Source organism: Hyperoodon ampullatus (genome assembly GCF_949752795.1).
Source record: "Hyperoodon ampullatus genome assembly, chromosome: 6".
Classification (NCBI taxonomy): Eukaryota; Metazoa; Chordata; class Mammalia; order Artiodactyla; family Ziphiidae; genus Hyperoodon; species Hyperoodon ampullatus.
The window spans coordinates 7992440-8047645 of NC_136919.1; the positions used below are offsets into that span (position 1 = coordinate 7992440).

The following is a 55206-nucleotide window of genomic DNA, read 5'->3' on the forward strand; positions in this document are numbered from 1 at the left end:
AGGAGCAGAAGGGCTCCTGAGCCCCAGCATGATGCTTACCCCGTGGAAGGATTAGCGTCAGTAGTGTTCTGTGTTCATTTGTTCCTTCCTTCTTTCTTCCACTCACTCACCGGCCCCCTGTTATGTGCTTGGCCTGGGAGGGGGAATGGACATGAACTCTTCTGTGAAATGGGGATAACGATTGTCTTAGTCTGTTCTGGCTGCTATAACAAAAACACCACAGACTGGGTGGTTTACAAACAACAGAAATTTATTTCTCACAGTTCTGAAGTCAGGGAAGTTCAGGATCAAGGTACTGGCAGATTCGGTGACTGGTGAGAGCCTGTCTTCTTGCTGTGTCCTCACATAGCAGGAGGGGCAGGGCAGTTCTCTGGGATCTCTTTTATAAGGGCACTAATCCTATTCATGGAGACTCCACCTCATGACCCAAGCACCTCCAAAAGGCCCCACTGTCAAATACAATCACGCTGGGGGTTAGAGTTTCAACATATGACTTTGGGGGGGGGGGTGGGAAAAAACATTTGGTCTATAGCAGTGATGGAACCCCCTGCAGGCTGTTGGCTTTTGAGGAGAACTTAGGAGCACAGGGCTTAGCCTGGGGCATGGGCCCCCAGGGCGAGGTCAATACACAGAAGCTGTTGCTTAGACAAAGAGAAGTGACAGCATCAGAGCATCAGGGCCTCCTTGAAAGCCAACCCCCTTGCAGGAGAATGGTCAACACTGCCCTGCCTTGGGGCCGCATCACTGTATCGCTGTGCTGATTTCAACCCTCCCCGCCAACAAAACCTCACTGAGATCACCACTCTTACCCAATTGTTCACACTTGTACCCCCAGTGCTTACATCAGTGCGTGGCACAGAATGGGCACTCAGTTTTTGATCTAGTCGAACAGGCATTATTCTAAGCACTTCACAAAAATCATTACTCGTAACATCCCTGGGAAATAGGTACTATATTTCCATTTTAGAGATCAGGAAACAGAGGCATAAAGAGGTTACTTAACTTGTCCAAGGTTACACAGCCAAGTAGTGGGAGTTGGAATTTGAACCCTGGGAGGTATTTGTTGAAGGAAGGAAGGAAGGAAAGGGTGAGGGGCAGGGTCTGGGGTCTGTAGCTCTGAAATGCAGAATCAGAGAACAGGGCCCTTAGCAAGCATCAATCTCCACCCCACTCCCCTGCTGTTCTACAAGTGGGCAGTGGGGACTAAGGTCTGGGAGGGTGGGGCCCTAAAGCCAAGCAGGAGAGTAAAATTCAGGATTCCCAGTTCCCAGTCAGCAGTTTGGGATGCGTTAGAAAATCCCAAGTGTTGAATTCCTCACTGTCACTGGAAAGAGTTTCATAGTGAGTGGAGGGGACAGGTTACAAAACACGGTGTGATGTTAATAGCTAACATTTGACGAGTGCTTCCCCTGTGCCGGGTAATTTACAACGCCCTTTATGTACATTACTACCTTGTAGAATCCTCAAAAGGATTTCATGAGGTAAGTATGGTCACTAAACCCATTTTACAGCTGTGAAAATTGAGGCTCAGTGTCTCCAAGCGACTGGCTCCAGGTCATGGAGCTAATGAGTGAAGGAGTCTGGGACTCATACCCTGGTCCCTGCTGCAGCCCCTGTCCCCCACTGATCCCCCAGTGCCTCACCACTAAATGGCACCACTGATGATTTTCACATTTAAAAATAATAGCTGTTATTATATATAGAATGGATAAACAACAAGGTCCCACTGTATAGCACAGGGAACTATATTCAATATCCTATGAGAAACCACAATGGAAAAGAATATATGAAAAAAGAATGTGTGTGTATATATATATATATATATATATATATATATATATATGAATGACTGAATCCCTTTGCTGTACAACAGAAATTAACACAACATTGTAAATCAACTATACTTCAATTTAAAAAAAATAGCTGTTGCTGACAGTAACACCAGGCACTGTGACTAAGAAATCATAAAATAAGCAGAGCTCAGCAAGGGCTAAAGGGCTGTGTGTATGCCTAAGAGGTAGGGAGTTACCTAAGAGGACAGGGAGGTGACCTGGGAACACCTCTTCTCAGTAAACACAGCCCTGATCACTGGGTGAAAGGTGTCGGACTCCTGACCAGTTACGTAAGTTCAGGGTCCACCTGCCAACTCCTGGTCTGCTGGGTGGGGGTCTGAAAAGGTTCAGAAGACCAAGTCTAGCTCTGGAGGTCCCCTTTGAGGTCGCCTAGCACACGGTCAGTCTGCCTGAGAAAGGCCTCAGCCAAATCCCTCCCTCTACCCTGTTCGAGGCCAACAGGGCCACAGTGACACTTCCCAGAAATGGGACTTCTGCCTGCCCTTTCAGGAAACCCTCAGAGCCCCCCTCCATGGCTTTCATTTGACTTTGCACAGAAGGAATTCAACTGGACTCTATTTCCAGAGTGGCTCTGTGCCATACACTTTCCCCTCATAACTTGTATAACTGTGCAAAGGTGTCATTATCTCCATTTTATGGGTGAGGACACTGAAAGAGGTTAATAACTTGCTTGAAGTGATAGGTTTGGGATTTTTCTTTTTTTCTTTTTGGTTTTTTAGGGCTGGGATTTGAACCCAGGTTGCTTTAAACAAAAGGAAGGCCCCGGGAACTGTGTGTTCATGATGTATCTTGAGATACAGGTGGCAGGCAGAGAAGGGAAAGTTAAAGAGGCTAAATTCCCTTTTTTTTTTTTGGCCACGCTGCTTGTGGGATCTTAATTCCCCGACCAGGGATTGAACCCGGGCCCCTGGCAGTGAGAGCACCAAGTCCTAACCACTAGGCTGCCAGGGGATCCCCAAAATTCCTGAATCTTACAGGCCATGTAGGGAGCTGGCCTGGAATAATTACATCATCCTCTCTCTAAAACCTACCATGGCTCCCCTTTACCTTTAGCATAAAGCACAACCTCATTAACATGGCCTGCAAGGCCCTCCTGTAGGATGGGGCCTGCCTACTTTTCTAGGCCTGCCCTCGTCTCTCACAGATCCTGGGCTCCTACATTCTCTCAGCTTAGTCTTTCCTCTCCACCAACTACCCTCTCTCCTGGCTGACTTCTACCCTTTGCTCAGGCTCAGGCTTACATGCTACTTCCTCAGAAAATTCTGCCCTGACCACACACCCTACCAGGCCTCTTCTGTGTTCTCACTTCCCCCTGAGCTCCTCCAGACCTCCAGGTGTATCACAGCTCTCATCACTTGGGCCACATCTACATGCCTGCCACTACAGCCCCAGTCCCAGAGCAGATGGCGTGATAAACATCTATGAATGAAAAATGATGAATGAAGTGCTTGGCAGACCTTGGAAGGCTGGGATAGGCAAGAGACAGAGGGGGAAGGTGGTGAGGTGGCTGGGCTGACCTGCAGGTTGTATTAATGACAATACTGCAAGAGTAGGGCCAGCCTCAGAGGTGGGAACACAGGCTGAAGTTTGGACTTTGTCCCATCAGCGATCTGGAATCCTGGGCTGAAGGCATGCTGGAGCCGAAGAAGCCCTGCTTTAAGAAAATAAGTCTGGCTTTGAAGCTGTAGGGGAAGACGGGCAGCTCTGGGGAAAGCCACCCATGGGTCTCTGGACACGATGAAAATGGTGTAAACACACTCTCATGTTTCAACCTGGGAATCTGGCCTGATTTTACAGTGTCAGGTCAGGCATTGGGCCTTGGCCTTCACATACTCACTAATCAAATCTGGCCAACAACCCCAGGAGATAGGGACTGCTCAGGCCCCACTGGACAGATGGGAAAACTGAGGCTCAGAGAGGTTGAATGACCTTCCCCAAGTCACACAGGGACTCTCCATTGCTGCCTTAATTAAACTGTATTACAGCATACTCAGAGATGGGGGATCTAGACCATCCGGACTTGCACTGTGTAATACGGTAGTCATTAGCCACCTGTGGCTATCTAAGTTTTTAATTTAAATTCAATGGAGTTTAAAATTCAGTTTCTCAGTCACACTAGTCACATTTTTAAGTGCTCAATAGTCACATGTGGCTAGTGGTTACCATATTGAACAGTGCAGAGATGGAACATTTCCATCATTGCAGAAAGTTCTATTAATAGTGCTTGTCTAGACCATGGAGGTGGACAGGTCTACAGAGACCACTCAATTCAATGCTCTTATTTAGCAGATAGTGAAAGAGAGGTCAGGGACTGGTTCAAAGTCACACAGTGAATCAATGACAGAGGTAGAACTCAAAACCCGGGTTCCTGACTCCCAATCCAGTGCTCTCTCCACTGAAGTAGGTGGATTCCTATCTCTTAGCTGGGGTTTGGTAAGAGCTGCTGTGAGGCAAATAGACACCATAAACAAAGCCCAGTGACCACTGATTAAGTGGAAGTAATACTTTAACATTTATAACAGAGGTTGATATCCAAATATGTAATAAGCTACTACAAATAAATAACAAAAAGATGACAACTCAAATTTTTAAAAATGGACAAAGGATATGGCCAGGCAATTTACAGAAATTCAAATTGCCAAAACAAGATGAAAAGATGCTAGTGCAAGAAATGCAAGCATGGTAGTAGAGAGTGTTTTGTTCTGTTTTGTTTTGAAACAGATTGGTAAAGATGGAGAAAGTATGGGAACGGGCACTGTCTTATACTGCTGGGGGGAGTATAAATGGGTCCAACTTTTTGGAAGGCAGTTTGGCAGCATCTCTCAGCAGTAAATATGTAAATACCCTTTGACTCAGTAATCCTTGGGCTGGAACCCAGGCTGCCTGACTCCAGATCCTGTGTTCTGAACCATGACTACTCTCCGCAAGTGACGGTCAGGCTTGGGTTGGAAAGGGCAGAGTTGGCTGATTAATGGGGAGACTTGTGGACTTGGCCGTGGGAGGTTTAAGCAGGACAGATCACCGTGGTGGGTGAGTTCTTTGGAGCCTTTATCTTCATGTGTGACTGGCTCAGATATTTGCAAGAAGCCTAGCACAAATCGATACACCCTTGGTCAGCTGCTGGGGTGGCTCAGCTGCTATTCCAGTTCTGCAAATAACTGGAGCCGAGTCACCACTGAATCAGCACTGACCGCCTGTGGCAAGCAGCGCTGGGAAAACGGCTTGGCGTGGCACTCTGTGCTGGCTGTCAGGTGACTGAGAGAGCAGGCCAGCGGGGTAGCTGCCTGCCCTCAGGGTGATTTGGGCAAGTGGCATTTTCCATCCCAACCTCGATTTCCCCTTTTTTTCTTCCTTTCATTTTCTCTTCCTTTCTTCCCTTTTTTCCTCCCGCCCTCCCACCTCCCTTCCAATGAATGCCAAGTACACACCAGTTATTGTGACAGAAAGAAAGAAGGCCGAGCCCTCATTTCTCCGCACACAGATGGTTGGTAAATTGGGGGCACAGAGCAGGGAGTGAGCATTGTGCCTGATGTGGGGGAATGGGGTGGGAGAGGATGCTTGAGCTGAAGCCTGACACTGAGTAGGTGTCACCAGGTGGGCAAGAGGACAAGGCCAGGGCCTTTGAGCAGGGCTGAAGGGGTCCGAGCAGGGCAGGCTGAGCAGTTGATTTCAGAGGGGACTGAATGCCTGGCTAAGAACCCTTTTTTTTTTTCTCTAAGAACCTTTGACTCGCTCTTGCCTTCTGAGATGGCCCACACTCTGTCTGTGAAGTGTGTTTCTCCCAAGGCCGTTCTCACCTTTTGAGATGGACCACATTCTGTCTATGGAATGTGTACCTCCCTAAAGAAATCCACTTCTTACCTAAAAAAAAAAAAAAAAAAAAAAAAAAAGAAAGAAAAAAGAAAAGAAACTTGTACTTTATCCAGAGGGTGTTGGCCAAGCATGGAAGGCCTTTTGTTAATAATATCCTTATAATTATATATTATTAAATTATAAAATAAATCTATCATATTACAAAAACCAAACAATATCCCAGAATATTCATTAAAATAATAAACATTTCCCCCCAAACCCTCTCCTTAGTTGAAAGCCTCTGGTAACAATTTAGTGTATCCTTCAAGATTCTTTTCTATGGGCTTCCCTGGTGGCGCAGTGGTTGAGAGTCCGCCTGCCGATGCAGGGGACACAGGTTTGTGCCCTGAAAAGATTCTCTTCTATGCACACATAGATCTATTTTTCTTGACAAAAATGAGTACTGTCTGTGCTTGCTTTGCCACTATAGGGTGGACATCTCCCACCTCGGCACACACACCTCCAGCATCCTTCTCAACAGCTGGACAGCATCTCACTGATGATGTTTCCCTTCCTTCCACAAATATGTATTTATTTAACCCTATTGGGTACTGGCTATTATCCCAGGTGCTGAGGATGGAGCAAGGCACAGAACACAGTCCTTCCCCTCAAAGACCCCCTCTTCCTACTGTCAGACATCAGGCTGCTGCCAATATTTTCATATAATATATAATGGTGCAGGGCCATCTTGCACATGTAACTTTGTACACATGTGTGAGTATTGCTATTGTGTAACTTATTTATTTATTTATTTATTTATTTTTGCGGTACGCGGGCCTCTCACTGCTGTGGCCTTTCCCGTTGCGGAGCACAGGCTCCGGACATGCAGGCTCAGCAACCATGGCTCATGGGCCCAGCCGCTCCGCGGCACGTGGGATCTTACTGGACTGGGGCACGAACCCGCATCTCCTGCATCGGCAGGCAGACTCTCAACCACTATGCCACCAGGGAATCCCTGGGTAACTTACTTTAAATGGACTTGTGCGTATTGAATTTTGATAGTTATTGGCAACACCAAGGAGTTTTAAAATAGGAGGTGACAAGGTTAAATCTACAGTCATCCATCCACCCACCCATCCGTCCACCCACACATCTATCCCTTCATATATGCATCTATACATATGTATGGATATATGCATATGCATGATATATATGCATCCATCTATGCATCCATCCCTTGGACAACCATTTATTGACTGTCTATCATGTGACAGGCCATGAACTGGATGTGGGGACACCATGGGTGAGGTGTCTGATCCCGTGAAGCTCATGCTGTAATGAGAGAGAAGAAGACAGCATCACAAGAGTTTGTCTAGGGCCAGATAAAGGTAAGGATTCTCTAAGGGTACCCCCACTTTCTCCCGCTGTGATTCTGTTCTACAGGCTGATGTCCCAGGCGGTTCCTCCATTCCCCTCTACTCCTCCCTCACTCCTATTCCACTGCTTATGCTCACTTACCTCCTGACTAGGAGAACCTGGTGCCATTCAGTCAAATTCAAAATCCTGGGAATATTCAAAAAGTTCTAGTGGGTAACTATTATCACTTCTCAACAGCTGTTCCCTCTCTCTTCCCACTGTTCTGGCTCCACCGTGGTCTGAGCCACCAGTTTCCCGCTGGAATGGCTGTAATAGCCTCCTCACCTGTCTGCCTGCCTCTCTTCTCGCCTGCTGACGACCAGTCCGTTCTCCAAAGAACGGAAAGAACCGGAAACAACTTTCAAACTGGAAAGGACTTTCAAAAAGGTATTTTGGATCTTGTCACCAACCTGCTTACATCCTCCCATGGTGTCCTTTTGGGCTTAGACTAAAATCTACACTCCTCCCAGGCCCAGAGGGCCCACGTGAGCTGGCTCCTGCCTGACTCCACGCCTCTCTCTCCTCCCTCCACACACTCCCCTCCAGGCACACAGAGTCCTGGAAACATGCCAGCTCCTGCCTCTGCTCCCAGGGCTTCCTGTGCTTGGGGCCCCCTTCTTATGTAGGTCTGGGCTGAGATAATGCCTTGCAGAGGCCTTCCTTGATCATCTAAATCAGGACTCCCAATCCAATCATCCTCTCTCAAATTCTCCTGGGATTCCTTTTCCAGACCACTTACTTGTCTGAATTATCTTATTAGGTACTGGTTTCCTCTTATGTCCGGTCAGGGCCTCAGGGAGGAAGGACAGGCTATGCTTGGGAATTTAGGGGGCTGGAGAAGTAAGGAAGTGCCAGCCTGGAGCTCCCTGCTGACTACTAACTCAGATCCCCATGTCCCTCCAGGCCTGAGCCTTTTGCAAGCACAGCCTCTTCTGGAAAGGTTGATATTCTTTTTTTTTTAAATATTTATTTATTCTCTTTCTTTATTTTCTTTATTTTTTTGGCTGCATCGGGTCTTCGTTGTGGCACGCAGGGTCTTCGTTGTGGCGCGGGCTTCTCTCCAGTTGTGGCGTGGACTTCTCTCTGGTTGTGGTGTGTGGGTTTTTATTCTCTCTCTAGTTGTGGCAGGCGGGGTCCAGAGTGCATGGGCCCTGTTGTTTGAGGCACCCGGATTCTAGTTATGGAGTGCAAGCTCAGTAGTTGTGGCACCAGGGCTTAGTTGCCCCGCGGCATGTGGGATCTTAGTTTCCTGACCAGGGATCGAACCCCTGTCCCCTGCATTGGAAGGTGGATTCTTTACCCCTGGACCACCAGGGAAGTCCCAAAGGTTGATATTCTTATTCCTAATTTATAGACGAAGAAATTGTGGCTCAGAGATGAGAAAGTTTAGAGTGTCTCCTTCAAGATTCCTTCCTATGCATGCAAAACTATACCCAAAGTGTGTGTGACACAGGTGGTCGGTGTTGTGTCAGCCAGATTTCGGACCCAGTTCTGTTGGCTCCAGGGCAAGCGATCCTAGCCAGACCATACTGAACCCCCTCTCAGTTTGGAGTCCCTGAGTCTTGGTGTTTCGAACCAAGGCCATACTACCAATATGCAGCAGAACCAGGATCCTAACTCAGGCTTGTCTCGCCCCAAATGCAGCACCCTGTCCTGGCACCTAGCTCTCTCCCTTAACCAGGACCCACTTAGGAAATGAGGGAAGGGAAACTTCCTGGGTTCCCAGCCCAGAGGCTCAGAGAGATAAATACCCCACCCGAGCTAAGTCTGGCAGCCAGGCCCACCCTGCTTCCTGTTGGAGAGGCCTGGGGTTACTCACGGTCACAGCTGAGAAGTCAGCCGGGCCTTGGGACATCCTTGGCTGGCTCCCTCCTCTGAAATCCTCTTCTGGGGTCAGATAGCCACAGGCCTTTCCCTTGTGGAGCAGGTCCAGCCAGGATTAGTGAGAACCCCCACTTCTACCCCAGTGTGAGCAGCACAGCTTAGCACTCTAGTGCCTGTGCTCCAGGGTCAGGACCCTAGTCAAGTAATTTAAACTCTCCAGGCCTCAACTTACCTGGCTGTACATGGGGATACATAAAAGTACTGGGAGCTGCTATTATCATTCTTCTCCTATCTGGCTAGCTGTGTTTTTCAAATTATGGGACAAACTGGAGAGAAGTACAGGTTGCCACCCATTTTACGGCTGGGAATCAGGAAGGAATCAGAAATCTGAGTCCTCAGATACATGTCCCAACCTAACTCATCCGAAGGTGCACTTGATTTGTCTTTCAAATGCTTCTCAGACTCCAGTTTTCCTGCAGTGCTGTGGTTCTGCTGTCATCATCTCTGGCCTGGATCACCACAACAGGCCCCTCACCCGTTTCCCATCTTTTCTCTTCCACACTACCTGGAGTCAGAGCAAGCTTCTTCTAACAAAAAACAAATCTGTCTGGGTCACTCTCCCGCTCAAAACGTGTGCGTAGCTCCCGTCCTTCCTCTGATCTACAAGACTCTGCAAGATCCAGCCATTACAGGCCTTCCAGCCATACCTCTCGCCTCCTGCATCTCTCAAAGAGCCACAGTGCAGGAGCATGGAGGTACTCACAGCTTTCTGTGGGCATTGCAGTCTCTGGCCGCCAGGCCTCTTGAGGCTCCCTCCGCCTGGACCCTGCCTGACTCAGGGTATGCGTCCTGCCAGCGGCTTGGATAACTTTGTGAGGCATTCTGAGTCCCCCTCCCCTCCACCCCTGCCTCCACTGAGCTCCCTGTTAAGTCCCCCATTACAGTCCTCATCCACCAGATTTGTCTCTGCCTGTGTCCCTGTCTGCTTCTCCACCTGATCTTGAGCTTGGCGAGGTTGGAGATGGCAGGCCCACCAGCCTCACTCCTAAATCCGAGCCTGGCTCAGGGGCACCTAAACATTTGGGGACTGAATCAATGAACTGCAATATGTTGAAGGCCTGGGAAGTTAAAAGCTCCTGAATTGGTCTCTGTGTCCAGGGCAGTTAATGCAGGCAGGGAGACCAGCCATAACTAGGTAAGAAGCTAATCAACAACAAAAGGCTTTGATAGAAGCCTGGAAAGGGAGAAGATGGTTCTATCACAGGTTGCGTGACGAACTGCTTTAACTCAAGCCCTGGCGAAGCCTTTGCAGGCACTTCCCTCCTCAGTGCTGAGAAATAGAGATTCGAAGCCAAACACCTGCATGGTCTAGTTCCGGCCACCTCTCTTGGGTGTGTTTTCTGAAAAATGGGACTCGCTACCTTCCGGGCCTGATCTAGTCGTCAACGAACTCAAGTCTGGGAGGACACTGGAGGGCCACTTCAGCCATAGTGCTCATATTGTTTCTTCTCGTCATTGTTTCTCCTTTTCTTTTGCTCGCGCCCTCCTCCTTGCCGGCCTGCCGGCCCCGGCTTTCCGCCCCGCGACCTCCCACTGCCTCCCCAGGGCCCCTAGCCTTTTCTCTCCGCTCCGCCCGGACCGAGGAGGCGGGCCCAGATGGGCGACGCACCAATCCGAACGCCTCGAGCTGCCTCGGCCTCCCGCGAGTCCCGCCCCACGCCGCCGTCCGCCAATCGCACTCCGCGCCCGCCCCGCCGGACCGCCCATTCGTGGGCGGGCTGAGCCCCCGGCGCCCCGCCCCTCCCGCGTTCAGCGGCGGCTCCGCGGGCGGCCGCTCTGGGCCTCGGCATTCTCCGAGCTGGGCCGCGCAGCGTCGGGCGGCCGGTGGCGTCGGGATCGCAGGCGGCGGCGCTGCTGCTCGCGGGGGTGCTGGCTAGAGGCGGCGGGTGAGGCGGGTGAGGTGGGCGCCACCGGCCGGCCGGAGGGGCGCCTCAGCTCCGCTGGGGCCCGCGATCGAGGAGGAGGCGGCGCCCCTGCTGCCTGGAGCCCGGCCCGGTGCCCGCCGGGAGGGGGCAGTGGCCGGACGTTCCCGGCCCGGAGCGTCCCCGACGCGCCTCCCGGAGAGGCCCCCAGAGCTCCCGGCCGCCCCCTGGGGGTGCCCTCAGCCTCCCCGGACTTACCTGCACGGCTGCCTGGCACCCAGGAGCGGGAGCGTGGGCGCGGCGTGGGCGCCTACCCCCGGCCGCCAGCGGGGCGGGGGCGGGGCCGCCCTCGGCCTCACCGGGCCGCCCATCGCCCTCAGTCTCACCGGTCCGCCCGCCTCGCCCAGTCGCGCGGCATGAGCTCCCCAGGGACCGCGGCTCGGGATGCTGTCCGCCAGCGCGGCCGCTCGCGCGCCGCCCGCCATCCCTTCCCTTGACTCCTGGGCCATGCCCCAGTGTTTACATGCCGGTGAAGCCCCCGGCCACTCCGAACACCTCCAAGCCCCAGCTCCCCGAGGGTGAAGCCAGCCGGCCTGCGAACTGGACTGGTAGTTCAGACCAGGGCCCTCCGGACTCAGATCCCCATCCGCTCTGCCGCCTCAGCCACCATCTGGGCGGAATCCGGCTCTGGTGTTTTGAGGAGGGGGTGTGGTGTAGGGAAAGGAATCCTGGGGATTTCTGGCTCCCCCCCTTTTTTTGGCCTTCGGGGCTTCAGACTCAGGGAACTCGCTCATGGCTTTTTTGATGAAGAAGAAGAAATTCAAATTCCAAACCACTTTCACCCTGGAGGAGCTGACTGCGGTCCCCTTCGTGAACGGGGTCCTCTTCTGCAAGGTCCGGCTGCTGGATGGCGGGGATTTTGTCAGCTTGTCGTCAAGGTAGGAGCTGAGGCAGGCCTGCCGGCAGGGAAGGGGGATAATGAGCCAGATCTAGTCACTTCGCGAGTGTGGAAGTGCCTCTTGGGGTCCAGAGAGTCCTGGAGATTATGTGTGTTTGAGGCAGGTTTGCACAAGGCAGGACTACTGTGATCTGGGAGGTCTGGGCCTGAGGAAGCTGGCAGGGTGCTGGGCACCCATCTGCAGGTGACCAGCCGGATACCTGGGGGCCTGTTGTTTCAGCCCCCTCATGGGGCCTTGCACACAGCCCACAGTAGGCCCATTCTGCAGACTTGTATGAAGAGCCCAGCGGGGTTTGGCCTCGAAGGGCTGAGAAGGGGGGAGGAGTGTTCCAGGGCATCTTGCACCCAGCTGGCCACTCGGGCTGTCATATGGTTTAGAGCCCGGGCCAGCCACAGTTTCCCTGGCACTCCCTGGCTCCTGGGAAGGTCCAGCCCCAGGCACTCCTGGTCTGGCTGGAGGGTGGTGGCTGGATTTTGGCCCGCCCAGCCCCCTCTGAGTCACTGTCCTCTTCTGGCTGGAGCTGGACTGCTTTGCATTGCAAATGCCCTTGTCAAGGAGGCTGCTGACCTCTCTGAAAGAAAGAGGCTCGGTTAAGTTTAGTTTTTGTGTTCTTCCCCATCCTGCAGGTCCAGCTGCCCGGCTCATTGCTGAGGGCGGCTGAGTTCCCAAGCTGTACCCACTGCCTGGGCCCATCTGGGGTCACATAGTCCTGGAGTGTGACAGGTGGGAGTTTGAGTCCTAGCTCGGCCACTTTGTGGGCCCAGTACAGGTCTCTCTGTCAGAGTTGTGAAGAAGTTTCAGCAGAGAGAGTGGGGTGCAGGGCCTGGCCCAGTGCCTGTGACCCACTGGCTCCCTTCCTTGGTCTGTCCCTTTGCTCCTCAGGCCTCCTTGTGGGCCCAGTTAGCTGGAGCTGCCTCACACTTCTGAGATGGGGTGCCTGTTACAGATGGAGAAACTGAGGCCCAGAAACAGGGAGTAGGTGGCTTGCCAGGGACCTCGAAGGAGGCAGTTGTCGACTGACCTTGGCCTGTTTGGAGACCTGTTGGATGAATCTGGTGGTCGAATGTTCTGCTGGGAGGAGGGAAAGGAGGCATACATACAGCCTAACCCAGATTTAGGAATCTCCAGTGTGGGACAGGGTGGGGTGCTTTTTCTGTGCACTTGGGTCCGCTCAGGCTGGGAGCTGCTTATCTGAGGAATTCAGATGAGGGCTGCCCTTTGCTGTGGGGGTGGGAGGCTGTCCTCGTTGCCTGGGAAGCCTGTGATCCCGTGGCCACCCACGGAGTAGCCCAGCCTTTCTGGGAAAGGGCTGTGGTGCTCAGAGCTAGGGCCTGGGGTCAGCCAGTGAGTGGCCCGGTGACCTAGGGCAAGTTACCTAACCTCTCTGATTCCAAGAACCAGCAATTATTGGTGCTTTGCTCCCTGTTTTACTAGCACCTCTCACTTAACCTGTTGACTATGCCATGGAGCGGAGTGGAGGTTGGGGGAGGCCTGTAGTATTGTTATTCCCATTTTATAGAGGTGGCTCAGAGGCTCAGAGAGGGAGTGATTTCTCTGCGTTAATATAGCAGAGCCCAGATTCAAACTCAGGATGTGCTTTTAGCCTGTTCTGCCTTTGAGCCTTAGTTTCTTCTTCTGTGAAATGGGAGAAGTCATACCCACCCCTAGAGTTGTGATGGGGAATGGGTACTGTATATACCATGTCTGACCAGGCAGATTGTTGCAGCAGCTGTTGTTACTATGGTAGAGGGGCCCAGGCCCCAGCCCCTCCTAGGTCTTGGGGGGACCAGGTGGAGTCAGCAGAGGGCCTACATCTGACCTGAGGGCTGGGGGCAGGGTCTTGGATCCTGCTGAAGAATTAGTATTCAGCCCCAGGCTGAGGTCTCAGCTGGCTTCCCAGGCCCTGGGCCCACTGTCACCCTACCTGTCCGCCTTTCAATTGCCCTAAACCTGCCCCCTCATCCGGGAAAGTCTGGAAAATTCCAGGTCTCAGCCCACAGTGTCTGGATTTCACCTCCCTCTCCCCTTCTTCCCTCTTGGCAAGGGGCCATGGATTCCCTGAACCCGGCTGAGCCTGCCTCAACAGGCTTTCCCAGCCCTCATCCTGGATGAAACCTGAGTGGCATGAGGAGGGAAGAGCTGACATTGAACCCCACACAACTGGGCACTTAGTGGGCTCTGGGTACCTGTTTGCTGCTGGGCATGTGTGGCTGGAGGGAACAGACACGGTGGGACTTGAGGCTGCTTTAGAGCTGCTTTGGCTTTTGCCCAGGAGATGGGGGTTCCTGGGTTCCTACCCTTCCACCCCCATCCCACACACCCTGGTCTGCAGCCTGGGAGCCCGTCCTCACAGCCCACCTCTCCAGAGGGCCAGGGCCCTATTGTTTTGGAGGTGGAATAGGGTCAGGGGTGACGAGACCTGCTCAGTTGATTAGCACGCTGTCCGTAACCCCGGAGACCCCCGACATGTCCCAGGGAGTGGGGGTGGTGGCAGCGTGGGTGGTGTCTGAGCAAAGCAGGCCCGAGGCCCCACTCCTGCAGCAGCCACCCTCCTAGCTAGAGTGTTTCCCTGTGTGTTGGGTGCCATGGCAACAGCTGGGTACACAGCTCCAGCCTGACCCAATTTGAGCAGGTAGAACAGGTGGTACGTTGAGCTGTTCCCCAGCCTCATCTTTCTGAGGCCCTGTGAGCCATAATCCTCACAGCTACCACGTTCAGTGCTACGTGCCAGGTGCCGTGCTGAGCGTTTTTGCACACGCTGCGTCTGTTCATCCTCTCGGCCATCCGGAGAGGTCATCTGGCTAGAAATGCAACTGGGAAAATAACCATTTTATCATTAGAGTTTAAGCTGCCTTTGATTGTGCGTTATTAGATGCCAGGGACCTGCTGAGCACCTCGAATGCATGATCAGCTGAGTCCTTGAACCACCCCGTGAGCTGATGAAGAAATTGGGGTCAAGAGACCTAAAGTGATAGACCCGTGTCACTCAGCGAGAGAGTAGCAGAGCTGTGATTTAAATGTGGGCAGGTCCGGCTCCAAGGCCCTGCCTTGCCTTGGTGGCGGAGGACTTGAAGCAGCTACAGCCTCATGTCATGTCCTCAGACCTTTGAAGGAGGTTCTTTTTAGTGGGTTGGGTGGTATAGGGAAATCCAGATTTGGATCATTTCAAGGCACTGGGCTAGATCCTGTGAGATCTGAGGAAAAGGGGCCTCGGGGCCACAGATGGGGGTGGAGCTGAAGTCCACTGCTGTGGACTTGGTGCCAGGCACGGGCTGGCACTGGGGCACCGTGGGCATTTGCCAACCTCTCTGCCTAGAGGCCTTCCAGCAGACGCATCCAAATGACATCTGGGAGGCTTTCCTAGGGGTCCCAGGAGGGATGCGTCCCAGCCAAGTCTGGTGAGTCGGGAAGCAGTGGACCAGGCTGTGGTCTCCCTAGGGCAGGCTGGGCACAGGCTTCCAGCCTTGAGCCAATCTGTCTTTCAGGCAGGAGGAATCCCTGACATCCTGAGAGGTCTCTGTGCCCAGCTGGCACTGGTCCTGTGGCCTGCCCCATGCACGTGGCTGGTGGTGGGAGGGAGCGAGAGGGAGGCGTTGATTTACCTTACGGTGAGTCCTCTCTGGAGGAGACAGGCAGAGCGAGCCTCCTTGGCCAGTGGATGGGGAAACGGAGGCTGGGGGCAGAGAAGTCACTTGTTCAGGGTCACTTCGTAGGAGGAGCTAATGGCACAGCCGGATGGGCTCTGGTTGGCCCTGACTTCTGTCCCCTGTGCAGTACCCCTCTTTGCATGAAGGGGCAGCCTGGGCCAGGAAGAGAAGAGGGGCCCCTCCGATGGCTCTTGCTGCTCTGCACTTGGGTGCCAGGCTGTCTAAGAAGCAGACTGTGTGACTTGGGCAGGCTCCCACCCGTCCTTTCTTTTTGGCAGCTTTGAATTCTCAACTATCTCTTCAGTGGGGTTTTTATTTGGGCAGCCTTTTGAAAGAGGGCATGCCTGCTCACAGTACAGGTACTGACTTCTCTCTGTGGGCCTGGCCTTGAGCAGGCCGGGACGGGACACCTCCGAGGGATGTCTGGGATTTGTGGGGGGGCATGAAGAAGACCTTGGACAGGTCAGCTCTGCAGCTGGAGGCCCTGTGCCCGGGCCTGGGGAGGCCCCGTCTTTGCACACACACAGCACAGGCTTGGCTGGGCCTCTGCTTCCCCGAGGCCCTCTCCCTCCCTCCTTGGAAAAGGCTGCAGCTGCCACTTGAATCTGCTGCCCTGCGAGGCCTGCTCTCATGCACATCTTAATGCGGAGGGAGGGTCGTGTGGAGATGGACACACAGTTCTGTCTCTTGGGCCCAAGGGTGCAGGGAGGTGGAGGTGCAGTGGGACCCTAAGGCAGGCAGGGCATCCACTTCCCTTCACAGATCGGGAGCTCTGGAGACCGAGTGGGGAGGGGGCAGGAGGAGCGGGGGGAGGAGGCTGGCAGGCACAGGTCCCTTTTCCACATTTACCGAGCACCCTCTTGGTCCTGGGCTTTCAGAGGTGACCGGGACCAGACAGCCTTGCTCCCATGGAGCTCCCCATGGGGTGGGGGCAGTGTGCCTGCGGGCATCACAGAGGAAGGGCTTCCCTGAGGAAGGGACCCTTCATGGGAGCCTTGTGGGCCGAAGGGAGAGCCCTCCCTATCACAGTGATGTGCCCCATCCTGAAAGCATAGGCTCCATGAGTTTGGGAAGAGGTCAGGCAGAGGCCCCCAGCTGGAAGGCACTTGGTCAGTGATCTAGGCAAGGGGCTGGCGTGGTTGGGGTATGGAGAGGGGCAGCACGGGGCTGGCTGCAGTAGATGAAGATGGGGGTACCTGGGCTGGACAGTTGCTGGCTTTGGGGGTCCAGCCGAGGGGCAGGGGGGCAGTGTGTCTTGTTTGCCGATCAGGATGCTGGCTCTTGGCTGCCAGGTGGAGAAGATGCCAGGGTGCCTGACCAGTACTCAGTAAGGGCAGTTGGAGTTGTGGTCTGGCTGGGCCGTGGCAGGCAGAGGGAGAAGAGTGGGCACACTGGAGAGAAGGTGGGCGGGTAGAGCCGGCAGGCGGGTTTCCTTGTCCTCAAGTTCCTGGCACCACACCCAGCACTTAGTAGGTGCTGGAAGATGGAAGTTCAGAGAGTGCACAGTGGCCAAATGCGGCTGGGGTTTTGCTGCCCTATACAGTGCTCTAAGAGTTTTTGACAGCAAAAACAAAAATCTTTTAAATCAGAAGATCGAGCAACGGTGTCACGTGGCAGCAAGTGGCCCAAGGGGCTTTGCGCTGCCTCCTCTGTGGGCTACCTGTTCTGGGCTCCTCCTGACCCCCTGCATGCCCTTGGATCCCTGACAGTGATCTGCCTCCCTCATTTGCTCAGGCCAGCCCGCTCCCCAGGGCCCCAGTGGAAGGCCTTCCGTGCACAAGCTGGGGCCTGAGGAGGCGGGTGCTTGTGGAGAGATGTCTTGCTGGCAGGCTGCAGAGACCACCCATGGCAGCCAGGCTATGGCACCAGGCCAGCTGCGGGCTCCCTCGGGGTCAGGCTGTGCGTGGCCTTGGTGTCTGCTCCTTGAGGCCAGCCTTTGCCGCCAGCTGGCCACACCATTGGCAGGTGCCACCCTGGCAGCCCCTGCCACCTGCCTGCCAGCCTGGCAGTGGCAGAGCCCTGACCCAAGGTGATCTGGCCCTGTGGAGCCAAGGCTGTTCCCCGAGGCCTGTTCCTCACTTTGATCTCTGTTCTGGGAGCTACTCTGGCCAGGGGTTCTTAGTAGCAACCACACCGTGTGTTGGAGGGCCCCGAGTGCCCTTGAACTCTGCTTGTTCAGTACCTGGAAGTCCTGACTTGCATTCGCGAAGCCCTGCCTGGACCTCGTGATAGCTGCTAGCATGTCTGCTCACGGGCCTCGCAAGCCTGGGGACTCAGTGTGTGGAGTCTGGTGACTGCTGTGTGGTGACCCTGCGGTCACTTGCCCGCTGCTGGGAGGAGCAGTATAGCACCCATGGCAACCAATATAGATTTATCCTCATCTTATCAGACAGCCACGGAAAGGTGTGAGCAGGGGAGAGACATCAGATTTGCTTAGAACGAGACCTGGAACTAATTTGGGGCGGGGGCTGTCTCTCTTCATTATCCACTTGGCCTGGCAAGTGCTTTGGGTTCTGGGGCTACCAGACCCGCCCCCAGGGCCTCAGATGTGCTCTGTGACCTGAGGTCTATCACCCTTGGGCCTTCTGGCTCTCCACGAGGTCACACTGTGCCGTTGGTGGCCTTGGTGAGGCCTGAAGCTGCCCAGCCTGTGCCTGGCCTTGGTGTCTGCTTAGGACTTTCGTTGCAAACCCTCGGTCTCTGCTGTGAGCTTCTTTTGGTGGCCTGGGCTTGGAATGGCTCTCAAATGCAGGCCTGGAACCCCACCCCCACCCCACGTCTGCCCAGATGTCAACTGGGAGTGGCCAGCCCGCAGTTGGGAGGAAGGAGGACGTGCCGCCTATTTGGTCAGGCTGGTGGCTTGCCCTGCACCGGCCTGGGGAGGACATTCCCGTCCTCTGCGTCTTGTCGCCTGTTTGACCTTGGGCAAGGGACTCAGTCTCTAAGCCTCAGGGGCTGCTGGTGTCTGCCTCACAGTGTTCTGGGGAGGACCACGTGAGATAACGCCTGTCAAACGTCCAGCTCGGCTCCTGGCACGTGGTTGAGGCACTGGATGCACCGCCGCCCATCCTTCCATCCCTGGCTGAGTCAAGGTGGTGGGCTGGATGGCGCACCTCAGTTGTCCTTCTGTGGCAGCTGGAACTTCCCTGTGGGCCAGGACTGACTGGGGTGCTGTCTCTGTCTCATGATTCTAGGGGTGCTGTGGGAGAGGCTACTTCCGGAGGGGTGGGAAGCAGGTGAGGAACACACCTAGTGTCTAAGGAGCTGAGCCTCATGCTGGAGCTCAGGGTCCCCAGTGGGGCCTGTGCACTTTCTTGCCTCTGTTGGCTTGAACCTGCCCTGTCTTGGGGTGCTTGGCTCCGAGCCAGCCAGTGAGAGCTGGAGTGCTCCCGGGGTGGGGCGGGACTAGGGTGTAGGGGGCTTCTGCCTGCAGGAAGGGGCCCTCTGCACAGCCAGTTCTGGGACCCAGTCTGGCAGGCAGAAGACTGCCCCCCACGTGAGGCAGAGGGCAGACTCTGCTGGGGGCCGGGGGAGCAAGGGAGGAAGCCGGGGGCCCTCGGTGGGTGGCAGGACCCTGGTGCTCTCGGACTTTTACCACACCTTACTTTTCTAGTTGTTTGCTTCTGCAGTTGCCTTGTCCTCAAGCTCCCTTCCCCCGCTTCTTCACCTGGCTGAACTCCTGCTCAGCCCGAGAGCCACCTCCTCTGGGAGGCCTTCCCTGGCCTCTTTTGGCCTTGTACACCCCTGTGGACCATGCGTCTTAGCTCCTGCCCCAGACCGTGGGCAGGAGTGACCTCTGTTGCATCTTACTCCTGGGGCCTCCTGCCGAGGGTTGGCGCTGGCGCAGGGCTGGAACTTTTCTCCCTTGGCCCTGAACCAGTGTGGGCGCTGCTGGTGCCGTACCAAGTGCCAGTCACCGCCAGCTGCTGGGGCCCAGCCCCTCCCCACCCCGGTGCAGGAGGTATCAGCGCGTGTCAGGAGCAGCCCTCGCCTGCGTACCATGCAGCTGGGCACTGCCTTGGGCTCAGAGGCTGCGATTGAGAGGCAGCTGGCCGCACCGATGGGTTGTGTCGGGTGGACCCTGTGTGTGGAGTGGGGATGCTCCTAGGGGGATGGGGAGCAGGCAGGGGCTGGTGCCTGCCCCGGGAGGCACCTCGGCAGCTACTCACTGGCTCTGTGACCATGGCCAACAGCCTTGTCCTCTCAGCCTGGGCTTGCTCCTCCATCAAATGGGGTGCGGGTGCCCACGTGGGGGCAGGAGGACTCCCTAGATCAGGGCGACCTGTTTGCACAGGGCCCGGCACCCGAAACCAGACTAAACGTGCTGGGGAGGGCGCTGGGGAAGGCAAAAGTCTGCGCCCTTTTTGCACGCAAGGCGCCCTTCCCACCACTTCCTCTGAGCGAGTGCTGGACTCTCTGCAGATACACAGAGGCAGCACACCTGCGGCTCCCCAACCCCCAGTCCCTCAGGGACAAGTTCCTGAGCACCTTCTGTGTGTGGGGCCCCCATGCAGCTTCCCGGGGTTCCAGCCCCGCCCCACAGTGCCCTGCCCTGAAGTGCCCCACCCAGGAATGGATGCTGGGCTCTGTCCCAGGGACAGTAGTAGGTGAATAGGTTGGGGGAGAGGGGAGAGAAGAGCAGCACAGGGCAGAGGGAGGCAAGGGCAGGAGTGCTGAGCAGGGAAGAGCTAGTGGCCTGGGGGCTCGGAGCCGGGGAGGCCACGGGGAGGGGCTTGGACTTCTCTGACCAGGGATCCACAGAAGGGTGTGAATCAGAGTCAGAGCTGTATTTTAGAACCCCCAAGGGCAGCCATGGGGTTGACCACTTGGGACTCCACATTGTAGGAGGGGAGGTGGCTGTCAGCTGAGCGGAGCCGCTTCCCACCTCTGTCATCATGGAATGATTAAAAACAAAACTCGAGCCTGCTACGCAGCAGCCGTTGCTACTCACGACAAGGACAGTGTCGCAAACAACCTCGAGGGAAGGAAGCCAGACACAAGAGCATGCTGTGCGGTGCCGTTTATATAAAGTTCAAAAGCATTCTGATTAAAAAACCCCATCCTGATACGAGTCAGAATGATGTTGTCTTTACTGGGGTGGCGGTCATGTCTGGAGGGGACTTCTGGGACCTGTGAAGTCCCGCTTCTAGGAGGCTGGTTACACAGGACTGCTCTGAGAGCCAGCCAGCCGTGCACTGACGTGTGCACGTGTCTGTGTGAGAAAGGCCTTGAGACACCCACACCTTTGGTCGTGCTGGGCACCTGAGACCCTGGAGGAGGTCCTCAGGTCTTTCCAGGGTCTTTCTGGCAGGGCAGCCTGAACCATCCCTACCCAATAAGCATCACTTATGAGCCTTAACTCAGCAGTTGCCAGCAGGCTTCTCTGGCTGGGGATTTTCCTTCTGCCTCTTGCAAACCCTGGCAGGGGCTGCTGGGTGTGGGGCTTGGCGGTTCAGAAGGAGGGCGGGCTCCCAAGGCTGCCAGACCACCGGATCTCTCTGAGCCTCGCTTTCCTCTTCTGTGAAATGGGGTGATAAGCTCCTTCTTGGTGCTTGGATTAAGTGGGTTACCACCCCCCTGCCCCCACGCCCCCGTTAGGTACCCAGCATAGCCCCCGGCACAGAGTAAGTGCTCAGGAAAGGCTGGCAGTGGTTGGTACTAATGCAGGGCAGTCATTGGAGAGGATCCAGGGGGGGAGCAGGAAGGAAAGGTTCACCTTCCTCCTGCTGTCCCCTTAATTGTTTCTCTTCTCTCTTCCTGTGTTTCACCCATTCAGCAAACATTTGTGATTCGAGCCAGGCTGCTGCCCTGGCCCTGCACTGGGCACTGGGTCCAGCATTGGCCGAGACAGCCATGGCCCCTGACCTTGGGCCCATGAGCCAGGGGAGACCATTAGACACATCAGCTCTCCAAGAAGTGCTGAGCACGGTGTGGGAGGGGAGGCATCAGCCACTCCTGCCTGCTCTGGCCCTGACCGCTGTCTTTGGGGATGGACCTTTGACTGGGTCCTCTCCCTGAATGCGGGAGAAGCCCTGACCCAGGGCTCCAGCACCTCCTAAGGGTTTTCTGTCGGCCAACGAGGAATCACATGGACCTGGGTGAGAATGGCCATGCCCCTTTTGGATGCAGACAAGACCAAGGCCCAGGTTTGTTTCCCAGTGTCCCACTCAGGCCTGGCTCGTAGTAAGTGCTCAGTTAATGTGTGTGGACTAAGTGAATGGCAGGGGCAGCGATTAGCCCAGGGTCAGTCCATGAGTCTGCAGGAGAATCAGCTGTCTGGGGAGGAGGTGGAGATTGGTGAGTCAGGGCCTCCTGGTCCCACCTGACCCCGAGCCCTTTGTCTTGTGGGTGGAATCTCAGAGAGCTGCTGAAGATGACCAGCAAAGCAGGTCTTAGTCTGTGCTGGTTTTGTGAGGAGACGTGACTCTGGCTGAGTGGTCCCTGATTATTCCTCGGTCACCTCAGAAGTCCCAAGGGGCTGTGGGGAATGCGGTGTGGAGCAGTGGGAACAGCTGGGGGCAGATCCAGAGATGGTGATGACCTCTGATCCCTCAGTGACTACAGAGTGCTGGAGAACATGACCTGACCACAGCTGGAGGCCCCTTTCCTGGAGGTGGAAATATCAGTGAAAGAAGGTCTAGGGTGGCCCTTATTGGGAGCAGCAGCGCCATGAATGTCACTAATTTAGTCATCAGAGGCTTCCTGAGCACCTCCCATGTACCAGGTGCCACCCTTAGGACATGGGAAGCAGCAGTGAGTGAAACAAAGGCCCTGCCTCCAGGACCCCTGTGCTCTGGGACATGGACGCCTCCTTCCATTTTCACCATGAATGAGACCCATGTCCAGAAGAGGAAGTAATTTGTCTGCAGTCGTTGTGGGGAGGGTGCTATCAGAAAAGGCTATGGGGTTGGGTAGCGGCTCAGAGGTCAGGGACATCCCTGTGACTCACTTGGGTCCAGCTATTCAAGGAACTGGGCTCCGGGGATGGGGATACCTCCCTCCCGTTTCTTCCCTTCCTTGGGTGATTCAAACACCACCCAGGCGTGAGTCAGCCAGGAGCGGCCTGAGCACGCCTGGGCTACCTGCCCGTCCACCTACCAGGACATCCCAGCCAGGTTCAAGGTCTGGGGAAATGTCCTGATCCATGGTCCTGGGGTGGGGAAGTGGGGCCTCCATCAGGGCCCTGGCTTCCTGCTGGACCATCTGTCTCAGAGTTACTTTCGATGGTAGCGGCCATGTCCCCCTTTCAGTGTGAGTGTCCTCTGGGTATGTGCCAGGCCCTGTTCTCTCATTAGGCCTTTTAGCAAACCCGTGAGACAGGGCAGGGCAGTGACTGAGGCCCAGAGAGGTCATGTCCAGTGAGTGGCAGATCCTGGCCTTGGTCCCCAGCCTATCTGCCTCCTGTACCCTTGTCTTGTGAGTGAGTGGTCCCGCTGGGGATCTCAGGGGCTCAGGAAGGGAAATTCCCTGTGCACAGCCAACCCCACAGCTCCGTGTTTTACAGTCGTGGGTTCTGGAACGGAGGAGGGAACGTTGCTACTATAGCCCAGCTGCGGCTTTGAATTTGCTTGCTTTGAATTTCTAGGGCCTGGGCCCAGTTTAAGATTCTGAGGTCAGACAGCTATGGGTTCAGATCAGATCACGGCCCTCTCCCAGCCAGACCTGGGGTCGGTGGCTTCTGTGCTCTGAATCTCAGTTTCCCTGCCTGCGACATGGGGATGATGGTAGCTACCTCCCAGGCTTGGGGTGTGGACTCCAGGAGGTCAGGCAGGGAGAGCTCTCAGTTCAGTGCCCGATAAGTGGGAAATGCTCAGGAGGCAGGAAGCTGACATTATGGACTTTCATAGGAACATTTCCCCACTCTCCCTTCGACCCTGGATTGACCAGGCTTCGTGCCCAACACCAGCAGGTCTTGACGAGTTTGGCCCAGTGCCATGCCCCACTGACGGTACGCTTTGACCTCATGACCACCCCTCCTTTAGGACAAGACTGGTCTCAAGGCCGCCTCTTCCCTGGTATTGAGACTCGTGAAGGATCAGCCCACAAAGCGCAGGGACACTGACGGCTGCTGTTGTCCCCTGAGAACAGCTTTTCTATCTTAGAGCATCTTCCCAGCGGTCCTGCAGGGCTGGGGTGGGGGGTGGGCTCCTGAGGTAGGGCTTGGAGGTGCAGTTCACCCCTCATCTCTTGAGTGACCTGCGGACTCCCAGAGTGTCCATTTGCTCATCTGTGAAGTGGGTGCTGATCGTGTCTGCAGAGGGTACATGCTTGAGCAGCACCTGGCACACAGAAGGGTACCCGGGAAACAGGAGCCAGGCTGGGCCACATTTGGTGATGGGAGCACCTTCGCCCAGGTGCCTGGGTTTGGACCTGCACTTGGTCAAAGCCAGCAGTGTACTTCGGATTCCTTTCAATGGCCTCCTTTCCTCTTGGGCTGTGCATCAGTGGAGAATAGCATGCCCACACATTCGCCTGGGTGATAGGGAAGCTCGAGCTGCCTGCAGAGCCTGCCTCTGGGTCCAGGCACCTCTGCGAAGGCAGAGCCAGGGAGGCAGCATGCCTGTGTCTGTAAAATGGGGAAGCCAGCGTCTGCCCACTTTGGGTTATTTGATGCAGTTCCAGGTTACCGGGCTGGTGAGAGCAGGAGTGGAACCCAGGTGCCTCTGACTCCAGAGCCCTCACTCCTCACTGATGCCTCTCCACCAGGCCTGAGTGGCTTGACTTCTAGGAACTTCTTGCTGCCTCGTGTCACGGGAGGAGGGGCTGGCTGTGTCAGAACTGCAACAAGCTGCTTCCCCTGCGTGCAGCCTTGAATTCCTGGCAGGAGCCAGATGCTGCTGGGCGGCCACGTTGGCCACGTCACTGGAATGGAGGCTCTACCGCCCTGCAGCCCCTGGACAGATGCCTTGCCTGGTCCCCGGGGTGGGCCCCTCCCCAGGCGGCTGTACTTTCTTCTCTTCAGGGAAGCACAGGCAGATGTTGTCAATTTAAATTGTTTCCTTATTAGACTCTCGCCTTTCCCAGCCTGGGCTGGGTTTCATCAGTCGGGAGCGTTGATTGCATCACTGTGACTGCATCACTGTGACTGCTCGCTGTTCCAGGGACCCGGCCAAGGTCAGGGAGATCACGGAGTGGGTGTGGCTGAGGAGGTGCAGGCTGGCTGTTGTGACTGCCGGCCCAGCGGGGAGGGATTCATGCGATGGAGCCTTGCTCTGGTTATCTCTCATCATGGGGGCACAGGGGGAGGAATCCGGGGACCAGCCCTTTCAGGAACACAGGAGGGCAGTGGGGCTGGGAGTCCCTGGGGTCCCACTCAGTTCTCATAGATATGCCCTCGCTTAGCCAGGTGCCCAGCTCCTGCCTCAGAATCACCTGGGAGCTTGTTTAAAAAGTCCAGTCCAGGGCTTCCCTGGTGGCGCAGTAGTTGAGAGTCCACCTGCCGATGCAGGGGACACGGGTTTGTGCCCCGGTCCGGGAAGATTCCACATGCCGCGGAGCGGCTGGGCCTGTGAGCCATGGCCGCTGAGCCTGCGCTTCCGGAGCCTGTGCTCCGCAACGGGAGAGGACGACAGTGAGAGGCCCACGTACCACAAAACAAAACAAAACAAAACAAAACAAAAGTCCAGTCCAAGGCCTGTAGCAGTGGTTCTCAACCAGGGGTGACTTTGCCCCCGGACAGTTGACAATATCTGGAGACACTTTTGGTTGTCACAGCTGGAGTTGTGGCAGGATGTTGCCAAACATCCTGTAACGCACAGGACACCCCCCCAAAAGAACCAGAATGGCTTAAAATGTCAGTAGTGCCGAGGTTGAGAAACCCTGCCATAACAGAGTCTAGTTCTGGCAGGGCCTGGGAATCTTCATTTGTGACAAGCCAAGGAGTTTTCAGTGTTGACCTGAGTCTGAGCAGTTCTGTCCTCCCAGGCCTCGCCAACCCCGTCCGTAGATAGTGGCCACAGTTGAGCTGCCCCCTGCCAGGCAAGCTCTGTGCCAGGTATACGGTGGCGACCAGACAGATGTGCAGACGAGTACTTGCAGACAGTCTGCTGGGGAGGAGGTGAGGGACTGAGGCTGGGGCAGGCTGGAGCCCTTCCACGGCTTCCCACTGGTACCCCGGCTTCCCTTCTCTCAGCTTCCTGCTCTGAGACCACTGCTGGCTGTGCCTTCACTCCGACTCCGGGGAGGGGCCCCAGATGGTCCCTGTCTGTGAGGACCCTGCAGGCCATGGGCAGCCTGTGGCCAGGAGGTGGCTCCCATGGAATTGACCCCTCATCACCTGCGTGACGGAGACTGGGGGGTGCTAAAGCTCTGAGATCTTGCTGCATTTCCTGGGCAGTGAGGCTGGTCTGGGCCAGGTGCTAGGGATATGGCAGTGAGCCACCCTCGGGGAACCATGGCACCCGGACTCTGGGGTGGCCTTTTGCTGGGAGTCCCAAACTTCCCCATCTGAGAGGCCGACGATGGTGGCTCACTTCAACCTGGTCTGCAGCCTTTGAGGCGTCTTGAGTTGTTGGGGCCCTGGGAAGAAGCATTCCCTCCTCCCAGGTGTCCACTCACCTTCCTGCTTCTGAAGGGAACCAACATGGAGAAGAGGTGAAGGTGTGGCCTTGGGTCAGCATCCAACCCTATTGTTCTGTCCAACCTTGCTTGGGCTTGTTCTGCCCTTCTCTGGACCTCAGTTTCTTCATCTGTAAAATGGGGATGATAATGGCACATACCTCCTAGGATTGTGGTTGTTGCTCATGTATATAAAACACCTGTCCTGTAGAACAAGCTCAATGAACAGGACTGGGGTTTACTGTTGATTAATTAAAGATGAACCTGGGAGGCAGGAGCGAGTGTTCTAGAGCGAGGGTCCCGCTTTGTGCAGCTCTGTCCTGAGCTCTGGGGAGGCAGTGGTGGCAGATAGGTGCCATCTGTGTGGGGCCCCAACAGTGGCCAGCTGCCTTTCTGGGTCACTGACATATGGTAGGGCAGGTGCTAGAAAGATGTGGCTACTACACACCCATCGTGCCGGTAGAATTCCTTGCATCGCCCCTCTGGGTGAGCAGTGGAGAAAGGAGCTGGACATGGCACCGCAGGGTCATGCGACAGCCCCACGCGGTGGGCAGCGTCACCCTTTCACAGATGAAGTCCAGGCTCCCGGTGGTGGGCCTCCGGGTCACTCATGCAGCCCTACCCTCACCTGCCTGATTACCCCCCTCCCCCCGGCCTTCTCTCACCTCTTCCTGAGAGCCACCTCCTTCCTTCTGGGTCTTCCTGGACTCTTCCCACCACCCGGGCCATCTCCCCGCGTCTTCGCCCAGCCAACCGCAGCCTAGAGGTCCCAGCTATGGCGTCACTGCCCCGACCAAGTCAGGCCCCCAGTCTGTTCCGCTTCCTCGCAGCCCCTTCCACTTCCTTGGAGGCTGGTGGCAGTTGTCAGTTGCTTTTTGTGTGAGTCTGTCTCCCCACTCAGCCGGGGGCTCCTGAGGAGGTCTGCTCCTGTTGTGTCCCCACACCCACGTGGGCCTGGCACCGAGCCGGCGTCCACAGTGAGGCTTTGTGGATGCATCACGGAGGCCCTGGTCGGGATCTGGGGCCAGGGGAGCTCCGAGGGAGACACCAGCCTGGCAGGATGCTGTGCTCTATTTCAGGACAACCCAGAAAGAGCCGGATTCTGCCAGCGGGCTGCGGTGGGTGGAGAGGGCTCGCCCTGCCTCTCTGGGATTTGGACATCTAATTGTGTATCTTAAAGCTAAAAACGAAACTCCCCTGAAAACCCAGTCTCTGTAATTACCTATCCCTGGCAGCATGGAGCTGGGGACTCAAGCCCTGAAACCCCAGACTAGGGAGGCCATCTTCATCTCTTGCCAAGGGGCGCCCGGTCCTGCCGGGAGGGTGAGTGTGGGCCCAGGCCTTGAATCAGGCAGATGGGCATTCAAATCCCTTTGCTTTTGACCAGCTCTTCTAACCTCACACCCTTTTCTCATTTTTCAATTTCAAGTTCAATTACAGAAACAATTCTTGGACAGACACGAAGACAGTGGCCCTGCGGTTCCTCACCCCACCTTAGCCAGACCCGCTCTGAGCTCCCTCCTTCCTTCAGCCATTGTCTCCTCCTGCCCCTTTGCAGGTGGAACAAGCCGCTCGGCTTGGGAGCCCGGAGTCCAGGGCTCTGGACGGTGTCCTCTTTGCGCTTGGTGCCATCATCTTTACATTTCAGTTCTCAGCATGTCCTGAGCCACGTTAGCAGGGCAAGCGGGGGTTGGGGTGGGGGCGGATGCACAGTCTTGTGTGTTCTTTTTTTTTTTTTTTTTTTTTTTTTTGTAGTACGTGGGCCTCTCACTGCTGTGGCCTCTTCCGTTGTGGAGCACAGGCTCCGGACGCGCAGGTTCAGCGGCCATGGCTCACGGGCCCAGCCACTCCGCGGCATGTGGGATCTTCCCGGACCGGGGCACGAACCCGTGTCCCCTGCATCGGCAGGTGGACTCTCGACCACTGCACCACCAGGGAAGCCCCCTGTGTGTTCTTAATGAGCATCTTCTTTATGGTTTTTCATCACAGATACTCATTTGTTGTAATTTTTTCACGCTCTTCCTCTTTCTGGCTCACTGCACCTGGGGAGTTGGGGAATGTATTCAGAGATCCACGTTTCCCACACAGGCCCTGTCCCTGCCCCCAGGGCCACAGTCCGTCGAGGTCATGGCTGGTGTCAAGCGGTGCTCAGCTTTCAGGATCCCGGTCACCCTTCAGGGCTCTTGGCAGCGCTGCAGTGGGCCTTTGCTGTTCCTGGGGTGGCTTTTTGGCCTCTGGCCTCCTCGTGCCTTCTTTTCGCGGGCTTTCTCTAGTTGCGGCGAGTGGGGGCTACTCTTTGTTGCGGAGCATGGGCTCTAGGCGCGCAGACTTCGGTAGTTGTGGCGCGCGGGCTCAGTAGTTGTGGCTCGCGAGCTCTAGAGCGCAGGCTCAGTAGTTGTGGTGCACGGGCTTAGTTGCCCGGCGGCATGTGGGATCTTCCCGGACCAGGACTCGAACCCATATTCCCTGCATTGGCAGGCGGATTCTTAACCACTGCCTCACCAGGGAAGCCCCTCCTAAGCCCCTCCTCTTAAACGTGTCTTAAACGTGCCTTCTTAAACGTGTCAGGCATATTCCCACCTCAGGGCCTTTGCACTGACTGTTCCTCGTGCCTGGACTGCTCTTCCCCCAGGCATCTGTGTGGGTCACTCTCTCACCCCCTTCGGCTCTTTGCTCAGATGTCACCTTCCCATTAACACCTTCCCTGGCCGTCTTTCCCTCAGGCGCCCCCAACCCAGGCACTGCCTGCCTCCTTCCCTGTTCCTTTTTCCTCCATAGCACTTACCACCATCTGTGTGTTTTTGCCTTATTTTGTCTGTCTCCTTCCTGCTGCCAGACTATAAGCCCCTTGAAGGCAGGAATTTCTGTTTTGTTCACTGTTTATGTCCCTAGGGCCTTCAGCAGTACCTGGCACCTAATAAGTGCTTAATAAGAGATTTTTGAATGAATCAAGCCCCGGAGATTCCCTCAAACCTGGCCTGGCAAGCTCCCACCTGGGGCTCATGGTCCCCTGCTTGGCATCTTAATTCCTGTCTTTTTTTTTTTAATGAATGCCCCCTCACCCCCACCCCTGAGCCTGTGCTCATCTTTCATCTCCCCCCATTATCCCTGCCCTGTGCCTGAGACCCCATACCACCTGACTGAGGGTGCCCAGCTCCCTGTCTTCAGAAGGCTCTGGAAGCGGCTGCAGGGCTGAGTCCTGGCTGTGCCATCTCTGGCTCTGGACACAGATGGGCCTGGAGTCAAGGCCGGGCTCTGCTCCTCACCACTCTGTAGCTGTGGGTGAGTTTCTCAGCCTTTCTGAGCCTCATTTTCCTCATCTGTAAAGTGGGCCACGATAACACCCAACTTGCAGCGTTCAAGAGTTCCAGGCAGCACACAGTAGGCCCACAGGGAATGGCCACTGCTGGGGTGTTTGTTTTTATCCTTGCTGTGACCTCCTGGGTGGGCCAGGGCGAGGCTCTGAGCTTCTTCCCATGGGAGTGGTGGCATTTAAGAGTGTGTGTTTAGAGTCCTGTGGAAACATGAGGGAGGCCCAGGGCTGATCCCGTGAGCCCTGCCCCTGCCCACCTTGCCACAGGGGGAGAGGAAACAGCCTGTTACCTGAGCCTGGGAGGGCTCCGCGTGGCTTTCTCTGGCCAGGCCTGCAGGAACCACGGTCAAGCAGGCTTCCTGGCCGGGTGTTCCCATGGCAGACTCACAAAGGGGAAGGGAGAGCGCCCACGATTCGATATCGGCTTTTGTTCCCAGACACTAATCCTAATTCCTCTGGGTGTTTCAACACGCCCAGCACTGTGAGCTTCCTCCTCAGGCTCCAGCAGCTGCTTCCAACTCCTGGCTGGCTCGAGCAAGTGGAGGGGGCGGGCGGAGATCTGAGGGTCCACATGGGAGCCCTGGCCGCCCCCTAGCTTTCCCTGCTTTCAGGCTTGGGCCTTTGGCTGCCTGGGAAGTATTCTGCTCTTTTCACCCTTCCATTCACCTCCTCAGGGCTGCTTTCAGCCTCTGCCTAAAACCGGAATCCATAATGGCGAGACAGAGGCACGGTCAGAGGAAGATTCAAAGTTCTCACCATGGTCCGGCATGACCTACCCCTGTTCCCTCGACAGCCTCGTCCCCTCTGCTCCCCTCCCCAGTCCCATTCAGCCGCTGGCGCCCATGCTGCTTCTCCACTTGCCAAGCTTGTTTCTACCTCAGGGCCTTTGCACTTGCTGTGCATGCATCAGGACAGCTCTTCCCCCAGTCTTTGCTCAGCCCACATCCTCACTTCACTCCAGACCTTGCTCAGACGTCACTGCTTTCCCTAACCACCTGCCCAAAGTAGCAGCCCCCACCTTCTCATCTCTATCCACTACTCCCTACCCACCTTCCTTGTTCTGTTTTCTCCATTTTTCTCTCTTTATTTGAACTACCATGTTTTCGTTTTGGTAACAGCTTTATTAAGATGTAATTCACAGACCACACAATTCACCCATTTAAAGTGTACACTTTGGGGGCTTCCGTGGTGGCGCAGTAGTTAAGAATCCGCCTGCCAACGCAGGGGACATGAGTTCAAGCCCTGGTCCGGAAAGATCCCACATGCCTCAGAGCAACTAAGCCTGTGTGCCACAACTACTGAATCTGTGCTCTAGAGCCCACGAGCCACAACTACTGAGCCTGCACGCCACAACTACCGAAGCCCACGCGCCTAGAGCCCGTGCTCCGCAACAAGAGAAGCCACTGCAATGAGAAGCCTGTGCACCGCAACGAAGAGTAGTCCCCGCTCGCCACAACTAGAGAAAGGCCGCATGCAGCAGCAAAGACCCAACAAAAATAAATAAAATAAATTAAAAAAAAAAATAAAGTGTACAGTTTGGTAGTTTTTAGTATATTCACAGAGTTGTGTGATCACCGCAGTCAATTTTAGAACATTTTCATTACCCCAAAAAGAAACTCCATACCCATTAGCAGTCGTTCCCATTTTTTCCCAGCTCCCCCATCCCCTGGCAATCATCAGTCTGTCTGTCTCTTATGGATTTGCCTATTCTGGGCATTTCATAGAAATGGAATCATACAATGTATAGTTCTTTGTGACTGGCTTCTTTCACCTAGCATAATGTTTTCAAGGCTAATTCACATTGTAGCATGTTTAGGTGCTCAGTTTCTTTTGATTGCTGAATAATGTTCCATTGTATGGATATACCACATTTTATGTATCCATTCACCAGTTGATGGACATCTGGGTTGCTTTCACTTTTGGGCTATTACGAATAATGCTGCTGCGTACATTTGTGTACAAGTTTTTGTGTGGGCATATGTTTCATTTCTGTTGGGTATATACCTAGGAGTAGGATTGCTGAGTGATATGGTAACTCTATGGTTAACCTTTTGAGGAACTGCCAGACTGTTTTCCAAAGCAGCTGCACCAGTTTTCATTCCTGCCTGCAGTGCGCGAGGGTTCCAGTTTCTCCCCATCCTCATCAACACTTATTATCTGTCTTGATTATAGCCATTTTAGTGGGTGTGAAGTGGTAACTCGTTATATAGTTTTTTTTTTTTTTGCGGTAGGCGGGCCTCTCACTGTTGTGGCCTCTCCCCTTGCGGAGCACAGGCTCCGGACGCGCAGGCTCAGCGGCCATGGCTCACGGGCCCAGCCGCTCTGCGGCATGTGGGATCCTCCCAGACCGGGGCACGAACCCGTGTCCCCTGCATCGGCAGGCGGACTCTCAACCACTGCGCCACCAGGGAAGCCCTCGTTATATAGTTTTGATTTGTGTTTCCCTGATAGTTAATGATGTTGAGCATCTTCTCATGTGCTTATTGGCCATTTATATATCTTTTTTGGAGAAATGTCTGTTCAGATCATTTACCCATTTTTAAATTGGGTTGTTTGTCTTTATTATTGAGTTGTAAGTGCTCTTTATATATTCTAGCTACAAATCTCATCATATATATGATTTGCAAATATTTTCTTTCATTCTGTGGGTTGTCTTCACTATTCTGATGGTGTTCTTTGAATCACAAAATTTTAAAATTTTTATGAAGTTCAAAATATCTATATTTTTCTTTTGTTGCTTGAACTTTTGGTGTCATATCTAAGAAATTGTTTCCTAATACCAGATCATGAAGAGTTACCCCTATGTTTTCTTCTAAGAATTTAATAGTTTCAGCTCTTAAACTTATGAATTACTTATTGTATACGGTGTAAGAAATGAGTCCTGCTTTATTCTTTTGCACGTGAATATCTAGTTGTCCCAGCAACGTCTGTTAAAAGGGCTGTTCTTTCCCCCATTGGCACCCTTGTTGAAAATTAACTGACCATAAATGTGAAGGTTTACTTCTGGACTCTCAGTTCTATTCCATTGATCTATGTGTCTGTCCTTATGCCAGAACCACTCTTTCTTGATTATTGTAGCTTTGTAGAAGTTCTGTATTCAAGACATGTGAATCCCTTAATTATGTTCTACTTTCTCTAGATTGTTTTGATTATTCTGGTCCTTTGAACTTCCAAGATTTAGGATCAACTTGTCAATTTTCTGCAGAGAAGCCAGCCGAGATTTTGATAGGGATCATATTGAATTTTTAGATCAATTTGGGTGTTTTATCATCTTTTTTTTTTTTTTGTGGCTGTGTTGGGTCTTCATTGCTGCATGCAGGCTTTCTCTAGTTGCAGCGAGCAGGGGCTGTTCTTCGTTGCCGTGCATGGGCTTCTCATTGCGGTGGCTTCTCTTGTTGCGGAGCACGGGCTCTAGGTGCGCGGGCTTCAGTAGTTGTGGCTCATGGGCTCTAGAGCACAGGCTTGGTAGTTGGGACGCATGGGCTTAGTTGCTCCGCGGCATGTGGGATCTTCCCGGACCAGGGCTTGAACCCATGTCTCCTGCATTGGCAGGCGGATTCTTAACCACTGCGCCACCAGGGAAGCCCGGGAGTATTATCATCTTAGCAATATTAAATCTTTCAGTCCACGACTGTGGGATGTCTTTCCATTTATTTAGATCTTCTTGAATTTCTTTCAGCAATGTAGTTTGTAGTTTTCCAGAGTATACGTTTTGTACTTCTTTTGTTAAATTTATTCTTTTTGATAGAATATCTTTTTGATATTGTAAATGAAATTGTTTTCTTCATTTCATTGTGGATGTTCACTAGTACTGTATGTAGAAATAACTGATTTTTGTATATTGCAACCTGGCTGAACTCATGTATTCTAATAGTTTTTTTAGTGGATTCCTTAGGATTTTCTACATACAAGATTAAGTCATCTGCCAAAAGAGGTACTTTTCGTTCTTCCTTCCCACTCCCAGCAAAATGTAAGCTAGTCATTGCTGTGGCCCCAGTGCATAGAACAGGGACTGGCACACGACTGGTGCTCAGTTACTTGAATGAATGAATGAGGACAGCCGCCATGGCTGGGTCAGATGATGCTCCAACCCAGGGTTCCCACTCCTCCTTTGGCACCTGCTTCCTGAGGGTCCCTGCCCATGTCCGCTGGCGGGTTGGGAGCTCTCCCTTCCTCCCCCCCTCATCTCTAGCCCCGACCTTTTCTGTTTGTCCCCAGTCTGCAGGGGTTGCTGGGACTCACCTTCCTAACAAGGTCAGAGCATTTTGGTGACTGGCCCCAGCCCAGGTTGCACAGTGAGTGTGAGGCTGCGAGCCCAGGTCTGCCCGGCTGAGTCCAGTTGCTTCTTGTCACAGCCCTGGCAGGATGTGGGGAAGCCATGGTCCCATCCTCAAAGACTTGTGGGGCTAGGAAGGAGCTCCTCCTAGAGGCTTGGCTCGGGCGCTTTCATCGGCGGAGAAACCAAGAGTATGTTTGTTCCTCACTCATGCGATTCCCTCTGCCAGGAACCGTCTCCCCCGCTTGCTACTCCCCCCTCTTCATTCGGGTCTGAGCCTGAATGCCACCTCCCTGCAGCCAGTCACCTTCCCTGACTCACCCCTTCCCCCACCCTGTCCTGGTGACACTGAGTCATCAGTGGGCTGTCAGATGTCAGTCTGACATCTGTGAATCAAGTCCACCACAGCATCCAGCACCTGGCACATACTTGGGACTCAGAGACATGGGTAGACGCCTCGGGTTCAGATTAGGGCGCTGCTGGCTCCACAACCCCAGGGGGTTCTGTCTGCCAGGCTTTCCCGAGCCTCTGACCCGTGAACCACGGTGATGGCTGAGCGCTCTGACTCTGCAGTTGGACCGTCCTGAGTTCAGATCCTGCTTTGTCCATCACCGGGGGTGTGACCTTGGGTGGTCTCCGGGAGCCTCAGTGCCCTCAGCTGTAGAAGGGGTGGCACAGAGTCTCCTTCCAGTGTTGCCGTGAGAAGCAGGCCAGCCCGTGTTCAGGGGATGCTCAACCTGTGCTGACCCTCCGCCCACGGGCCCCCGTCTGGCCATTAACCCGAGCCCCTCCGGTCTCCAGGGTGTGGAGCGGTCACTTCCTCAGCTGTCCACTCGCCGTTCCTGTTAGGTGGGATGAGGCTGGAGATCATGTCTCGTACGCCTGCCCCTCCCTTCCTGAGCGCGTCCTGCCGTGGCAGGGGGGCTCATTTCCAGCACGTGCCGCTGCCACCCCCGGGGCCCACCGGCCCCTGAGGCAGCTGGAGAGGCTCGGGGGACTGCTCCCACTGGCTCCCACTCACCCCCAGGGCACAGGGTGCCTCCGCAGTGCGGGGGGTGCAGAATTGGTGGGCTTGGTCATGCTCCTCAGGTCCAGGAGGCGCTCCAGGGGCTGGAAAGCCAGCACCCCCTCCCCCACCCTGCCTTGACCCAGTGGGGAGGGTTGAGCACGTGGCACCAGAGCCAGGCTGCCTGGGTTCAAGTCCCTGCTCTGCTCTGCCAGTGGTGGGCCTCGGGCCGGGGTCTTAGCCCTAGAGCTCCCGGTTTCTTTGAATGTGGGCTTGGACTACGGGTAGTAGCTGCCCCAGACGGTTGCTGGGAGGGTTAGCGTGACCTTGGATCGCCAGCACTTGGAGAAGGCTCCTGTGGCAGCTGGTTTTGTGAAGTGCTTTGGGTGGTGCCTGGCACACAGAAGTACCGTGTGAGCGTTAGCTGTTGTTGTTATTATTATTGTTATTATTACTGGTGAAGAAGGGAGCTCTGGAGCCAGGCAGCACTGGGCTGAGGGCCAGCTGTTTCCTGGCTGGGCAGGACTGGGCAGTTTATCTGGCCTCAGTTTCTTCATCTGTAAAAAGGGCTGGGAGTCCGTCCTGGCAACACCGCTGTGAGGCTCACTTGAGAGGGTCAGCGGCAGTCCAGCTGGAGGGAGGTAATGGCGGCCAAAGGGGCTACTCAAGACCCCAGAGCAAGGTTGGGGATGGGACAGGCAGCGCTGGAAACAGACAGCTGCCCCCAGCCTGATCTCACCCTAGCCTTGTGTTTTTTTCATTTTTTTTTTTTTTTTTTTTTTTTTTTTTTTTTTTTTGCAGTATGTGGGCCTCTCACTGTTGTGGCCTCTCCCGTTGCGGAGCACAGGCTCCGGACACGCAGGCTCAGCGGCCATGGCTCACGGGCCTAGCCGCTCCGCGGCATGTGGGATCTTCCCGGACCGGGACACGAACCCGTGTCCCCTGCATCGGCAGGCGGACTCTCAACCACTGCACCACCGGGGAAGCCCTTCATTTTTTATTTTTATGTTTTTGTTGGGTTTTTTTAATAACACGTACAACAAGCAGATTCTTGTTATGAAAATACAGTCACTTTGTGATACAAAGTGAAAAGTGAGAGTTTCCCTCCCTGTCCCAAAGGTAGCAGGGCCCTCACCTCCCTAAAAGTGGACCCTGCACCCTTGCGCTCACTGTCCCTCTGACCCGCAGGGAGGAGGTGCAAGAGAACTGTGTGCGGTGGCGGAAGAGGTTCACCTTCGTGTGTAAGATGAGTGCCAACCCGGCCACCGGCCTGCTGGACCCCTGCATCTTCCGTGTGTCGGTGCGCAAGGTGAGAGGCCAGGGGGCGCTGGTAGGGCCACTGGGCTGCTGGCTTTAGGCCCATGCCCGGAGTGAGTCAGTCAACCCCTTTTCTTGTCCTCCTTCCCTGGGAGTCAGATTGGGGGGTGAGGTGGACTGGGGAGACCCATGAGGTCCCTGGGATCCCCTAGTCATCCTGCTGCCTTTGTCTGTTTCCCATGCAGGAGCTGAAAGGTGGGAAGGCTTACTCCAAGGTAAGCGGGGCCATGTGAAGGGGCGGCGGGGTGGGACGGGATGGGTGGATGGGACAGGCATGAGAGAAGCTCCTAGACGAACCTCCAGCCGCCTCTCTTGCCCCAAACAGAAGACGCCCTGCCCTCCATGAGATGTATTATTTTTTTGAAATATCTTTTTTTTTTTAAATTTATTTTTGGCTGTGTTGGGTCTTCATTGCTGCGCGCGGGCCTTCTTTAGTTGCGGTGAGCGGGGGGCTCCTCTTCGTTGCGGTGTGCGGGCTTCTCATTGCGGTGGCTTCTCTGGTTGCGGAGCACGGGCTCTAGGCGCGTGGGCTCAGTAGTTGTGGCTCACGGGCTCTAGAGCGCAGCTCATTGGTTGTGGCGCACGGGCTTAGCTGCTCCTCGGCATGTGGGATCTTCCCGGACCAGGGCTCAAACCCGTGTCCCCTGCATTGGCAGGTGGATTCTTAACCTCTACACCACAACGGAAGTCCCTATTTTTTTGAAATATCTTTATTGATAGTCTTTGCACTTAACATAAAGGCAGTGGATGCTTGTTGCAGCACAAATGGGACAGAGGTTTTCAGAGTGAAAGGGTGGTTCCCACCCTATTTCTCTCTAGGCCTCCTCCTCAGACTCCACCATTTTGATTTGTTAGGGTCTTTCTAGACCTTTTAAGAAAAAAAAAAAATTGCATGAAATATATGTCCAGAGCAGTGAATAAAACGTGTGCATATGGTTTAGAGGATCATACAAGGAGCACCCTATGTGTGTACTTGCAAACACGCAGGTGATATGATATTTAAATTCACAAGAGGGACTTGTTCTAAACAGATCCTGCAACTTGGATTTTTACTTACCAGTACATCATGGGCATGTTTTTGTGTCATCACAAATTTCCTTTTGCTGTCTAACAGCGGCAGGGCCCATCGTTTGGCTGGGTGAAGAGGGCTCGGCCAGGCCCCGCTGTTGCACATCTGTGTGGTTACCGGGCTTTCCCTGTGCCCACAGACAGTTCAGGCCTACGCATTAAAACCTTTTCCACTGGGGAAGGTGGGGGAAGATGGCTCTGGAAGGGTTACCTCTGGCTTTGAATCAGCCTGCTCTGCCCTAAGCCCCCTTCTCGTGGGGACTCTCGCCCACCCTCTGTGGCCTGGGGAGGTGCCCGGCAGCAGGGGGTGGGCTCAGTCAGTCCAGAGGGGACATGCCTCTGCCTCACCTCACTCTGCGTGGAGAGCCCGAGGGAGGTGCTGTGCCGGGCGTGTTCCTTCCCACCGACCAGAGCCCAGGAAGCTCAGTGGACCAGGCCTTGTACTCTGCCTTGGCTGGGGCGCTGATGCCCTCTCCAGAAGCAGAGGGCAGGGTGGCTAGAGCTGTGGAAGATGCTCTTGGAGTGGAGATTTCTCCTCCTGTTGATGCATGTGGGTGAAGGACAGCCAGGAAAGAAACTGCCAGCAAACAGCCGAAACTCCCACCTCCTTCCCCCTCCCCCCCACAAACCTGCTATGTCACATGTCAGACCTGCCAGGCCCTTCCCTTCCATTCTTTTTTTTTTTTTTTTTTTTTTTTTTTTTTTTTTTTTTTTTTTTTGCGGTATGTGGGCTTCTCACTGCTGTGGCCTCTCCCGTTGCGGAGCACAGGCTCCGGACACACAGGCCCAGCGGCCATGGCTCACGGGCCCAGCCGCTCCGCGGCATGTGGGATCTTCCCAGACCGGGGCACGAACCCATCTCCCCTGCATCGGCAGGCGGACTCCCAACCACTGCGCCACCAGGGAAGCCCCCCTTCCATTCTTTAATCAAATCTCCACCACAGGCTCAGCTCCCCTTAATCAGAGGAGGAAGCTGAGGCCCAGAAAGGTGGTGAGACTTGACGGTGATCAGGCCTAATGTCAGTTCTGGCTCTGCCGGTTAAGGTGTGTGAGCCCCTGAGCAAGTCACTTCCCCGCTCTGAACCTTAGTTTCCTTGTCTGAAGCATGTGCCCTAAGCTCTGCAGTAGAGACTTGCATGCAGCAGGTGCTCAATGAATGTCCCTGATTGGCTTGGTTCGTCTTCCAAGTCGCCAAGCCCAGCATCCCACCAACCTCACCCTCCAGGTCTGGCAGACTTTGGCTTCCACCCAGGAGGCCTTCTCAGCTCATACACCATGTTCTCACACTTTCTCGCTTCCCTCCGCATCCCTTGCTCCCTTCTGCATCGCAGGAGCAGCTGGGAGTTCCCATCAGCCCCTCACTCCAGCTCCCGCCGGGGTCTCCTGCTCACCCTGCAGTGCCCTCCACCCTCGCAGCCCAACGCCAAGTTCCCACGGGCCTTCCCTCCCCTCCTGTCCGCTGGCCTGGTGGCTCCCACAGCACGGCCTTGTTTCCCAGGGAACAATGCGTCTGTGTCACAGACAACAATGTCCTTTCATCTTGGGCGCTGCCCTGGTGCACGCTGGGACACGGCACAAAGGGTGCTTTGTGCAGCTCAGGGATGTGAGCTCCTGGCTTTGCCACATTGGAGCCGCCAGCCCGGGCCTCTGTCCTTGGGTGCCGGTTATGCAACAGTCATTCCGGGCCGTGGGGTGGGCCCGAGGGCCCTGCCTCCCCTCCCCATCCCACCTTGCCAAGCTAACCCTTGGGCTGCCAGCCATGCGCCCGCACTCCCCTCAGCCTCCCACCCTCTCCTCTGTCCCCACAGCTGGGCTTTGCCGACTTGAACCTGGCGGAGTTCGCAGGCTCGGGCTCCACGGTGCGCTGCTGCCTGCTGGAGGGATACGACACGAAGAACACCCGACAGGACAACTCCATCCTCAAGGTACCAGGGCTCTGCTGCCCCATCCGCCCCCTCCCACCAAGGGGCGGGGGCAAATGTGCTCCTTGTCAGTGTCCCCTGAACGGTTGTTAAGAATACAGGTTCTCACCCCAGACAGGCAGTGAGAGACCCTGGGAAAGACGTGGGCCCTGGGGTCAGGAAACCACCATCGAAGGCCTGACTCAGGCACTGGCCTCAGTTTCCCCATCCATAATCAGGGGTCAGGGGTGGACCCAATAGTCTCTTTAACGCTTTGGTGAGCACTTTCGGTGAGCTCAGCATGGCTGAGTGCTTACCACCCCTTATCTCGTGGTGTCTGACAACAGCCCCGTGGGGTGTGGTATCTATCATTGGCCCCAGTTTTGCACCGCAGGGGGCTGAGGCACAGAGGTTAGATCATCCGCCTGGGTCACAAGCAGAGCTGGCACTTGACCCTGCGGTCCAGCTCCTAACCACTGCCCACACGTCATGAGGCAGCCTGAGCTCCCAGAGCATCAGTGAGCAGATGGACTGCCATCCCCGGACCTGGCAGAGCCGGGCAGCTGCTCAGAGGGCCCAGCCACAGGAAGGCTTCCAGCCGGGGCATCACCCTCCCCCCAGGCAGCTGCCTCTTTGGCCTCTTGGGACAGAGATATCTGGGCATCCGCTGCCAGCATGCCTCTCTTCCTCGTCCCCACACCCTTCCACCTGGCTGAGAAAACAGTCTTGTTGTAACCACACCTCTGCGAGCTGACCCAGCGGGAGCATGTTATGCCTGGCAGAGCCGGGCAAGGGGTGGCAGGCAAGGGCTCTGGGGCATCCTGGGCCTTTTGCCGAAGAAACCAGAGGCACCTGAAAAGGTCCAGGCTAGTTGTTGTGAGAGCCAAGCCCTTTCAGCCTCGCCCCAGTGGCCCAGTGCATCCTCAGGCCACATCAAGGCCCCAGGGGCAGGTGGCCTCCAGTTCGAGGCCATCTCCTCCACATCCTTTCTGCAGGGCCTTGAGCCGTCCCTTCCCCTGAGTCTGAGTCTCAGTTCCCTCGTCTACAGCCTGGGACCATCACGTACTTTGTAGGTTGCTATCATGGCCAAGTGAAACAATCCACTAAAAACAAAGCCTCACCCCAGCGGTCACCACTGTTGTCAGAGGTGTCCCTGTGATCTGAGCACCTCTCTCCCACCCCATCACCCCTCTGCCTGTCGCTCCGCCCCAGCTCAGATTTGGGGACCCAAACCTTGCCTTGTTCAGACCATTGCCAAAATCTTTGCCCGAGTGGATGTTACATTTCTAATGGCTTCTTGCTTTACTTTATTCAACAAACTTTCACAAGCCCCTGCCCTCTGTGTTGGAATCTGTGAACCCCTCCCCGCCGCGCAGGCATCGAGAGCCTCCCTCCCACCTGCTCACCTGCTCTGAGGGCTGCGAGGGGCGCAGAGGACGGGGAGTGTCTGCGGCTCCTCCCTCGAGGGCCTCACAGTCTAGTTATAGTTTTGCAAAGACAGTAGCTGACTTTCCCTCCTCACTCACCCCGTGCCAGCTGCCGGCATCCTCTCCACTATTCCACGAGGTAGGCGTTAGGATCAGTTTTGTCCCCTGCACGAGGAAACTGGGCTTCACTGAAGTTTGGTGGCTTCGCCAGGGCCAGCAAGGGACAGAGATAGGATCAGAGTCCAAGCCCATCTGAAGCCAGAGCAGGGAGGCCACAGGGAGGCCGGGCGCCTAGGCTGTGGGGTGGATGGGGCGTGGCTGATTTCTCCGGCTTTTGCACAGGTCACCATTGGAATGTTCCTGCTCTCTGGAGACCCCTGCTTCAAGACGTGAGTGCTGGTGCAGGGCGCCTGAGGGGTGGGGGCTCTGTCCTGGACACGGGGAGGGGGGACAAGGGACTGTCCCCTCCTCCAGGCTTTTGGGTTCCCCTGTCTTCTCTGACCCCAAAGTGGGGCACTCCGGTCACACCCATCTGTCTTCCCAAGGCCACCGTCCACTGCCAAGTCCATCTCCATCCCAGGCCAGGATTCCTCCCTGCAGCTGACGTGTAAGGGTGGCGGGACCAGCAGCGGTAGCAGTGGCACCAACTCCCTGACAGGGTCCCGGCCCCCCAAGGCCCGGCCCACCATCCTCAGCTCAGGTACTGTTCCTCACCTGCCCTCCCTACCCCTCCCATGGCCGAAGGCTTTTACCTCCCCATATCCCTAGGTACCAAGGGGGATGCTTGCTGAGAAGGGAAGGCTAGTGGGATGGCGTGCACCCACCCACGCTTCCATTAGGCAGGCGTCTGAGCCCCTCCTGTGATCCGGGCTCTGTGCGTGGCCCCAGGATCACAGCAGCGCCCTGGACCGAGACTGACCAGGTCCCTGGCCTAGCAGGAGAGACAGGTGTCAATGAGACAATAAATATGTCAAATGCATGTCCACCTACAGCTGTGACGAGAGGTGTCAGAAAGACACAGAAGGTGTCCGCCTGGGGACGACCGGGGAAAGTTCCCTGAAGGGGTGTCATTTGAGCTGAATCTGGGGTGTGGTATGCAGTGTTCCTGGCAGAGGGATGTCCTGTGAGCTCTTGCTCTGCTACTTGCTGCGTGACCTTGACTGGCCGTTTTGCCTCTCCAGGTCCCAGCGTCCTCCTCTGCAAAATGAGATCAGCAGTAGCAATCACATCTTGGGTTGCTCTGGGGATGAACGAGCAAATGTACGTGTGTGCCTTGCCTGGCACATAGTATGTCCTCTGTATTTCCCAGCACGTGTTTTGTTAAATTATCATTATTACTAATATTATGAAAAATGCAAATGAGCTTGAATCCCCAGAGGAATCAGTGTGGCAATTGAGAGGGGGAGGTAATACCAGGAGAGAAGGCTCCAGCCTGCACCACCCGCCAACCCTGAGTGCTGTGCGGGGTGAAGCAGGCCCCTCCGAGCATGAGCCTTGGCTTCTGCACCCCTTCCCTGGGGGTGAGCTCAGAGCTGGGAGGAGGACTGCCCCTTAGCTGATCAGTAAGCAAGGTGGCACGCGGCGGCCCTAATTTGTGCCACAAGGGTAATTAGGGCACAGGGCCTCAGGCCCTGTTTGCTGGGTGATTCTGCCCCCAGGGGATGGGAGCAATGAGGGACCCTCTGACCCCAAGGGCCAGCTTCCCTCCACTCCCATTTTTCCTGCACACCCAGCCTAGTGTGGCCCAGAGCTGGGGGCTGCATGCAGGAATGGGGGCTCCCCAGCTCCATTGCTCTCTCCAGCTTCAGGGTGGGGGTCCCCAGAGGAGAGATCTGGGGACCAGGCCACTCCAGCAAATATGGGGCCTCTTGTGCAAAGTAGAAGAGGTGCCTCTCCCACGGGGGGTGGGATTTGAGCCCCCACAAGCCTCTATAGCTGGTTTTCTGCCTCTCGCTCTCCCTCTTCTGCAACCCCTCAGATGCGGAGAACCTGCTGACTTGAAAAGCCATGTGGTTTTGGGTGGGGACACAGGCAGGCCTGGGGTCCATGCTATGGCCTGGGTGTGCTCATCTCCGAAGAGAGGATGGATGAGTCCTTCCTTCCTGTGTGGACCAGGAGGACTGGTGTGTGTGGGGGGTTACTCATGGAGCCCTGGGCAGACCCTGCCTGGTTCCCTGGAATCTCCTGCTGTCACTGCCTGAAAGTGTGTTCCCCGCCTCCCACACCCCCTTATTCACTCCACTCCAGCTACACAGACCCAAGCCCATTCGAGCCTCAGGGCCTTTGCTTATGCCGTTCCCTCTGTCTGGAAGGCCCTTCCCCTGATGCTGCTTCCTTCTGGCTTGCTCCCTTCCACACATCCTGAAGGTTTCGCATTAAGGCCACCTCCTCAGAGAAGCCTTCCCTGATTCCAGGCTGGGTCAGACCCCCCCATATGCTCCCTACTCTGCACCATTCGCCAGTTGTGGTTAATCATGGGTCATTTTTGTTCAACATTCTTCTTTCCCACCACGGGTGCCTGTGACACCACGTCTCCTGTTCCCAGCACCCGGTAGAGCGCCCGGCATGGAAGACGTCCCCAACAGATATTTGTGGAATGAACGAATGACCCTGGGTTCGAGTGGTGACCTGCGGCTCGGGGCAGGTTGCTGCTGCTCCCCTGGACCTCAGCTTTTCAGTCTCTTAAATGGAAATACATAATGTGCTCTCCGCCCCCCAGCCCCCCGCCCCCCCGCCACACTCAGTGAGAGGACGAGCAAGGGCGAGGGCGGGCACACTGGTAACCCCTGCCCCTACCCGGCTTCCAGGGGTGCCAGAGGAGCCGGACCAGAACCTCTCCAGCCCCGAGGAGGTGTTCCACTCCGGCCACTCCCGCAACTCCAGCTACGCCAGCCAGCAGTCCAAGATCTCTGGTGAGTGCCCGCCCGGCCCTTTGCCCTTGGCCTGCCACCTTCCCCGGCCCCCGGCTCCCGGTAATCAGCGTCCCGACCGCCCCGCAGGCTACAGCACCGAGCACTCACGCTCCTCCAGCCTCTCGGACCTGACGCATCGCCGGAACACGTCCACCAGCAGCAGCGCCTCGGGCGGCCTCAGCATAGCTGTGGAGGGTCCCGAGGGCGGCGAGCGTGAGCACCGGGCTCCCGAGAAGCCGCCGCGGCCACCCCGGCCCCCACATCTGTCAGACCGCTCGTTTCGGTACGTCTCACCATACGTGCTCCTGGACAGCAGACCCCGCCGGTGGCTCCCTGAGCCTCTGCTTCTCTATTTGTAACAGGGGGACAAGGGGGCCCCTGCCGCAGTGGCGTGGACGTGGCTATTCAACCAGCTGACGCTCACAGGCGCGGCGCCCCGGCCTGGCACGCATGCTCAGTGAGCTGTTGCTGCGTGCGGTTTAGTGTCCCCTCTGTCCCCGTCTGCTCCCTTGCTCTGCAGCCTCTCAGAGGCTGGTACTTAACCTCTCAGGGCCTCTGTGGCCTCCTCTGTAAAACCAGGTCGTAGCAGCCTCCGCACATAGGGCTTGATGTGAGGGTTAAATGAATACAGTCTGGACCAGCTCTCACGTGCACTTGGAGCATCCTGAGTGCTGCGGGTGCTTGGTCCTGTCGTCGTCGTGCCTGTTGCTGCCCTGACTGGTGTGACTCTGCCCCCCGCCCCGCCCCAGGAGGAAGAAGGACTCCGTGGAGAGCCACCCGACCTGGGTGGATGACACGCGGATTGACGCTGACGACATCGTGGAGAAGATCATGCAGAGCCAGGACTTCACGGACGGCAGCAATACTGAGGGTGAGCTGCCCGCGCCGGCGGGCCAGGGACGACGCCCAGGGGCTCCCTGGCGGCGCCGCCCCGCTCAGCCCCCATCCTTCCCTGTGTCCCCACAGACAGCAACCTCCGGCTGTTCGTGAGCCGCGATGGCTCCACCACCCTGAGTGGCATCCAGCTGGCCAACAGGTAGGGCTGGAGGTTCTGGGTGGGTCACGAGTGTGGCTCTGGGGCATAGTGGTGAGAGGATATGGCCTCTGCAGCCCACTGACCTAGCTTTGAATGCCAACTGTTGTCAGTGTGACCTTGGACCAGTCACTTCTCTCTGAGCCTCAGTTTCCCCATCTGTCAAATGATGTGGACCACACCACCTTACCTGGAAACCTGGGACAAAGGCCCTGGGTTTGGTTTTGGGGGTTCTGAGGAACCTTGGTAAGTGCCTAGCACAAGGCTTGGCACATAGCAGGGGCTTAATACATCTTTATTTTGGATTCTACTTTTCTTTCCCTTCCTCCTGGATCTGGGAACTCCTAAAAAAATGATGATGATGACTCGTTTATTTATTGAACAAATGTTTATTGCACACCAGTGACACACCAGGTGCTGAGCTATCCCTAGGTGCTGGGGATACGTCAGTGAGCAACACAGATTTCTGCTGCATGATGTTCAGAGACGAGGAGGTGGTAGGGTCAAACTTGGACTTGAAGTCTACAGTTTTATAGAGTGCCCTCTCATGATCACTCACTTACAGCATGCGTGCTGTGTGCCTGGCTCACTGAATGAATGAATGAATGAGTGAGTGGTAGAGCTTCCCACCTGCGGGGCTGTGCTGAAGCCTTTTCCCCTGGTTCCTGTGGACCAGGTGGGAAAGTGCCCATTTAACATCTCCGGCCCGTGCGAGAAGGGGGCTTTGCTGGGCCATGCAGGGTCTCCAGACCTGCCCTCTGGTGTTGCTCTGCTGACTCCTACTGGCTGAGGCTTGAAATTGCAACTGCCATCTTTCCATGGCTGCCTCAGCTGCCCCGGGTGGGGTGGGCAAGAGGAAAACAGAGGGCACTTCCCTGGGGCTTTGTGACATTCCTCTCTAGCCCCCTCTGAGGATGAGGAAACTGAGATGCAGGACGGGAAGAACCAATCTATTTGGCAGCAAGGTCATTGCAGAGCTGTATGCTGAGCCCTGAATGTCCACAGTCCCAGGGGTGGCCCTGGCCTCCCTCAGTGGGGAGAAGAGCTGATCAAGCTCCCCAGCCTTCTACTGCGCTTTTAGAAAAGCTCATAATCCCTCTGAGCTTCAGTTTCTTTACCTGTCAAGTGGGGCTCGCTGCAGACCCTCCCTGCCAGAGTTGTCGTGAGGATGGGTGCAGCACACCCCAGCGTGAGAGCTGCCGGTGCTCAGGAGGGCTTGGGGCATGGTCTGTGCCAGCTCTGCACTCCTACAGACTCCGATACTTAACATGTGTTTTGCCCTGGGCAAGTGATTCAACTTCTCTGAGCCTCAGTTTCTTTCTCTGCAAAATGGGGCCTGCTTGTGAAGTATTCCCAAGGGCCTGGCCCAAAGGACCTGGCGCAAAGGACCATCGAGGATGACAAGCTGACCTGTCTCTCCCCGCAGGGTCTCCTCTGGGGTCTATGAGCCAGTCGTGATTGAAAGCCATTGAGGAGCAGGCGTCCAGGCTGGAGAAGGGCCCTGCCTTCACAGGCGTCCAGACCCAAGTCATTCCACAAGGGACCTTCCCCTTCGGATCACCATCCGTGCCGCATTTCATCTGTGCCTGCTCCATGCACTCCAGCCCCAAAGCATCATTCCATTGACCTTCCCATCATTGCTGGGACGCTCATGGTCCGCCCGGGCCCCGGGCACCACTGTGAATATTCTCCTCTGAACCACTAGAGGGCAGGACACATGGGCCCGTGAAGCAGGTGGGCCAGACAAACTCGGCGGGGACCGCCCCTCTGGACACCCACCTGGCCCCTCGGCGAGGACATGCAGCAGCTCCTGCACATGCAAGGATGCTTGTGGCTGAGGGGCCTCTTGTTCTGTGTCCCTGCTCACTCCAGGAGCACTGGCCCAGCCAGTGGCCCTGGCAGGGCCTTGCTCCATTGCTCCCTTGCCCTTGGGGGGCCAGTCCACCCCTGGAATCCTGCCACCATGGCCCTCTGACTGCTCAGTGCTTCAGCTGTCCCTTCCCTGTGTCCCGGGGGACCTGCTGGCGGCCTCCTCCTGGGAACCAAGACCTCAAACCCCACCCACACTCCAGATTGAGACCCCACCTCCCCCTGCAACGAATGTTCTCCTGCTGCCCTGGCAGCCTGCACTTTGCACACGCTTGTCTCCAGCACAGCGCCCTGGCCCTCACCTGCCTGTGCTCTGAGCCCTTCCCAAGGATTCCTGGGCGCTGCCTGCTGCGCAGTCAGCAGCCCAGCCCTAGCAGCCCGGCTGGAACGTGGCACTGCCCCTCCCCACTCCAGTTAGCTCCAGCTCAGGCCCGAGCCCCATGCTGAGAAAGGTCTGAGCGTGGACAGTGGTTCCCCTCTGCCCGGGACTGGGTCCTGAGCAGCTGGCTTCCAGTAGGAAGCCAGGGCAGGTGCCTCCCTAGCCCTTGGAGGTCAGTGGCCTGGCTGGGCTGGGCTTGGCAGGCAAAGCACCCTTTCTCTCCCCTCAGGGTCAGCTGGCCCAGGCGGGGGCCAGTGCTGGAGAGGCAGGTGGGCTGTGACTGGCCTGGCCTGGAGCTGGCTTCCTGGCCAGAAAAGCCTCAGCCATCCTCTGAAAGCATCCCCTCTCTGGGCAAGGGCGAGGTGGGGTCCATTAATGGGGTTTTCCCAGCGGGGGGCAGTCTGGCCCTGCCCCCGCCCCCGCCCCCCCATAAATCCTCTGCTCTCAGCACTTTCCCATCCTAGTCCTCGTTACTTGCTTGAAGATGGGTTCTGACTGCCAGCCAGTCCCTGGACAGACCCCCCTGCCGCTCTTAAATTTCACTCATTTTGTATAAACCCAGCAGGCTGGTGTTTACTTCGCCCGATACCTTTTTCCTTTTCTTTCCTCTTTTTTCCTTCTTTCTTTCCTTCCTTCCTTCCTTTTTCTTTTCGTTTTTAGAGTTCACAGCTTGGTATTTTCTCCTCCCCCAGGTGAGGGGAGGTGGTTCTGTTCTCTCCCTACCCGCTGGCTGGGTCCCAGCGGGGCTGGGGATCTGGGTGGGGGCAGATGGGGGTGTCTCCTCCCCAGGCTGGGAGGGGTCCTTGCCCTCTGCCCCACTGGCAAGAATTGGAGTCTTGGTCTTGGAACCTCCTGGCGTTGGGACCAGAGCATTTCTAGGGTTTTTGTTGTTTTTAATTACCTAACTTTTAGAAAATGAATGTTAGAAGGTGCCTGCTGAGGCAGGACGGAGCATTTGCTCTGGCTGGAGAAGGCTCTGGTCAGCTCTGCGGGTCCCTTCCTGCCCCACAGACACCTGGCACTTTAAAAGGGAGCTGGCCGCACTGTCTCCAGTTGAAGTGACCCCCAGAAGATGGGGGAATGCTGTCCTTCCCTTCTGTATCTTCATGACCTCAGCCCAGTGAGGAGATGCATTCAGGGTGTATTTGGGGTCCGATTCAAAGTTCTGGGGCTTCAGACATAAAATAGCTGGCTTTGGTGCTGTTGGGGAGAATTCCCCAAACCAGGAACCCCAGCCCCACCCTAGGCGAGGTCTGAACTTGACAGTCACCCCAGAAGGAGACAGAGCCTGCCACACCCTCCCACGCTAGGCCCTGGGCCAGGGTAATTGGACCAACAGAATTCGGCCACAACCAAATTAATGCTGGCTGGAGCCGGAGGCCTGGAGCCCTGGCCTCATCCCCACGTGGGAGCTCTTTCTTCGGCCCTCTGGTCCCCTCAAGCTCAGTGAATTCCCATTAGGTGCCCACAGCTCCGGACTTAAAATCCTATATATAGAGAGAGAGATAGAAAGATTATATTAGAGATATTTTTGGAAAGGAATTGGTCTATGCAATGCCAGTTTGGAATCTTCTTGAAAGACAGTTTAACGTTTTTACTAGGAGATTTAAAGAAAAGAAAGAAAGGTCTACAATATTTTTAGGTTTTTTTTTTTTTTCTGGTCACCCCACAAACTGACCACGTGGCATGATCTGCCAGGATGGAGAATGTCCATGGCTTCCTCTCTTTAGGGAGGTGAGGAGGGAGATGAGGGGAGGTCTGTTTTTTTAACACCCCTCCTTTCTAGCAGAATGTTATACCACCACCCCCTGAGTCAGTGGGCTGTGTTTGTATCTCTGTCCCAGCGTCTATTGTAGAACATAACATTGTAAAGGGAAATCAGCCTAGTGTCAGTGTCTTGGTTTGGGGGGAAAAAAATTAAATGTTGCAGTTTTTGTTTGTTATGGCATGTTGGCTTTTGTTTGTTTTACCGAGTTGAAGTCGGGGTCACAGACGGCATCAGAAGGAAGCAGGATGTATAAGGTGACATGCGGGGGGTGGGGGAGATGTTGGTGGCCGGGGTTCTCAAAGTCCTGACTGTAATGATCACAATTACCACCACTGTTACTACTCCAGATTCCTGGGAAGGAAACAGATGCCCAGAAGGGCAGTTTCTTGCCAGTCTCCCACCTACGAGGTGGCAGCTCTGACCTCAGAGCCCAAGTTCTAACCTACCTAGAGTCAGGTAGCTTCTAACAGGCATGCCTGAGGACAAACAACTGTGCCTCAGTTTTCTCAGCTGCAAATGGGGTTGTGAATCAAATGAGAAAGTGGGTATACAGGCCTTCCTAGGGAGCTAGACACTGGGAGGTGCTGAGCGTTTCCCCAGCCTCTCTAAAGCCACAGGCCAGCACCGTCTCCAGGCCGGGACCACCCCTCACTCTCTGCCCCAGAAGAGCTGACTTAGCCAAGCTCTGGGAAAGGCAAGTCACCCTGGGCCTTTAATGAGCTCAGAAGTGGCAGGAATCCTCAGGGCTTTGGACAAGCCAGAAGGGACCAGACTACCAGGCCTTGTCCCTGCCACAGCACCGCATTGTCCCCACCCTTTCTTAGTGCTGATGCCCACTCATGGTCCCTGTCAACCCTGGAGGCTGATTCTCAGTCCCTTCCTCTGGTCTGTGCACACCTGGGGAGGGAAAAGGTGACTCCTGGCTGAGCTCAAATTCTCCTGAGACAGAGAGGGAAGGAACTGGGCTATAGGCGAAAAACAGGTGGCTCCTTTGGGACACAGTAATGCTTAGTGAAAAATCAGTATACAAAGTGGTAGGGGGAAAAAAGTCCCTCTCAGCTTTGTGATGGGCTTGGACGACCCAAGGAGACAGATGCTGCCAGCAGGAGCACATCATGCCCGGTTCAGACCCGATCTCTGTGTGCCCCCGCCCCCCAAGTGAAGATAACACACGGAGAGCCTCCACACAACCCCTCAGGAGGCCTGGAGTCTCCACACGCTGTCCTCTGTAGCATTCCAGAAGTCACCAAAATTTTAAAGCTGGTTGACTGATTCAAAGCCCTTACTGGTGCCAAGCCTCACTCTGGGCACTGGGGATACAGCAGTGACCACAGCTGATAATCTCAGGGAGCTCGCAGTCACGTGGGCCAGCTCAACAAGTAAATCAGCTAATTAAAACGCAGTGATAAGTGTCATCCTGGAGCCAGACTTGGGGCTATGGAGCACAGAGGAGGCAACCCTGCCCAGCTGTGAAGGTCACTTCCCTGGGATGTGTGGCATCCCAGTGAGACCTGATGCGGGAGAAGCAGCCAGCCCCATGAGCTGTGAGGAGACAGTGTTCCGGACCTCGGAGCTGGAGGAGACATCGAAGATGATCTGGCCTCCAAGCCTAGGGAGGGGCCTACACACCGGCCCAGTCCGAAGATCTGTCTGGGCTGCAGGACACCCAGGGCCCGAGAGGCAGACGATGAAGGAAGGGGGGGTCACCCTAGCCTCATTCATGCAGTGAAGAGAGGACACCCGAAGGGTCGCCAGGGAAGCCTGGCATGGTAAGGGGGTGCCCTCTCACAGCCAGTCGGAATCCTCCCCATCCCTGGGGGCCCCAGCCAGCCCCTCCTCCCACCCCAGGCCGGTCGGTGAACTTTTTCTGCACACTACCCTCAACAGACAAGTTAGGGCCTCGGGACCAGGAAGTAGGGCCCTCGGGTTCTGAAGTCGGCTACACCACTGACTCAGACTGTGATCTCCTGCAAGAGCGCGCCCCTCTCTGAGCCTCTTTTTCCCCATCGGAAATATGGGACTTCCGGCCACCCAACCCCATCCCGCTCTGGCTTTGGGACTCTGGGACATCGAGAGACGGGCTTTTGTTCTCGGGCGAGTTCGACAGGACTGAGACCACAAATGCCAGCCAGACTGGGTTCCCGCTCCCCGCCGCCCTCTGTCCCATTCCTAGAGATTCGGGAACGCGGCCCACAATGCCCTTGAGAGACTACACTTCCCGACATGCAAAGGGGAGGCGGTGCCTGCCTGTCTCGGGCGACGTGGTCCTGGACAGGCCTAAGGACTACGACTCCCGGCGTGCCCCGCGGCCCAAGGCCAGAAGGGCCCGGATCCGGAACCGGATGAGGCTTGCTGACCCAGTTCCCGCAACGCTGGGGAAATGGTGAGCTTGCGGTTGAGTGCGGGGAACGGGGGCGTCTGCGGGTGGGGTCCTGGGTCTGCTCAGGAGCTGGGGATTGAGTACTCGGATCCGGCATCGCTCTCCCGCCGGGCCGTCGTACGGGTGATAGGCCTTGGCCCGGCGCTCTGTCCCGGCCTACAATTGACCTAGTCCGCCACGTCAGATACGTCCGCTGAGGGAATGGGCGTAACCAGGCTGCAACGCCCCCCTTCATTCGTGCACCTAAATGGAGCATCACTGCCTCAGTTGAGTTCTCTCTTTTCTGCAGGCCACGGGAACAGACCAGGTGGTGGGACTCGGCCTCGTCGCCGTTAGCCTGATCATCTTCACCTATTACACCGTCTGGGTGATTCTCTTGGTACGTGTGCTGCCCCGTCCTCTCTCACCTCCCATCCCTGGATCTTGAGGCCAACTCCTAACATCATTTAAGCAGCTGCAATGTGACAGGTGCTGTGCTAGGTGCTTTACCTGCATACCTCATGAAAGCTCCAGAACAGCACTATGAGGAAGATGCTAGCGGTGTCCCCCATTTTATACACGAGGAAGCGGAAGCTCAGGGGGAAGCCTCAGCCCAAGGTGGAAAACTTAACCACTACACTGTAAAGTCCTGTCCTTGATTTGCTCTGCCTTTGATGGGAGTTCTAGTCCTTCTCGTTATCCTGCGGGCCCCTGGGCATGACAGGTGCCAGTGGATTTTGTGAGAGTCTTTAGGATTTTTCTTTTCCCTGTGGGAAAATGTCTTGGTTACTGCTTTAAAAGTGTAGTGTTTGGAAGGCAAAATCTTGCAGAACTTGGTATCCTTTGGAGACAAATGTTAGTAAAGAAGACTTTGGAGCCCAGGTTGGGAATCATTCGAGGATTCCTCATGTACCCTTTGCCCCTGCTAAGCTTTGGGGGCCTTAGGGCAAGTCCTTTGTCTTCTGTTCCCTGCCAGGTCCCCAGCCCCAACTTAGGGCAGGCACCAGGCAAGTACCCAGTACACAACTATTAGATAAATGAAGGAAGGGAACAAACCAAGGCACCCCAAATGCCATCATCTTAAAGAAAAGAAAATGCAGTCTCAGTGCTTTGATGGGGTCAGCCCCAGAGACGGAGGAGGTGGGATGTTTGGGCTTGGGGAGCCGAGCAGGGCGGGGAATGCTCACCAGAGCTTTGCCCTCGATGCCAGCCATTCATCGACAGTCAGCATGTCATCCACAAGTATTTCCTGCCCCAAGCCTATGCCATTGCCATCCCACTGGCTGCCGGCCTCCTGCTGCTCCTGTTTGTGGGTAAGTTCCCCCAACCCTGGGCAGCGTGTCTGAGGGACCCCATGACCCTCTCCCAGCCCTGAACATGCTGCTCCACTTTGTCACTGGCTGTACGTCTCCGTGAGGCTCCTTGCCCCCAACTCATCCCCTGGGGTTTCCCTGTTCATCCCTCAGGGCTTTAAGTCAGTCTTCCCGATGCCCCAGGCTCACTGGACTCTAGTGGGATGTCTCCCTTTTTCCTGCTCCCTCCACCACCGCCATCACTCTGCTCACACCTCCATCACCTCTCACCCCCTGGTCACCCTGGTTCAAGATCCCTGCACCTGTCTGTCTCCCAGGGTCTAGTGTGTGGGCCTCTTAAGGGGCAAGGACTGTTGCTTTATCATTGCTATGTACTCAGCCCCCGGCACAAGCTGTGGCACTGAGTTGGTGCTCAAGAAAGTGGTTTGGATGCATCAACAGTCAGATGTCTGGATGATGGGATGGGTGGATGATGGATGCTGAGTGGGTCAGTGGGTAGGTAGGTGGATAGGTGGTTGACTGGGTGAGTAGATGGATAGTTGGGTGGATCTTATTCCCTGTAGAATTGGAAGCGCTAAACTCAGCAAATTGCCTGTGGTAGGCACCCGGCTGATGTTTTTTGAATGAATGGGTGGATGTGTGGCTTGATGAACAACTGGGGAGATGACCAGGTGGCCTGGAGTGTGGTTGGGTAGGTGCTTGGCCCCCTGTGTGGGTCACTCTCCTATGCCGTGTCCTGCTCTGGCCTCCCAGCAGCCCTTCGCTTTCTTTCCTGACCTTTCTGGTCTGTGTATTCCAGGCGTGTTCATCACCTACGTGATGCTGAAGAATCAGAAGGTGACCAAAAAGGCTCAGTGAAGGCCCAGCACGGATGAGGCTGCCGGCCCCTTCTCTGCTTCTTCTCCAGGGCAGACCAAGGGTGGGGGCCCAGAGGACCCATCCAGGCACTGAGGGCCCCTCAAGCCTGGCTACCCTGCAGACACCCTTGTGGGATGGAGCTGCTCAGGACTCACCCCTGACTGACCAGAGCCCCTGCTCACCCTTCCAGAAGCCAGGAGGGAGGAGTCCCTGGAAGTCTCCTTCTCACCCTCTTCAGGTTCAGGGCATGGAAAATGCTGGTCCTCCCCACCTCACTTTTCAGACTCCCTGTCGCTTTTTCCTCTGGCTTCTACACTCTTGCCTCAGTTTCCCTCATGTCACATGCTGTTGCTGGACTTGGCAGGTTCTGGGCCGTCACGTGACCTCTCCCCCCATGTCCTGCTCCTCCACAAAGGCAGCTTTCCCGGGTCTGACATACCCCAGACCCCACAAGGATTTCTGGACCTGGAAAGCCTAGGGGGAGGCCTGACGGGCCCCAGAGCACATTAGGGGGGCCACACGGGGGGCCCTGGATTGACCGCTTCTCACGGAGGCCCAGCCCCCCAGCCTCAGTGCTGGCCTGTTGGGAAGAGCTGAACAATAAACGTTGATGGTGTGTTTGTCTCAGTGCCATCCCTGACCAGGGGACTGGGCCTGTCAGGGGCTGGAGAGGGGCTGGGCGCTGGCCTCTGCGTTGGTCTCAGGTCAGGAGACCCTGGTTTGTGCAATTGGTGCCTCAGATGCCTCCTGGATCATCTGTGTGCTGGACACAGGATAAAGCAGGGACTGGGACCGGGACCGATATGGGTCTGGCCTGGCGCAGCTGATGGCTGGGGAGTCTGTGGAGGCACGGCAATCTGCCAGACGCCACATCAGCCTCTACCAGGTCTCCCCCGTGCCAGCCTAGCCAGCTGGCACTGGTATTTTAAGGACCCTCAGGCTAGTCCCCGAAAAGCCAAGCCTGTCATCTGTCTCTTGTACCCAGCAGCCCAACTTAGCGTGGCTGTGAGCAGAGGGCTGTTATGAGCCAGAGCAGGGCTGGTTCCACTGTGTTCAGGTTAACTGGCACAGGCCCCAGCCTTCGTCCAACATGTTACAGGCTCCGTTTAAGGGACCCTCCATCAACCCAGTAATTCCCTCCGGGTCTCTCCTGCGCTTTCCCCTCCACGGCCAAACTTCCCAAAAGGGTATCCACACCTGCTTCCTGCATTTCCTCACCCCTGCTGTGCTTGGCAGCATTCCAGGGAGGCTGCACTCAGACCACCCGTGACATCGTCTTTAAATCCAAAGCACATTTCCTTGACCCCTCTGCCACATTTGGCCGGTGACCTCCCCCCTGGGTACACCCTCAGACGCTGGATGACCCATTCTCCTACTTTATGCTCTCTGGCACTCATGCTCCTCTGCCACCAGAGGGTGGGTTCACCTCATCCTTACCCAGGCTCACCTCCAGCCCAGCTTTCTTCTGAGCCCCAATGTATTGCACATGCACCAGCTGCCCACCGGACATCCCCATCGGCTGTCGTAGTGACACCTCAAATTCATCCTGTCATGATCTGAATTCTCAGACTTCCCCACTCTCCCCCCGCACAAATCTGGCTCTTCCGTCGTGCCCTGCCTCAGCAGCATCATCCTGTATCCCTGACCCACAGCCAGAAGCCTGGCAGACATCACTGACCTTGGCTTTCCTCTTCCACACCCCCATCCACATGACCCCAAATCCTGTCAGTTCTCCCCTTCCCCCGTCACCTTCCAGATGCAAAGCCACCGTCCCCTGCCCTAAATCACCAAAGGCTTCCTCACTGCTCTCCCCTGCCCACAATGGCCCCCTCCAATCTGACTGCACTACAACCAGTGGCCTTTTGAAAACATCTGAGCATCTTTTTTTAATTTTTGGCCGCACCACGCGGCATGCGGGATCTTATTTCCCCAGCCAGGGATCGAACACGCACTCCCTGCAGTGGAAATGCAGACTCTTAACGACTGGACTGCCAGGGAAGTCCCTGAGCTTTTTTTTTTTTCTTTTTCTGAGAATCTTTCTCACACACTTAACAATGCTTCTCTGGGTTCCCGTTCTTCTCCCTCCCACGGCTGGCCGACAAGAGCCTGCATGCTCGCTGGAGCTCTCCTCACTCCAGTCACACTGGCCTTTCATTTCCTGGGACTCACTGAGGTTCTCTGCACACCCTACTCACATTGGTTCAGCATGTACTTCTCAAACACTGGTTTGTGCAAGGTACTGAGCCAGGGAAGGAGCCTGGCATGGTTCCTGCCCTCCTGGCACTCCCACTCTGGGTGGGGGAGGGGAGATATAATAAACAAATGAACAAGACAGTCTCTGACAGTGTTAAGTGTGATGAAGAAAAATAAAGCGATGTGATCATGACCGAAGGGAGGGGACACTTAGGGTCGGGCAAGGTGATGAGGAATAAAGCAA

At 55.7% G+C, this 55206-nt stretch overlaps 2 protein-coding genes and 1 long non-coding RNA gene across 4 annotated transcripts; 2 read left to right on the forward strand and 1 right to left on the reverse strand.

The window, feature by feature from the left end:
• Positions 1-7351: 7351 nt before the first annotated feature.
• On the reverse strand, positions 7352-11078 carry LOC307054656. Its single transcript, XR_013810948.1, has 3 exons — positions 11066-11078; positions 8881-8976; positions 7352-8404 (listed from the first exon to the last, which is right to left on the reverse strand). It is a non-coding gene; the product is annotated as an uncharacterized lncRNA (long non-coding RNA).
• A 252-nt stretch (positions 11079-11330) lies between these two features.
• EEIG1 (estrogen-induced osteoclastogenesis regulator 1) lies at positions 11331-45758 on the forward strand. 2 transcript variants are annotated; one of them, XM_079707136.1, is made up of 12 exons: positions 11496-11745; positions 24171-24335; positions 35754-35874; positions 36068-36097; positions 38759-38875; positions 40621-40667; positions 40824-40978; positions 43086-43190; positions 43278-43473; positions 43940-44061; positions 44157-44226; positions 45650-45758. In XM_079707136.1, exons 1-12 carry the CDS (start codon positions 11600-11602, stop codon positions 45693-45695), a joined length of 1320 nt encoding a protein of 439 aa, XP_079563262.1. In that variant the 5' UTR covers positions 11496-11599; the 3' UTR covers positions 45696-45758. The 2 variants fall into 2 exon arrangements, with proteins under 2 accessions (XP_079563261.1, XP_079563262.1); XM_079707135.1 differs by lacking the exon at positions 24171-24335 and having other exon boundaries at positions 11331-11745.
• A 4855-nt stretch (positions 45759-50613) lies between these two features.
• Positions 50614-53379, forward strand: DPM2 (dolichyl-phosphate mannosyltransferase subunit 2, regulatory). The gene is made up of 4 exons (XM_079705958.1): positions 50614-50622; positions 50909-50998; positions 51809-51911; positions 52711-53379. Exons 1-4 carry the CDS (start codon positions 50620-50622, stop codon positions 52767-52769), a joined length of 255 nt encoding a protein of 84 aa, XP_079562084.1. The 5' UTR covers positions 50614-50619; the 3' UTR covers positions 52770-53379.
• Positions 53380-55206: the final 1827 nt, after the last annotated feature.

Excerpts from the sequence above, each read along its gene's own strand:
- EEIG1 (XM_079707136.1), top strand. The coding sequence starts at position 11,600 with ATGGCTTTTTTGATGAAGAAGAAGAAATTCAAATTCCAAACCACTTTC. Across the intron at positions 24,336-35,753 it reads TGCCTTGCCTGGTCCCCGGG|GGAGGAGGTGCAAGAGAACT; the intron begins GTGGGCCCCTCC and ends TCTGACCCGCAG. Across the intron at positions 40,979-43,085 it reads GCCCACCATCCTCAGCTCAG|GGGTGCCAGAGGAGCCGGAC; the intron begins GTACTGTTCCTC and ends CCCGGCTTCCAG.
- DPM2 (XM_079705958.1), top strand. Across the intron at positions 50,999-51,808 it reads CCGTCTGGGTGATTCTCTTG|CCATTCATCGACAGTCAGCA; the intron begins GTACGTGTGCTG and ends CCTCGATGCCAG. Across the intron at positions 51,912-52,710 it reads CCTGCTGCTCCTGTTTGTGG|GCGTGTTCATCACCTACGTG; the intron begins GTAAGTTCCCCC and ends TGTGTATTCCAG.